At 42.0% G+C, this 72,089-nt stretch overlaps 2 protein-coding genes across 3 annotated transcripts; both read left to right on the forward strand.

Moving 5' to 3' along the window:
* Window positions 1-5,642: 5,642 nt before the first annotated feature.
* On the forward strand, window positions 5,643-44,698 carry LOC147611812 (uncharacterized). Of its 2 annotated transcripts, XM_086783657.1 has the most exons (8): window positions 5,643-7,663; window positions 31,849-31,989; window positions 39,935-41,609; window positions 41,746-41,918; window positions 42,062-43,038; window positions 43,125-44,045; window positions 44,160-44,238; window positions 44,410-44,698. In XM_086783657.1, the coding sequence occupies exons 1-6, from the start codon at window positions 5,981-5,983 to the stop codon at window positions 43,939-43,941; spliced, it is 5,466 nt and encodes a 1,821-aa protein (XP_086639783.1). In that variant the 5' UTR covers window positions 5,643-5,980; the 3' UTR covers window positions 43,942-44,045; window positions 44,160-44,238; window positions 44,410-44,698. The 2 variants fall into 2 exon arrangements, with proteins under 2 accessions (XP_086639783.1, XP_086639782.1); XM_086783656.1 differs by having other exon boundaries at window positions 44,160-44,698.
* LOC147611813 (uncharacterized) lies at window positions 12,377-13,367 on the forward strand. Its single transcript, XM_086784208.1, has 2 exons — window positions 12,377-12,697; window positions 12,730-13,367. The coding sequence occupies exons 1-2, from the start codon at window positions 12,478-12,480 to the stop codon at window positions 12,942-12,944; spliced, it is 435 nt and encodes a 144-aa protein (XP_086640334.1). The 5' UTR covers window positions 12,377-12,477; the 3' UTR covers window positions 12,945-13,367.
* Window positions 44,699-72,089: the final 27,391 nt, after the last annotated feature.

Genomic DNA, 72,089 nt, shown 5'->3' on the forward strand with positions numbered 1-72,089 from the left:
CTAATCATATGGTGGATAGCGCAGCTTTATGGTGGAGCGTCATCAAGCAAGGACGTGACAAACCGGATTCATGGAAAAGGTTTCAAAGGCTAGTGAAAAAGCATTTCTTACCTTCACAATTTAAAACTAAAGCTAGGCATCAATGGGACACATTGCATCAACTTGAAAAAGAAAGCATGTCTCAGTATGTGGAGAAGTTTTGGAATACATTACTACAGGTACAGGTTGTGGAGAAAGTCAATGAGAAGGACCAAAAGAGGAAATTCATTTCGGGCCTTAAGTCTACAATTAGAGCCGATGTGAATATGTTTAGACCTCATTCACTTTGTACAGCTATATCTTTGGCAACAAATTCTGAACGCAAAAATGGTTTTCCTAGAGAGGCCAAGTTATTTGAGAGTAACCACTCTAAACCTTTTTCTAAACCTTTTCATGCTTCAAGAAATTTTCATAAGCCAGGGTTTGACAAAGGCAAGGAGATGGTCAAAGGCGAATCAAATTCAAAGAAAGTTAATGGTGGCAAGCCCAAAGGTACTACAATCAAATGTTTTCGATGTCATAAAGAAGGACATATAGCACCAAATTGCCCAGAATGTGCAAAGAATCTGACACCTGCGGCACGAGTCAATATGCTTGAAGGGGACGACAATGAAGATGAATCACTCAAGCAAGAGGGTAACTCTGACCCTGACTATTCAGAAGCAGAAGGTAAGCCTCAAGCTCATTCGCTACTCAAAATAAAAGGAAAAATTAATGAGCATGAAGTCATTGTTTTACATGATGATGATAGCACTCATGACTTTATTTCTGAAAAGGCAATTAGAGCTTTAAACATTCAACCTTCACCTACACATTATAGAGTTAAAGTTGCATTTATTGGAACCAAGTATAATTGCATGCAAGAGGTGAAAGGTTTAACTTTAAGCATCAATTCCTTAATAGAAAAAAGGGATTTCTTAGTTACACCTTTACAAGGCATAGATGTAATATTGGGTATGCCTTGGAGACATATGTACAACCCTATTATAGACTATGATATGCGTAGCATTTGTGTAAGGAAGGACAATGAAAATATTTTCCTCCAATGTCTAGTCAAAGGAGAGACGAGCCCTTTATTGAGTCATACTCAGGCAAAGCGAGCTCTTAGAAAAAGGGAGAAGACTTATATGGTTTGGGTTAACCAGCTTAGCGCTGAGTTTGACACATCCAAAAGTCCAAAACTTGATCCTTATATCTCCAAATTCAGGGATTGTTTTATGGAAGATTTACCTCCAGGATTACCTAAGTCTAGGCCTGAAGACCATAGTATTGACTTATTGCCAGGCAACTCTCCACCTTGTAAAGCTCCTTATCGAGTCAACAATTTAGAGCAAAAAGAAATCCAAAAACAAATCGAGGATTTGTTAGAAAGAGGCCTTATTAGACCTAGTAGTTCACCCTTTGGAGCTCCAGTCCTTCTTGTTAAGAAGAAGAATGGAACTTTCCGAATGTGTGTTGACTACCGAGCAGCATTGAACAAAATCACTGTCAAGAACAGATACCCTATCCCTAGGGTAGATGACTTACTTGATAAGCTTAGAGGTTCAAAGGTCTATAGCAAGATTGACTTAAAGTCTGGTTATCATCAAGTACGCATGACTGAGTCAGACATATTCAAGACTGCATTTAGAACCCAGACTGGCCATTATGAGTTTTTGGTTATGCCATTTGGTTTGACCAATGCTCCAGCTACATTTAGTCGTATGATGAATCGCATTTTCCTAAAGTTTCAAAGCTTTGTTGTGGTGTTCTTTGATGATATTCTTGTTTTCAGCGAGAATCGTCAAAAGCATGAGCAACACTTTACACCTAATCACATCAATTTTTTGATCAATTGGAGAAATTTGACTCTCTTTGCTTAATTTTACCTTAAAAAGGAGACCATCCTATTGCCTATGAAAGTCGAAAGCTAAAACCTGCTGAAACAAATTCTAGTACATATGACAAGGAATTAGCAGCAGTTGTGCATGCCTTGAAGATTTGGAAGCATTACCTAATGGGTTCAGAATTTCTTATCAAGACTGATCAACAAAGCATTAGGCATTTGCTTTCGCAACCCCTTATTTCAGATAGGCACATCAAATGGGCATCTTTCATACAAAGTTTCCAACCCATGATTCAATACCAACCTGGAAAGGAAAATGTTGTTGTCGATGCTTTAAGTAGAAGACCTCATATCAACAACATTTTCGCTATTGAAAGTGAACCATTTGTACTTATGAAAGAAACTTATGAAGTAGATCCAGATTTTTCTGAGATATGGATCAAATTGTGTGAAAACAATTGAACACCTCAAGGAAATTATTCTCATAATGATGGCTATCTTTTATTTGAGAAAAGATTATGTGTTACTCAACCCTAAGACAACTTGTCTTGGAAGAGATGCACCAACCACTATTCATGGGACATAGAGGAGTTTCCGCAACACTTCAACTAGTTTCTCGAGAATTCTTTTGGCCTCATTTGAAAAATGATGTAGCAAAATTTGTAGCTAATTGTAACATTTGTCAAGCAATTAAAAGCTACAAAGGCAAAGCTTTGGGATTGCTTATGCCTTTACCCATTCCAGACCGACCATGGGAACAAGTGTCTATGGACTTCATTACAGGCTTTCCTACTACTTCCAGTTATCATGACATGATTTGGACAATAGTGGACAGGTTTAGTAAGCAAGCCTATTTCATTCCATGTAAAAACACACTGACTTCTCAGCAAGCTGCGACCATATTTGTCAAGCAAATCTTTGTTCATCATGGTCTACCCAAAGTGATAGTTTCTGATAGAGATTCCAAATTTTGTAGTCACTTTTGGATTGCTCTTTTCTCAAACTTAGGCACTAAGTTAGATTTTTCTACGGCCTTTCATCTTGAATCAAATGGACAGACCGAAGTCACGAATAGTACTATCTTGGATATGCTTAGAGCCTATGTTTCCTAGCAACCTAGTTCATGGGATAAGTACATATATCTGGAATACATAACAATCCACATGTCGATTGATGAAAGCTTGCTTATGCAGGGTTCTCTTCTATTTGATACCCATCTTCGAGCTCCTGGATTGTGCTCGACTAGCTTGTAAGAGGAAGAGTAATATTCTCATCACCTTAAATATGTGAGTGTCCCACACCGAGGAGCTCGAGAGAAAAGCTTCATGACAGAAAGAGAAGTCAATTTTCACAGCTCAAATTTGTTGATGAATGAGAAAATCATTGAAAACATTGTTAAACACCTTACTTGCCAAGCAAAATTACGTGGTAAATTATGAAGAAAATGATGCCATTTGACCTTGTGTATGAACAGCTTCTTACTAAATTAAAGGTAATTTTGACCTTTGAAATTAACCCTCTTTTTTTTCTTCATTTTTCATCTTCTTTCAAATGGTCAGGTTGGCCTCTATTTTCTTCTTCATTTTTCATCTTCTCTACAAGATGGTACAAACGGTTAGGTTGGCAATGATGGAAAGCTTCTTTGCATCTTTCTACTTCACCCATAATGATGGGTTACATGCATCTTTGCTTATCTTATGGGCTTTGTTTTTTGTGTTCCTTTACTCCTATTGTTTCACAATGAATGAATGAAAGATTACTTCAACACAAGCCTCCTAGATGGGTTGTCATCGTGTGTGTTACATCACATTGTTTGCCTTCCTACATGGGCTAGCTCTTCGTGGGGTTTTAGTACCCATAAATGTTTGTTGCTACATGAGTAGGGGGTCAGTTCTTTGATAGCTTTGTTAACTTGAGTAGGTGCTAGTACTTCAAGCCACCTTCCTAATGATGTTAGCACTTTTCATGGTTACACCAGAGAGCTATTGTGACAGGCTCCTCTCTTTATGCACTTCAATACCCACATGCCTTGCATTGCTTCATGTCAAAAGATCTTCAATGTAAGTAGCTTTATTGGGGGCTTCTTTCCATGATCTTTAGCATGGTGCTTCATGAGTTGCTTTAAACTTTATTTAATAAAGCTATTATGCTTGTTCATGGGCTTCTTCCCATGGGCTCTAGGATGGTGCTTCAAGAGTTGCTTCAAACTTGATGTAACAAAGATGCTCACATGTATGCAAAAGAGAGAAACAACCCAAAAGCGAGGAGAGATAAAGGCCATGCTTAAATGATATTCTTCTCCACAAGAACCATTAAGATTTGATACCAATTTGATGGAATGGGATCACCAAAAATACATCATCGCAACAAGCATAAATCACAATTGTGAAGCATCGAACTAGAATGATTATGTGTGTATACAATGTACCAAATCAATGGCTTGGGATTTGCTTAAATAGCCCTAAAATGGAGTGTCAAAAGTCTTGACCTTTGGACTAATAACAACTGTTCATATCCTCTATCCTATATTGTAATCACCATATATGAACCTTAGTCTATAACCATACACAATGTAATAAAATATAGCAAATGAGTCTGTGTCCTAGTAGGCGCTAAAGAAGTAAACATTATTCTTCACTAAAGTGGTGGTTGGCATTGTGGGAAACTTCTTGTCACAAGTTTGTTAATGTCATCCTGCAGTGGAGTTACGACCTTATAGCTTACCATCTACTCGAGGATGCCCACCAAGACATTCAAGTGCGTGCACCTGTCTTCGTGCATATTTTTATAACAAATGACCAATCTTCTGCTATTGGGTCTTTTGAACATTAAACATGTTGTTTGTAACCTTATGAAAAGATATGAATAAAAGAATCTTGTTTTCAAAACTAGGAATGGTTAATCTTTTTGCTATCTAGCCTTTTGAACATTAAACACATTGTTTGTAACCTTATGAAAAGATATGAATAAAAGAATCTAGTTTTCAACTATAACATTCAGTTTTGATATGTGGAACATGTATTGCATCGTCAAACATTTTTGGTTCTCGATCATGCATTTCTTCTCGAAATACCTGTCCATAACAACTTCGTGTGCTTTGTCATCGGTTCAATTTTACTTTACTAAAAGTCATTCAACTGTTTCAATATAGATTTGATTACATTATAATAGGCAAAGACATGAATTGATTTCTAGATTGGACTCTATTGTACCTCACTAGATGTTAGGTTGTATTTATCAGTTGCCCCAATGCCTTCAAGCACATTTCATGTGTTTTCTTTGAACAATGCACGACCACAAGCCATGCTTTCAATGTGATCAATCCAAGTTAGCGCATCTTCCAAATTAGGATGGACCTTGGAGTGTGTGTATGATAACTATTTGATTTGTGCCATCAATGTGGACATGGATTGGAATATCCCCTCCTTGTAGTGAGCCTCTGCTCATGGAGTAGCTTGCCTTCCTTTTTTTCGTGTGAAGGGTAAGAGCAATACTTGAGATAACCTAGACCATAAGTTTCGCTCATGATCCAAGCTTGTGATTGCCTAAGTGTTAATTGGAATGATGTATTTTTGTTGACATAAGGTCTTTCTCTTCTATGTTGCACAAGTCCATTGTCACAACAAATAATCTAAAAAATGATAATAACAGTAATATGTATATTCATAAAAAAGGATAAACAAAATAATTAAGTAAATAAAATGGTCGATTGGAAAACATTTTTGGCGCCTTAGAAATGTGTATGTACCGCAAATGCCAAGCTATAAGGACTATCAAGTGCATTGGCGCCCAAGTCCAAAAGGTCGATGGGTTTTCGTCGTCTTGGCCGTTGAGCTTCTGCTACTCGACATAGCCACAACACACAGAAGAAAAAAAACCAGAGAGACAAGGCGAAAAAAGCGTTTTCGAGCACAGAGTGGTCTCACGCCACATCTACGCTGCAATATCCAGGTGTCCCGAACTCCATTTTCCCGGTTTTCTTGGGAGTCTTACATTTCATCATGCATAGATAGCACCATCCAAGAGCACCTTCTGCACCATCTCTGGCGTCCTTCTGCCTAGATCTCAAGATCATCATTCCTCTGCGCGGAAATCTACGTGGAAGCCATCGCCACAATGCTAGCTCGCCGCAGAAGCTCTTGCCCGTGCCATTCCAACACTCGCCAGTCTTCGATTCCTCCCAGAGAGCGCAGAAGAAGATCGCCGCTTCCTCGTCAAGCTGCAAACCCTAGCTTTCTGCAGTTCACCTTACCGACACCTACGGCCTGCCAGAATGTTGCTGATTGCCGTCGATCGAGGTCGGAAACTAGGGACGGAAGGGAAGAAGTTTCCAGGCCAAGGCGTCCTCCCTCAGAGATCGCTCATCGGAGGCCGGCTTTCAGTGCCCTAGCCAACCACCTGCCGACCTGTACAAGCAGCAGCAGAGGCAAGAGGAGCTTCGATTTTGAAGAGCGTGGATTCGAGAGGGCCAAGAAGAAACACAAGCCGTTTAAACTAGACAGTGATCCTGCCTCAGGTAAGAGCAAACGAAGCAAGGAGATGGTAGGCCATAAGTACCGTAGAGTGTATAGTATCCAAGGTGTTTTGAATGCTAGCAGCCTGGAAAGACAAAAAGGGATTGAAATGCTTGAGATAAAAGGCAGAAGGAGCGGAAGGATCAATAAAGACGAGGCCCGTACTGCACCCGAAATCAATGCTGTGGGGCCTTCTTCTTCTACAGCTTATCGCAGAAAGGCTAGCTTACGTGCCTATGAAGGACCTCCTGATGATTGGACTCAAGAGCATCTGCGAGAGCCTCGCAAAACTGAAAAGAGGAAGAGTTTGGATGAGCTACAGGCAAGAGAAGAAGAACCCTTCCTGTCATGGACCAGAAAGGCTAAGAGAAGGTCAAGGATTGGGGCAAGAAACACCAACATGGCTGTGGAGATGGAAAACACGTCTGAACCTTTTGAGCACAATATTCTTCCACAGGAAGAAATGGAAAAGTCCTTGAGCAGTTCCGAGGTGTTGAAGCCGGACACTGTTTCTGATGAAGGAACAAGGTGCAGGCAGGGAAACGAGCAGATATGCTTGGAAGAAACGTCAGGTTCTCTGTTGAAAGTTGAATCAACTGATAAATTGTTGCATTCAACAGGTAAGTGTGGAGAGCAGCACATTAAGGATAATTTTGGAGCATCCAAGGAAGAGATTAATAAGACTCAGCTGCCAGAGGTCACTTCTGGTCAGTGTAGTTCTCTGGCTGCTGAGAATACCCAGGATGCCAGTTTGGATAGTGTCCTCCGTCCAAGCTTGGAGGTTTTTAGTGTTCTCAGTGCACTGAATATTGATCATGGTGTAACATGCTTCTCTCAGAGTCACTTAGATTCACTCAAGCTTATGAGTGCATCTGAATCAATAAAAGCTTCTGTTCTTGATAGTAAGGAAGGGGAGAACTGCCCAATCCTGAAGGAGAAGGTTGGTCCAGAGACATGTGGCACTTGTGATTTTTCCCACGAGAAAGAGGAAGTGCCTGCTTGCACTAATGAAGGTGAAGTAAAACTGAATCTAGCCGAGGGAAGAAGGTGTGGGTTGTGTGGCGGAGACAGCAGGGGAGAGCCTCCTGATTCTTTATTGCCAGTCTCTGCTAAACAAGAAGATGGTCAAAATAGTGGACGTGACATAAGTTATCCAGGATACAGTGAATGGGATGCCTTTGGGAATGAACCTGGCTGGCTTGGCCCACTTCTAGGTCCTTTGAACGATCGCTTTGGCATTGCCGGAGTTTGGGTGCATCAAGAGTGTGCAATTTGGAGTCCTGAGGTGAGACCATATGCATATCCATTACTGTGTTTGAATCTGCTTGTAATGCTTGTTGAAAATGAGGACTAAGATTAGTCATCTGTGAGATCCCTCTAGTGAAGCTATGGTTGTGTCCTCATCAAAGGTTGGGGTTTTGGCAACAAGGAAACTGTTGTTGACAACGAATTAGTAAAATCAGCAAACGGAAGAGACAAGGAATGGGCACGGACAGTATCGGGCCCCAGTCGTCTATTTGTCTTTCCGAAGTGGACCCGCAAGGCTGAGAAGACTAAGTAGGCTTGCTGGAAAATCCCCTTGCTGTGCACTCAAAGCAATTGCAGAGGTTGAGAATGGCTGCTTGTTGATTCCTAAGGCTCATGTGGGCAGCCCATAGCCAAGGCTTGCATGTGCAGCAGCATGGGCAGCCCACAGGGCACTTTTGGACCAGTTTTGGGCAGCCTAAGCATGTGCACACCAGCCTGGCCAAGGGGCCAAGTGTTGGGTATCTTTTTTAGCTCTTTGTGGAGGTTAGTGATTTTTATGACACTTTTGTAGGGCTTGCAAAAGGCTATCTGACTTGTGCTAGTTGGACATAAAATCCCTTACAAATAGGCCACTCCACTCTTCATTTGGTATCTCATCTCCCATTTTGGGGGTTGGATCATAGGCATCAGCAGAGCATCCAAGACCAAGATACAATACCCCACGTCACAGAAGACCAACACAACATGGATTTCAACAACATGGGAGCCATGTTTTTTCAACGAGAATTCAGAGGAAGCAACGAGACTGCTGATGATCAGGACTTCACATGCCAAAGTCAATAAGGAAGGAAGGAGACATCATAAGGTCAAGGTAAAAGATCTGTTATAGATATAATAATTCCATGGTATGAGCAAATACACCAAAAATTGGGGACCCTTCAGTGGGTTTTGGGACTCAATTGGGTGTTTGTGTGTTCTCTTTCTCTAGTCCTCGTCAATGCACCATGGTATATTAAATTAGTAAGGCTTCCGCATGTGACACTACATAAGCTGTTGTGTGGGGCTGGATTGGTTTGTGTTGAATAAGGGAGGAGCGTTAATCCCTGGCACGAGCATGGGTTAATGCTTCATGGTCCTAGGGAGTGTCACACATTTAAGCAGTTGGCTGTTCAGAGCTAGACAATTAACCCATATGTATGGCTAAAAATAGCACCCCAGTCCTTTATAAGCAAGGGATGGGCTCGTAACTCAGTGTGTGAAGCCAATCTTGTGTGAGTGGATTTGGACTCGCCCTTGAGGTGGGTTTTGGGTTGCAGAGCTTTGTAGGCTCGTACATTGTGTGGTACGGGACATGCATGGTGGTGAGGAGTGGTTTGGTGTAGTTAGCCTAAGGTTGTGACCTACTTTCCTTGTGTGCTTTATGCATGTGTGTATGTATACTGTGGATGCAAGATGATGGTAACATTGAGGGGATGCTACAGTGGTATTAGAGCGTGGCTTGCATCAAAAGCAGAGCTATGGAGATAGTTCTTGTGACAAAGAGGTATGTGTCATGTGCAAGATTTGCCATGGACATTCTCTGAGGTTAGTCCTGAAGGGCAACAGATAAAGGACTTAAGAATCAGTTAGAACCAGATTTTGGAGCAAAAGAGTGCAAAGCATGGAAAGTGTTGGACTAGGAACGGACCAGATGACCTGTCGGCTGCATGGAATGCTAGAAGAACCTGTCGGTGGCATGATGCGCTGTTGGCTGCATGAGAAGGCAGTTTGGGAAGTGATTTTCCAGTTTTGTGTCCAGCCGGCTGGCCGACCAGCAGTTGGCCAGCTCCCTATTTTGTCCAAAGGCCTATATAAGGCACTCAAGGCTCATTGTTGTATTCATTCACTCCCCCTTTGGCTGTGGGTCTAGACTAGGAGTATTTTGGTGTATTCCACCTTTTTATAAAGGCAGCCTATGGCTGTAGATTAGGGGTAACTTTTTGTACCATATTAATATACTGAATTTCCAGCTCTCTCTCTTTCTCTACTCTCCCTTCTGTCTGCGTTTTCGCATCAGCATGTTCTCAGTGGTGTTTAGGGCTGAAAGAAGACCCCCAGAGCTTCCGCGTGTTACATTGGTATCAGAGCATTAGGCTCAGCAAAGCTAAACACTGATTCAGTCCCATATGAAGGTGTACAGGTCCAAGGTACAGGAAAGTGCACGGATACGAAGCCAGGCAAGGAACACAAGATCGGGAAGAGCTCCCCGGAGGTTTGTTGGTGGTGTTCCACAAAGCCAGAGGGGATGGCAGTCCTGTGAGCCAGATAGGTTCTCGGGCAACGGTCCCAAGGGAGGATTATCCTCCAAGGGGTGGAGTGAGTGCCAGACTCAGTTCTCAAGAATGAAGACCAAGACGGTGTTCAGAGTCAGGGCAGGAACGGATTGGGGACTGGATGGAACAGATGCATAGATATTATTCAGAGTTAGAGTGGTTTTGGAGATCAGGCTGGGTTTTCAGTGAAAAGGGTTGCCAGAGAATCGAGATGGATGGGATGACAGAGGGACTCAGGGAACAGAATGGGATGAAGACAGTCATCCAAGAACAGGTTGGAATCCCGTCATCAAGTTTAGCAAAGGGGGATGTCATGTGCAAGATTTGCCATGGACATTCTCTGAGGCTAGTCCTGAAGGGCTGTCACGACCCTGTGTTTTTCTCTGGACAGCATGCAGGTGTGCACGGGGACATGGTGGATAGTGTGAATGGCATCAAATTGGAGTTAAAAAGGAAGCCCATGTGTGGACAACCCCAAGTGTGAAGGGGGCAAAGATACTTTAATTTAAAAAGGTTCTATAACCTCTGGTGGGCAAAAAAATTAAAGTTATAAAGGTTTTAAAACCTTGGGAGGCCCCTAGGCAATTTTTAGAGGCTACTCTACTTTTGGGAGGGGGCACGCCTCTTTCTTTCTCTCTTGCTTTTTGGAGAGGGTGCAACTTCTCATGCGTGGAAGAGAGGAGAAGTCGACTGCATATGTTGGCTGCGCACAGAAGAGCCCGTGCAGATCTGTACGGTTGCTGTAGGTACAGCATACGGATGCTGTAGGTGCAGCGTACGGCTGTTGCAGGTACAGTGTACGGATACTGCAGGTATAGTGTACGGAAGCTGCAGGTCAGGTGGCTGCAGTTACAGATTCAGGCAATGCAAGTTACAGATTCAGGCGATGCAGGGTAGGTGTACAATTGTAGGTACAGCTGTACGACTGCAGGTACAGGTGTACAACTGCATGCAGAGGTGTACGGACAGGTACAGCTGGTACAGGCGGTTGCTGTACGACAGCTAATACAGGAGGCAGCTGCACACTATTTGGTACGGGTGGCTGCTGGTGTTGACCTGTTCGGATAAGTGGCTGCAGGTGTGTGCTTTTTGGAGGACGCCGTGTTTTTTGCAGAAAGGAGGGGCTGGTTTTTCATGAACATAGACATCATGTCGATGGCGTTCAACTGATGGAACTTTCAGCTTCTCTTTGCTTTGGTTCGGGACTGTTTATGGGCTGTTTTTGGTTGGTTGCAAATTCAGCTATGTACTTAGGTTTCCGGCTGCAAGTACAGGTCAATTGAAAGTGTTTCTTGGCATGGGAGTGAAGCAAGCTCGCATGGCTGCGTGCTCATGGAGCAGATTGTTTTCTTCTTGCTAGAAAGGAACAGAGGGACCTACAGTTATGGGCATCTCTATGTTCCCAGATGTTTCATGAGGGAACAGGTAACTAGATGTATGCTGTTGTTGGCACTGTTGTTGAATGGTGCCATGAATGGTTCTGTGTGGAAACATGACAGAAGTTTCAAAAGGGAAACATGCCTAAGGGTTTCATGTGGAAACAGGTCGTAGGTTTCTCGAGGAAACATGTTTTTGGGTTTCTTCAGGAGATAGGTCACATGCAGGCAGAATGTACAGGAATGGACACATGTTTGGTACAGCCTTGCTACTGATTGGGCAGGGGACAGGGAATCCATGACAGAGATGGATAGTACCCTTGGAAGGTAGAGAGGGTTGGTACAGGTGTGTCGACTGTATGGTATGCTGTGCTGTGATGCGAGTTCTCTTTTGAGAGACAGTTTGGGAGTCTGTGTTGTGATGCAGAAGCACTGGATGTGTCAGGGTGTGATGCTGTTCATAGGGTGAGAGGCTATGGATGGTTGTGGTAGCCCTGATCATGGGAGAAAGCTTCTGTATGCAGACTCAATGTATGGGAGTGTTTTGATGTGAACAATGGCTGGACTTGTTTGTGGATGCCGAGTGGACAAGAAGCCATGATGCAGGTCCTTTGCAGGCTTCAGGGGTTCTACTGAGACGGCTGAGTTTCCAGCCTTATTGTAATCAAAGCTCTTAAAATCAATTAAAGAAATACCGCAAGGGGCGCCACTGCGTTTTGGGGCCAATCGGTGTCCGTGTACTGTTTGCAGGAGCACTCTAGCTCCCCCTGTTTGTTTTCCTTTTCTAGGTCCTCAATGGCGTTGAAGTGTTTTATGTGCGAGTGTTTGTTTCACCGCCCGTCAGGCCGGTTTCAAGGTTCCGTTGTCGGGACACATCGTCGACTTTCTCAAGGAGGCGAGCCCGTGGTTGTCACATCAAAAGCTTCAACATGAGGAAAGTGAAAAGGAAGTGCAAGAGACAGTGCAGGGTTGTGTGTCTTTGCCTATATGAGGTGAAGAGCAAGAGCTGAAGATGAAGCTCAGGAGAAAAGACACCAAGAACAAGAAGTAGTTGGCCAGGAGAACAAGAAGCAGTTGAAGTGTTATGGTGCAAAACTTTCGACAGTTTGTCATCGGTCGTATCTTCATAGAGGCTTCATGGGTTCGGAAGACAGTTTCTTTCTATGTTTAGCAGTGGTGATCTACTATGCTTCATCGAGGACTTGTGCTTACCACTTGGGTGGAGTGCAAGCAGGTTTTGGGTGCCTGAGGATGTATCAGATGAGGCTCAGACGGAAGTGGAGGAACTTGACGAGGTTCTTATTCCCGAGCAGATACTGGCACATAAGGAAAGAAAGGTACAGGGTAAAGTTTCTCGTCGCTATCCTGTGAAGTTCAAGAGCTGTTCACTGATGGATGCGAAGTGGATGGAGGAGGTTCACTGATGGATGCGAAGTGGATGGAGGAGGGTGACTTAGCAGATTCACCTCAGGATTTGCAGCTTTATCTTGATGCCTTTGAGTTAGAGTCGACTCTTGTTACGACTCATTCAGGTTCAGCAGAGCATAGGTCTGGAGCATTGCCTGATGCTCAAGAGGGGGGTAGCACCTCCGCTCCCTTGTTATTACAGACAGGCTCATTTGTTATCTAGGAGTCGCTTGGTGACATCTTTGTATTCACCCGAAGGTACTGGAGGCTGACAGTACATCTGCTTATGGGACTTCTATGATCTTGTGTTCTAGACACATGAGATGGTAAAGTTGAGTATGGTTCACAGTTTGCCGCACCTTGAACTATAACTGCAACTATGGATAACTCTATGGAGGGCATAAGTCTTGCGAGCAGTCCTAGAGTTGGTTTGGTTCATATATGGATTGAACTCTATTTGTGCATGTATGCATACACTTTTTGAGGTAGAGGTATTTTTGTATTCTGGTGCCATTGGATCCTGGTACCATTGAGAATACATTGGGAAATACTCTGGATTGTGTGGTGTACTGCATGTATGTTGGTATGATACATCAAGTGCTTTATTATGTTCATGGATACACCACTGGGTGTGACTCCTGCGGGATGGCCATGAAACATATGTGGGAAAGTACTTAGTGGATGTAGTGTTTGGATGCATTGAGTGCTTGCATATGCTCATGTTGTACCATCAGTTGTGGGTCCTGCGGGATGCCCATGGGCGTAAGGCTTGCGAGCAGCCCTTAGACTGTTACTTTAGAGTAGGTAAAGCATCTTGAGGAGCATATTGTTTGCGAATGCATATATGTGTCATGCATATGTTTGTCATATGTAGAATGATGCATGGTTTTGTTTTTGGCTAACACAGTAAACGTGTTTCCATTTGATTTTAGACTTCTGTTTGCTGTAGGTTCTGAAGGAACAAGCAAGAGGCGTTTGTCACTTTGACGTGACTGATTGTTTTATCACCTAGATGCATTGGAGGGCCATTGCTTTTGTCATATGGGGTGTCTTTGCTCATAAGATGCTTTACTGTGCCATTGAGTTCAATCGAGGACGCTTGCCAAATTTTCAAGAGGGGGGTATGTCACGACCCTGTGTTTTTCTCTGGACAGTATGCAGGTGTGCACGGATGGTGGACAGTGTGAATGGCATCAGATTGGAGTTAAAAAGGAAGCCCATGTGTGGACAACCCCGTGTGAAGAGGGCAAAGATACTTTAATTTAAAAAGGTTCTATAACCTTTGGTGGGCAAAAAAATTAAAGTTATAAAGGTTTTAAAACCTTGGGAGGCCCCTAGGCAATTTTTAGAGGCTACTCTACTTTTGGGAGGGGGCACGCCTCTTTCTTTCTCACTTGCTTTTTGGAGAGGGTGCAACTTCTCATGCGTGGAAGAGAGGAGAAGTCGACTGCATATGTTGGCTGCGCACAGAAGAGCCCGTGAAGATCTGTACGGCTGCTGCAGGTACAGCGTACGGATGCTGTAGGTGCAGTGTACGACTGCTGTAGGTACAGTGCACGAATACTGCAGGTACAGTGTACGGAAGCTGCAGGTCAGGTGGCTGCAGTTACAGATTCAGGCGGCGCAGGGCAGGTGTACGACTGCAGGTAGTAGGTACAGCTGTACGACTACAGGTACAGGTGTACAACTGCATGCAGAGGTGTACGGACAGGTACAGCTGGTGCAGGCGGCTGCTGTACGACAGCTAATACAGGAGGCAGCTGCACACTATTTGGTACGGGGTGGTTGCTGGTGTTGACCTGTTCGGATAGGTGACTGCAGGTGTGTGCTTTTTGGAGGACGCCGTGTTTTTGCAGAAAGGAGGGGCTGGTTTTTCATGAACATAGACATCATGTCGATGGCGTTCAACTGATGGAACTTTCAGCTTCTCTTTGCTTTGGTTCGGGACTGTTTATGGGCTGTTTTTGGTTGGTTGCAAATTCAGCTATGTACTTGGGTTTCCGGCTGCAAGTACAAGTCAATTGAAAGTGTTTCTTGGCATGGGAGTGAAGCAAGCTCGCATGGCTGCGTGCTCATGGAGCAGATTGTTTTCTTCCTGCTAGAAAGGAACAGAGGGACCTACAGTTATGGGCATCTCTATGTTGCCAGATGTTTCATGAGGGAACAGGTAACTAGATGTATGCTGTTGTTGGCACTGTTGTTGAATGGTGCCATGAATGGTTCTGTGTGGAAACATGACAGAAGTTTCAAAAGGGAACCAGGCCTAAGGGTTTCATGTGGAAACAGGTCGTAGGTTTCTCGAGGAAACATGTTTTTGGGTTTCTTCAGGAGATAGGTCACATGCAGGCAGAATGTACAGGAATGGACACATGTTTGGTACAGCCTTGCTACTGATTGGGCAGGGGACAGGGAATCCATGACAGAGATGGATAGTACCCTTGGAAGGTAGAGAGGGTTGGTATAGGTGTGTCGACTGTATGGTATGCTGTGCTGTGATGCGAGTTCTCTTTTGAGAGACAGTTTGGGAGTCTGTGTTGTGATGCAGAAGCACTGGATGTGTCAGGGTGTGATGCTGTTCATAGGGTGAGAAGCTATGGATGGTTGTGGTAGCCCTGATCATGGGAGAAAGCTTCTGTATGCAGACTCAATGTATGGGAGTGTTTTGATGTGAACAATGGCTGGACTTGTTTGTGGATGCCGAGTGGACAAGAAGCCATGATGCAGGTCCTTTGCAGGCTTCAGGGGTTCTACTGAGACGGCTGAGTTTCCAGCCTTATTGTAATCAAAGCTCTTAAAATCAATTAAAGAAATACCGCAAGGGGCGCCACTGCGTTTTGGGGCCAATTGGTGTCTGTGTACTGTTTGCAGGAGCACTCTAGCTCCCCCTGTTTGTTTTCCTTTTCTAGGTCCTCAATGGCGTTGAAGTGTTTTATGTGCGAGTGTTTGTTTCACCGCCCGTCAGGCCGGTTTCAAGGGCAACAGATAAAGAAGGACTTAAGAATCAGTTAGAACCAGATTTGGAGCAAAAGAGTGTAAAGCATGGAAAGTGTTGGACTAGGAATGGACCAAATGACCTGTCGGTTGCATGAAATGCTAGAAGAACCTGTCGGTGGCATGATGCGCTGTCGACTGCATGAGAAGGCAGTTTGGGAAGTGATTTTCTAGTTTTGTGTCCAGCCGGCTGGCCGACCAGTAGTCGGCCAGTCGGCCAGCTCCCTATTTTGTTCAAAGGCCTATATAAGGCACTCAAGGCTCATTGTTGTATTCATTCACTCCCCCTTTGGGTGTGGGTCTAGACTAGGAGTATTTTGGTGTATTCCACCTTTTTATGAAGGCAGCCTATGGTTGTAGATTAGGGGTAACTTTTTGTATCATATTAATATACTGAATTTCCAGCTATCTCTCTCTCTCTCTCTCTCTCTCTACTCTCCCTTCTGTCTGTGTTTTTGCATCAGCATGTTCTCAGTGGTGTTTAGGGCTGAAAGAAGACCCCCAGAGCTTCCGTGTGTTACAGTATGAATAGAATTGATTGGCGAAGTAACTCTACTTCTTGTTATAGAGAAGATGTTTTCAACTCCTCTAGGAGGAGAAGGGAAAGGATAGCAACTTTTGGTTAGTGTTTGTGGTGCTTGTAGGAGGACGAAAGAAAGCATAGGGTAAACAAGTGCTTGGCCTCATCTGAGGCCGGCGCTTTAGCAGTCAGCTCCAGTAGCCTCCGAGGAGCCGCTTTGTTAGCCTCTGATCTGGAATCCCATGGTCAGTCTGCCTAGTGGTCACATGCTTGGGGCTTGATTGCACGTATCGTGTGGGAAGCTTTGAGCATGGGCCCCGCTAGGTCACTTGCAGATTGGCTTACATTCAAACAGTTGCCCTCAGAGGCCCAGGAGAGGTCTTAGCTGCCCTCAGAGGCCCAGAAGAGAGGCCTTAGTGTGATCTGCGGTAGAGATAGACTTAGCCTCGACATCGACTTCTCCATCCCTCCGCAGTAGTTGGCCTCGATATCGGACCCACCTTCCTTGCAGTGATTGGGAGTGTTCACCACGCACGATATACCCTCGAGAGTTCATGGCGTGCTCCATGGTAACTTTAATTTTATAAGCCAATGTGTTCACACGTTTAAAAGAAGGGTTGGATATTTTCTAGTGTGGGTGCCCATAGTATTAAATAGGCATTAAGGTTTTATAACCTTTGGAAAAGGTCTTGCATGAAATATTTTAGTATTATTTCCCACGTGGGTGGCTGGCTGCATTTTTCTCTCCATCGCCTACTATCTTCTTTCCTCTCTCCATCGCTTTGCTCTACCTGAATTGTATCTGACTGCCCTGTACCTGAATTGTACGTGGCAGGTTGTATCTGCACATATGTGAAGTACCTGATGTACATGTTGCAAGTACAGTACTTGAATTGTACCTGGCTGATTGTGCCTGCATATGTGTGAAGTACTTGATGTACCAGATTATACTTGCTACAAATTGTACCTACTGTACTTGAATTGTACTTGCTGTACCAGGTGCCTCATGTTTCTTATTTGTGTAGATGTAAAATTTGTTAAATTAAGCTCAGAGATTTCTTTAAGTTGTGCAGAGCAGGAACAAAGTATGCTTAGGAAGCTTTCCTAGTGTGGTTAGGTTTTTCTTGTGTGGTGGTGCTAACCGCGTCCTTAGAGCTTCTGAGAGCCAGTGAAGGTTAGACACACTAAGGAATTTGGGAGCAAAGCTTATTTGGGAAAACCAAGCCATGTTCCCTCCGCAGTGTATCCCTTGGCCTGTGTTAGTATGGGTGTGCTTGTTGGTGCACGGTTCCGGAAGACCAGTGAAAGGCAGGTGTGCACCCAGTGAAGGTGGGAATGTGCTTGTTATTTGAGACTTCTCCGACCAACACAACTTTATCGACTTGAACTAATTTGTTTGAGTTGTATTCACTCTTTGTGTGGAGAAATCTAGCCTATTTGGCCCGTGACACTTGTACATATAAATACTCCAAGAAATACAAATGTATGGAGGGAGGGACCGGCCCTTTCCGGCCCCAGTGCTGGTGTCATGTGTATTTTGGTATTTCCAGTATTTATGTTGCTAATGTTGTTTCCATTGTTAAGTTTAGTTAAGTGTTCTAAATGAGTGTATATTGTCTTCTGATTTGTAGGCCTTCTGTAGGGAGCGGTTACATTGGTATCAGAGTCCAATTGTCTCTCTTTCTCAAGAGAAGACACGGAGTTTTGAGATCGGAAGCAAGTCCGGACACTTGACTCAATGGACAGCTAGTATTCAAGAATCCACCTCATTTGAAGTAGAGGGACCCAACATCTCAACGGTTGAGATCTTTTATACACAAGGAAGAGGTATCAGTCACTTCTCGCTATGCATCTACTCCTCATGGGACATGAGGCAACAAGTATGTGCATGTTGGAGCTAGTGGGCGACATGATGGCCTTGTGGATTCAAATAAGGTATATCATGGAGTGGTCGGCATGGAAGCCGAAAGACTTTGCCCATTGAGTTGTCTCGTGGTGAGACATTGCATCATTTGGGGAGGTCACATGCATCGGGGCCACAGGTTCTTAATGCAAATGCCACCGTGCCTCTTGAAACATCTTTGATTGCCCATGAAGCCCATGTAGAGAGGGCTGCCTTGTTGGATAAGGGGAAGAGAAAAAGAGAAGAACATGTACCACATCCCAAGAAGCTCAAGGAGTTCAAGGCAGGGGACAAGTCCGTGAAATTTGATGCCTTTCATGGAGAGTATGATGTCTCTAAGGTGCTAGCTTTTGTGGCACAGTTTGACATTGCTTTTAGTGATGAGGACTTCTCTGAGAAGTCCAAAATTCGTCATGCAGGCATGTTCTTGAAGGGGACAGCTGCCCATTGGTGGATCACTGAAAAGACCACCAAAAATTCCATTTGCACTTGGAAAGAGTTTAAGGACAGATTTTATGTCTAATTTTTTACTACTAATGTGGAGCAAACTCTCACCCCAAAGTGAGATAGACTTGAGCAAAAAGACTATGAAAGTGTGCTGTCACAAAATTTCTTACAGCTTCTATTTTTCTACTGTTCATGTATGGCATGTGGAGCCTCACATGACATACATGTATGGCTGGTGTAGCCTAACATGGTGTGTCTGTGTGGCATATGGAGCCTAACATGACAGTACATGTATGGTTGGTGTAGCCTGACATGATAGTACATGTGTGGCTTGTGGGGCCTGACATGGTGTACATGTATGGCCGTGGAGCCTTACATGATGGAAAGTCTCTGGGACTAGTTATCTTGGAGATCTTTTGTATTTATGTTCTGAGAAGGTTCCGGAAGGATCATGAGTCCAACTGAGCTTGGCTCATGCCCAAAACCTCTGTCTTTTCCTACCTATTAGAGATTAGCTCCTGGACTGAGCATGCACATGTCTTGCACATGACATACCCCTCTGCTAAACTTGATGACGGGATTCTAACCTCTGACCATGGATGATTGTCATCATTCCCTTGTCTCCTCATGGATTTCCAAACATGTCATCCTTGCCTTCTTGGTAACCTTTTCACTAAAAACCTTGCTCGGTCTCCAAATTCACTCCAAGATCTGTGCATTTCTTCCATCTTGTCTCCTAGCCCTTCATGCCTTGTCCTTGAACACTTTCTTTGGTCTTCTTTTCTTGAGTATTAAGTCTGGCACTCTCACTCCACCCCTTGGAGGATCATCCTCCCTTGGAACCGTTGCCTGAAAGCCTTTCCTAGTATGGCCCAAGTGGCATCCGACTCACAAGACTGCCATTCCCCTTGGGTCTTGGGAAACACCACCAACCAACCTCCTGGGAACTTCTTCCATGTCTTGTGTTACTCTCCTTGGACTGTGCACCTTCATCTGGGACACCATCAGTGTGTAGTCTTGTTAAGCTTGATGCTGATACAATGTTGCTTGGTCACTATACCACCAAAAGATCAAGACACGGGCGATGGTTTCATTCATGCGCAATGCAGTAAGGGTGGATGGGGCATTGACAACAACACAATCTCAGAACCAGCTTGAAGCTCTAATACCAATGTCACATGCGGAAGCTATGGTCTCTTCTTTCAGCCCTAAACACCATCCTGGAACAACTTGATGCAAAACGCAAGCAAGAGAGCATAGTTGTTTCTCGTATCGGTACGAACCCATTCGTACCCTACGGTTTGTACGGTACGATACCGTACAATATCGCATGGTACGATATCGTACAATATCGTACGGTACGAGTTTTTTTCCCCCCTCCCCTAATTTTTTTTTTGAAAAAAAAATCCAAATGCTTTAAAAAAATATAGAAACCCTGCTCAACGAAGATCCCAAACGCTCGCAATACTTCGCAACTTTCGTGTCCACTCAATATTCCATATGGATTTTTTGAGAGACCTAAAAAATCTGGCAGGGTAGACTGATAGTGTACACTTGATTGGTAGGATGAGAGAATCTTGCTACATCACTTGGAGATCCCTGGTATAGGTAGGCTAGACAGTTAGATTCTCAAGTTATGTACGAGGGAGAAGATTTGGACATGGCCATTTTGATCTAGAAAGGAGTCCCTAAACCTATCACCCTAGATGCACTGCTTGTATTTGTGCAAGGACGGTCCCTTAGTCATAAACGCTACACTTAGAGACCTTTGGTATTGCATTACCCATCCAGGTTGTTTTTTGGAGACAATCGGGAGATCCAACTGGGAGAGACACATATCCATGTTCTGGTTCCTCAAGCACTATAGACTCCTCCCCTCCCAACCTTCCCTCACATTCAAGCTTGAAGCTCCATAGGTTGTAAGCGTAAAAAAAAAAAACCGTATTTTATCGTACGGTTTTCAAAAATTTCATAACGTACCAAAAGTTCTTGTACGGTATCGTATTTTCGTACCGTGACAACTATGCAAGAGAGATGGAGAGGAGAGAGAGATAGGTGAGTTTCAGTATATTCATATAGTACAAAAAGGAAGTACAATCTTGGAAAGCCTTTGGTTGCTCCTCAAAAGGTTTTCTGACTCCATGAAGTCCCATCCTCCTGATGCAGCTCTTGAAGGACTGAATGACTCAACAATTAACTTAGCATAGCCTTTTATAGGCTCGTTTGTTGCAAGAGACGTGGCCAACCTGCTGTCGGCCACAGCAGAATACTCTACACGACTTGAACATTGTGTCGGCCAGCACTGTGGCTGTAATCGGCAGGCTCTTGTTCCCTTCCGGGACTCTCTTGCACCCAACTGAGCCTGGCCTTGCCCAAAACCTTTGTCTTTTCCTACTGTCTATCAAAGATTAGCTTGCAGATGGAGCATGCACATGTCTTGCACATCATAGAAGGTGATCTTGTTGGTCTTGTAAGCCTTGCGCAGATCAATGCGCGTGTGCCAAGGCTTTCCAAGCAATACATCACAACCATTCAAAGGCGCTACAAGAAAGTTTTCATGATCCACATAGCCTTGAATGTGTATGTGCAACTTGCCAATAATTGCCATAACCTACACTTCTCTACCAACAAAGGCAGCCCTTGCTGCTTCAATTTGAGGACCCATGTCTCCTACTTCAATACCCAAAGTAGCTGCCATTTGTGTAGATATAAAGTTCTAAGTTGCACAATCATCAGACATGAACAAAGTGGGCTAATCCTTAAGCTGTCCCCAAGCTTTACGTATGACCTTGTCTTTGCTATCATGTGAAGTGTTGCATTGCGCATCCGGAACCATATGCACATTGGGCTTTGGTGCATTCATATTATCACGCTTCTTTTTGTTCGGGCATGCTTTTGCAATATGCTTAGTATTGCCACAAGTAAAGCATTTCCCCTCGCTCATATACTGCTCTTTCTGTTGAGCAGTGAGACCATAGTCTTTCACTTTGAAGGGACGCTTCTTGATAGACTTATTTTCAGCCTTTGGACCATTTTTATCTTGGTTTTGGTATTTTTTAAGTGGCTGTCTACTATTTTGCAGGTTTTGGGCAGTCCTTTCTTTGCCTTGGAATGAGGGTTTAGTCTTATTGGATTGACTTAACTCGAGTTCCAATGAATTGGGGGAAGTCGCGGCTGCTATTAGTTGCGCCTTTGGAACATGCATAAATGGAGACACCTCCAAAACTTTGCATATATGCATTCATCGTTTCCCCTTCATTCTGCTTTACCCAATCCCACTTCATTGGGAGGCAAGAACTAGACATAAAACCTCTGCTTGAACTCTTTCCATGATCTAATAGGATTCAGGGAGAGCTTCTCAGTAAGCCACCAATGAGAAGCAGTATCTTTTGTGAACATGCTTACATGTTGGATCATGGATTTCTGAGTGAAATTCTCGTCACTAAAAGCAATATCAAACTTAGCAATAAAAGCAAGTGCCTCTGATGCATCATATTTTCCATGATATGTATCAAACTTAACAGATTTGTCTCGAGCTTTGAAGTCATGAGACTTTGATGCATTAGTCTACATCTCAACATCTTTTCCTATATGCATCATTTTGGAAACAAAAGGGGATGCATTAGGCATAGAAACATGTGCCCTGTAAGCATGAGGCAAGGCTGGCCCTTCAACACACATTGGTGCATTTTCATCCATAACTTCTCCCTCACAAGCGCTCTCGAGAGCATGAGTAGCATGAGAGATACGCGGAATACTTGCACCAACAGAAAATTGCAGCCCATGTTGCATGTGTTGTGCATAGTGCATGCACATTTTCAGCAAGCAATGGCATTTTACATACATTTTGACCACTGTCATAAACATTGCATCTGTCACGGGCTAGTTCATATACTAACCAAGAAATTGGCTTGCATCATCATGTTGGTTGGCATTGGTTCAAATGAACCTCATTTTCTAATATGCTCCAATGTGACTCGACGACATTCTTGCACCTTGCACATGAACAACGGGTTCTTCTTTGTTAACTCTGGACCTCATGAAGTTGCCGATGGTTCCTCTCTAATCACACGAGGATTCATCCTTTTAGACATATGTTCTTGTTCAATCACCTATGGGAATACCAAGACATGTGGGATGGTTGCCTTTTCTGCATAGGTATCCTCGGTACGAGCCAAGTATGCAATTGTTGCATCCCTCGGCTGCATGTGCAACTCTTGGGCTATCATTGCTATTGCATGATCCATAAAAGATTCAACATTCTTGGCCTTCAAACGATCATGTACCAATGGATGCTGGCGGTAGAGCATCAATTCTTCTTGTTGTGCATAAAGAAGAGCCTACATACGAGTAAGTTTAGCCCTTAAGGCTAAACTTATGGATGCTGGCGGTAGAGCATCAATTCTTCTTGTTGTGCATACAGAAGAGCGTGCATACGAGTAAGTTTAGCCCTTAAGGCTATGGACTCTTCTTCTTGCGTTTTCTCTTCACCACGGGACGACTGGCCTACATGTTCATGTTCCCTGGTATGCACCACATGAGTTTGCTCTTCTTGTAAAGCATTGGAGGCATGCATATCATTGTCTCCGCCTCTTGTGTTGGCATCTTCAACATTCACTGTATGGCTGTCCATAATGTTCTAAGTGTAGAGATAGCTAGTGTTCGCGGTGATCGTCTTTCACAATGGAAGTGAAAGAGAACCGTATGCTTTGATACCAATGTAATTTCACCGGTTGGTATGGAATGCTTGGTTGAACACAATTCTAATCAATATGCTTAAATGCACCAAGATTTAATGGACAACAAGCACAATGCAAAGTGTAATTTGTTGAAGACAAGAGACATACAATGAGACAGAACGGCCGCCCCCTCCCTCAAATAATGTCCACCCACTTGAGTGGGCCCCGGGTGTGTACGAAAAAAAAAAGTACATAGTGTCATGGGCATTTTTGACCAGATTTCCATACCAATGCATATGAATACAATATTGCAAACAATATGGCTGTTGGTGAAGATATGCAAATTAGCACGTAGGACAAGAGAACATTACATAGGGTATGTGAACATGGAGTCCTACTCCTCCTCTTGTTACTTGCTTCCATAATTGAGCATTAAAGGTTACCAATTGCAAGTAGAGTTGATATCAATGGAAGTCTTTGCGATGAAAGCGTCTAGAATGTTGAAATCTTCAATTTGTCGAGATCCTTTGTGTGACAAAAGTCTTCAAGTGGATGCAAGGAACCCTAGGAAAGCTTCCCCTATGGTTCAACTTGAGAAAGGAAGGCTGAAATTGGGGTTTTCAGCCAGAAGACCAACAAATAAAAGGGTTGTTTTGCTGAATTCCACTCATTGGGAGTGTGTCGGAGGGTGAATACGACCTGGAACACTCTTGGAAGCTTGGAAAACACACTAGCAAGCTTGGATATAGTGTTGGGAAGGAGAAAGTGCAGAAAATACAGCCAAAAAGCCTCAGGAAGGGAGGCGTCCTCTGCTAGAGAGAGGAAGAAGAGAGATGATGAGATGTCCACCTTGGGTGTCAGGTAGAGAGGAAAAGTGAGTTGGGGTGCAAGTTGGGATGGACACATGGCTGGTTGCTCTCTTTGAACAAAGGGGATAAGGTCTGGGCATGGACATTGAGCTTTGTCCACCTCAGGACACTAGTGTGTGCAAACACAATGCTGGTCATAATTTAGATGTGAGTTTTGGTCGCCCAAAGCTTAATAAAGTGTGTACACACTCATGTATAAATTAATGCTGGTTCCTAAGGCTGGGTTTTTACAAATACTTACGACTTGTGACATGCCACATAACAATGTCAACAGACAGTTTGACATGCACGGTTCACGGGTGGGCATCCCCTCACCCAGAACTACACATTGGCCAAGCAAGTGTGAAAACAACATGCAAATTCAATTTGTAGGCAAGTACATAAAGATGCTATGCAATGCAACATTGGTATGGACAATCCCCATTCATGAGACTATTCCAAAGTGGACGTGTTCCAGGCAAGTACACGAGGTACCAGACCGAATGGAACACCAATCCTCTAGGCATTTTTGGGCATGCACACAAAGACACAAGTCCCAACGGAAAGCCAAGTCCACAGTATCACAAGATTGGCATCAATCCCCGGCATATGCAATGGCCATGGACGACAGTCCAGTGTATGTACATAATGAGAAAGCACGGCTGGACCAGTTGGGTGACCAAATGGTGACATCACTAAGCCAGTTCTGTGCTCGGGAAGACTTGCTATTTACAGGTTCCAAGAATGGGAGATATATCCATTGCATAATGCATATGCACGCATCTTTGCCTGATTGAAACTGTTTTCGCGTGACTTGTTTTCGTGTGACTGCATGTTATGACGTACGTGCACCTGTACCTGATTGCTGTAGCCACCATTGTACCCAATTGTGTAGATGCAGGACTTGTTGTAGCTGTCAACTGCACCTTGCTGTATCTGATTGTGTACTTGCAAGTACTTACTGAAACCTTAATTGTACCTGCAAGTACTTGCTGAAACCTTACTGTACTAGCAAGTACATGCTGAAAAACCTAATGTACCGACAAGTATGTGTAGAAAACCCTACTGTACCTACAAGTACCTGCTGAATATCAACCTATATCTATAGTACCAGATGTATGTATTGCGAATTGACACTCTTACGTGTTCCCCTTGTTGCCGTACAGGTCCCGACTGTGTAGCTCTGTACCTGCTGTGCCCGATTGTGTACTTGTTGCCATATAGTACTGGACTGTGCACCTTTGTACCAGCTGTACCTGACTATACCTGCTGCAGCCGCCTGTACCAGCTGTACCCAACTACATCTGCTGTACTTGCTGTGAATTTGCAGCACCCAACTGCACCTGTACCTGATTGCTGTAGCTGCCGTTGTACCCGAGTAGATGTACTTGTTGTAGCCGCCAACTGCACCTTGCTGTTTCCGACTGTGTACTTGCAAGTACTTACTGAAACCTTATTGTACCTACAAGTACTTGCTGAAACCTTACTGTACTAGCAAATATGTGCTGAAAAACCTAATGTACCGGCAAGTACGTGTAGAAAACCCTATTGTACTTACAAGTACCTGGGAGGGCAAAGGACCAGATGTATGACAGATCAAAGCAAAACAACATAGCATGAAATGGGTGAGTGAGTGCATATATGATGGTGTGAAAATATGTACAAGAGGTCCTCTGATGTGAGGAGACTCTGAGAAGAAGACTAGTGTAGAAGCAAAGACGATGTCGGAGTTGAAGCACGGTCGGTGACGAAGGCTCGCGTAGATGTGAGGCAAAGGCACTCTGTGAGGTGGTTGGTGTCAAAGGCTCGCGTCGGTGGATGGAGAGGCACTCCGAGGTGGTAGTAGGCAGCGGAAGATGAAGTGATGCAGACTTTGGTGACAAGGGTGCTCTGGTACTTGAAGGGTGATGAAGAGCAGAGAGGTCTGCCGTCCTGAGTGGTGCAGGCTCTGGTAACGAGGGTGCTGCAATACCTGAGTGGTGGTGAGGAGCGGAGAGGGTTGCCGTCCCGAGTGGTGTGATGGTGAGCAAAGAGTTGGCTGCTGTCCCAAGGTAAACTGTAGAAGAAAAACGATAAAATACTGTAGCAGAGAGTGGGCTGCTGTCCCAAGATATGTACTGATGATAAAACGCTGAGGTGCCGTATTGTGTCGCAGAGAGGGCTGCTGTCCCATGAACTGAAGATAAAAATGAGGAGGTGTAAGTAGCAGAGAGGGTTGCTGTCCCATGAGCTGAAGATAAAAACGCTGAGGTGCTGTATTAATGTAGCAGAGAGGGCTGCTGTCCCATGAGCTGGGATAAAACGTTGGTATGTTGGGGCAGAGAGCCGATGATGATGAAGCAGATGTTGTGCAGGCGATGGTAGCAGCAACACCAGCAGATGTGGTATCTGATGTGTCTATGAAGTGGTACAGAATGATGTGGTGATGAGGCTATACTATATATAGTAAGGGGGGCTGCTGGTCGGTCCAGTGAAAGGGCAGTTGGGCAGCAGCAGGACACATAAAAGATGAATAAAATCTAATAAATCCAGTAAAATCCCCTTTTGAGGGCTAAAAGGTGGGGCTGTACGCATTGTTCGAACCTCTGCTGGCACCCTTCTATTGTGTTGTGCGTCTCTATCTTCACCTGGAAATTGTTGTGCCACCAGCTTTTGCCGCCTGCACCACCAGCTTATGCCACCTGTGATCAACGTTGTTGTTGCCGTCTTTGATGAGCTGCGCTGCAGCCGCCTGTGCCATCGTATCAGTGCTTGCTCACTGCCTGAGTGCTATTGCCACCAGTCGCCTGTGCAGCCAGCGCCAAACACTAGCACCAGCGCCGCCTGTGCCATCATCCGCTTGTTGTGCTTTAGCCAGCCGCTTGCCGACGCTTGAGGTTGCCAGTTGTCTGAAGAGCTGCCGAGATCCGTCATCTGCCACCTGGCAGAGCTGCCAACACCATCCTTCATTCGTCAAGTACCCGTCGGTTATTGCACAACCTTGTTGGGGGCCATAATTATTCCAGGATTGGGCAACTACCTTACAAGTGAACATCTTATACCTCGTTGACTTCTCATATTCTCCGTGTGACCAATTTATGAGCTTGGAGATCATTGGATACTAGATTTGGACTTGGGTATTGGTACTAGCCTAGTGAGAGATACTTCTGGACCATCCCCGTGGTGTGCTTAGCATAAAAAATCTTCTGTCTTGACATCGACTCTGACCTGGATTTCTACATCATCGACATATTTGTTTGATTTTAATCCCGTGGATTGTTCTTGAATAAATTCTTGAAAGGGGACGGGGCCTGCTCCCTCTCTCTATCTCTATCTCTTGGAAAAGTGGTTGAATTTGTCACGGCACGCACTGCTAGGCTTACAGCTGCCACCACACATGCTACATGTCCAACACAGTTACAAGTTTTCCTGAAGTCACTTACACACATCACTGCTTACATAAGACATTAAGAAACTGCTCCCATGTACAAAGAACCCTTACACACTGAGCGGTTGTTCACACACTAGAACCGCTTTATTTAAGGCCTAATTCACACACTTATACAAATACCCCTTTTGCATTGAATTTTCCCAACAAGTCCCTTGCCAACAAGGTGTTAGTCCACATGACCCTTGTTGAAATCCCTAGAAAAATCCTCTTTCAGTCACAAAATTCCTCATTGCTTCTGTTTCATACTGTACATGTGTGGCATGTGGAGCCTGACATGGTGTGACAGTACATGTATGGCTTGTGGAGCCTGACATGGTGTGTTTTTCTCGAGACTAGCTATCCTGATGATTACATGTACTTATGTTTTGGAAAGAGTCCGGAAGGATTTTGGATCCTTGAACACTTTACCTGGTTGATACAACTGAGTAGATGGGTGTTTCTTCTAATCTAGTTGCACTCATGTGTGTGCGTGACCTTAATTTTATATTTGAATGACTTGTCTTGTTTGCCTGGACAATTCTTGAGATTACTGCCTATGTTGTCCATGGGGCCGGGGATGCCCGGGCACCTTGTGGATGTGTATATGCACACCTCTGTTTTGGACTAACAGGTGGTCTACATGTGTTTAATAGGTGGTAAGTGTCCCTGAAAACTCAATTTATAGCTTCATGTTTTGACATGCTAATATTTATTGATGTAGGTCCACATTCACATATAAGTGACCGGGCAAACTTATAAGTTGTACACACTGGACACGACTATTTTAATACACGTGGTGGCCAAAGGACGAGCACTGGACATATTTTGGATTGTTTGCTTGTAGGTGCCTCCCTCTGGACCTCTAGATATTTTTGGTGGAGAAGCTCTAAAATTGGAGGTGGAAGCTGGTTGCATGCTTTCTAGGTGGCTGGTGTGTGCTGATTGACTTGTCTTGGAGAGCAAGAACTGCTGGCTGTCGCGATAAAAACTCTTCGGAGTGCTGGTCGATTGGGATCAGAGCCTTCTTTGTGCTGGCTGGCTGCTATGAGACATCAAAAGCTGTTGTACGACTTTTCTTGGTGGTGCCAGAGGGCTGGTCAACTTGGGGCTGTTTCCTGTGTGCTGGCCGACTCCTTCTGGCATGAAGAGATTGCTGGCCGACTCCTGCTGGGAGCTTTGAGGGCTGGTCGACTGCTGGTTCAGCCTCCTTGAGGTTGGTCGATTTGCTTTGTGGGCTTGGCAGGGTTGGAGATAACCTTATGGGGCTGTCCTGGGCTGATGTGGGAATGCTGTGGGCTGTCCATGGCTGTCCTACATGTGCTCTAAGCTGGGAAAGCTCTCCCGTTTTTGCGAAGGAACACCGAATTCAGCATATGTTTTGTTACTGTTTTCATCTTGTACTGGAAGAATAAGGTGCTAGCCAGTGGAGAATCGCTGGGCACCCACAAGGCTGTATCTGAAGCAGACTCCTTCTTGGTAATCTAACCATAAAGAGGGGGGGGGGGGTGTCAGCCCATCTTCTAGCCCTTAGTGTGGTGTATTGTGCAGAGTTGTCTTCTTCTCTCTCTTCACTGCTCCAATTCATAGATTTGGGGCTTTCATGAGCTAGAATTGCAAGTAAAAGCTATAATTACAAGTGTAGAGCTAAGATAACGAGAGTGAGGCCACTTGTCTCACTTTGATCCGTTGTCTTGCCACATGTCCCAATTTAAGAGATGGTTCCTTCCATAAACTTCATCTCTAAAAATATCTCAACTTTTCTATCAAAGGTGCTTCAACAAGTCCCCCCATTTGCCTAGCTTATGGACATAATGATGCGAATGGAGTTTCCATTGGGGGTTGTCCAAAAATTAGTGACCCTCCTAGATTTTTAGAGTGTGATCCTTTGTATTCCACCTTATTAGAAATGTATGTGAGCACACCATGTAGAACCTTTTTTTAATAGAAGCTCTCTCTCGAGTCCTTAGGAGCTCACTGTACATGCTTTCAACTTGATACTTGAGCTCCAATGTCCATTTTTGTATTGGTTAATCCCCCACTCCCAAAGCTTGTACTTTCCAAATATTTAGATGTCTTGGAGTCCACCAGACCCCTTTCATGCCCAGGGTGGTGACATCCTTCCGAGCTTCTTAAAAGTTGTTGGCAACTTTAAGCTTCAAGCCATATATCCAAAATATAATCATGCCCTATCAAGTGGGCGAGATGAGATAGTCTCAAAAATCCAATATAATTGAAAGAATCCATGCGTCACGTACATAGCCGTGGACATGGCTAATCCTCATCATCGATCACTAATCCCAAAGTTGGCGTCTCCCTCAAGGACCAGGTCATCAGGCAGTCATTCATAGGACATCATGTAGAAGGTCTAAAGTCTCTATTTTGGGCAGGCCATGGAATATGTAAAGACATATAGACATCTTTTTGTACCATAGTAATAGACTGAATACCAACAGCTCATCTCTCTCTATCTTATCATTGCGTTAAGCATCAACATGTTCCTGATTAAGTAGGCTTATGGCTGTGGATTAGTACAGCAAGGCTTCCACGTATGCAACATTGGTATGAGGGCATGAGGCTCAGCCCAACTAAGCACTAGTAGTCCCAAGGAGGTGCACAGATCCATATGAAGAATGCAGCCAGGTTAGAGCGGGTCAGGCATCAGGCAACGCCAAAGGAAGGCAGCTTTGGGAGTATATGCTCAAAGGGTTGAGCAACAGGCAGGGTCATCTCCGTAGAAGAAGACCATGGATGCGTTAAGGGAAAGGGCATTGAAGGCATGGGGACAACAATGGAACAGATGCACAGTTCGTAGGTACATAACATATCTCCCTTGCAGCTGCCTTCTAAGCACGATTGGAGGGTGAGTGTAGATCGATTGGGGCAGTTTTGACAGCCCAACAGGGCACGTGGAGATGCGTGCACCAATGGATGGGACACAAGTTGGGGTCATTATGAACGTGTTTAATGATTTTTTGGATGACATTTTTGGGTTGGAAAAAAAGTGCTGGCCGACCAACATACGAACAAGACATCAGATGGCTATTTATAGGCAGATTCAGGACATTCAGAGGGAGATGAGCAAAGGAGGAGCAAGTGTCTGTAGTGCTTGATTTCCTTGGCAGCACCTTTTGTATGCATGCAGCTAGGTTGCACATCATGCACGTACCAGATCCAAGTGTAGATTTGTGAGAGTTATTGTATACATTCATGTTTTGACAATATACAGTAGTTTAGGTCTCGTTGGTCATTTTCTATTGTGTGTTTGCGGATTTGATTAGTCCCTCTCTTTCCAAGTGCCTGCTCCTGTTTTCGATCTTCTGCCGCCCTGTACTCTTCTACCTTGCTCTCTTCCGGGTTCCCAGCTGTTCACGTTTGTTCTTCATTTGTCTATGCAAGCAACCATTCATTCCCAGCTGCGGTCTTCCACCCTACCCTCTTCCGGGTTCCCAGCTGTTCACATTTGTTCTTCATTCGGCTTTGCAAGCAGTCATTCGTCCTCTCCTGCCAAACGACTCCATCGCAGCCGCTTCAACTACTATGATCAAGGCCGCCCACTTTTACCCATTTTCGGAAAGCTCTCGTCGTCTGAAATTGCCTCTCTTAAGGCTACCAGTAAAAGGGGGATCTGAGAAAGATACATACACACGTGTGAGTTTTGAAAAATGTTGGGTTTCCGATTCCTGAGGTTTTTCCCTCCACAAGACAACCTTTTGAATCAGAATGTCAAAAACCTTGAAATGAGAACAACGTTGTTTTTTGTGATTATGATTGCCATGTAAAAGTACAATTAAGGTGCAAGGATGTACTAACTACATGTTGGGGTTAGAAGGCTACTTTTCCATATGCTTTATGCTCATGAATTTATGTAATCTAGAAACAAGTCTTATAACTTTTATCTTCTGGTTAGGACTCTTTCATTGTTCTTATACATTTCTGTAAGGCTTCAAAATTTGACTTACTCATGTTGCCACCTCTTTTTCAAGCAACTCTTTGTCACATGAAGGTTTTTTGGTGCTCAATATCAAAAGCCTTTGCAGTATTGCTGACACATATTTCCTCCTCTCCTTTGGTGTTCAGGAAATTCATCATTGTTCAATTGCTCACAATGACCATTTCAAACTTTTGACAATGTCCTTTGCATGCATAATTGCTTTTGTGAATGCATGTGGCTTTTATTATTGAAGCACTATTTTTAATGTGATGATGGCCTGCCATTAGCAACATTTTAGATTGGAATAATGAGGCATATTCAGACAATACTACCATACTTTCTGCTCAAACGATGCTACCATAATTTTTTTTACTAATTTACAAATGCTGGTATAAACAGGTATATTTTGCTGGTGTGGGCCATATAAAAAATATACGAGCAGCTCTTCGTAGGGGTAAGCTGTTGAAATGCACTAGATGCACAAGGCCTGGTGCAACAATTGGTTGTCGAATTGAACGATGTCCTCGTACATATCACCTGGTTGGTACCATCTTGTGGGTTTTGCTGTGTATTTTATAATCATTGTGACAAATTAATTTTCTCACTTTGTGCTGTTAGGGGTGTAATCAGAAGCTCTTTGTATCACTTGTCAATATTATTAGTTTGACAGGGCATGGGGAGCCGAGGTCATTGAAAGAAAATGCAAACACCTCTGGCAAGGGGTTGCCTACTTCCTGTCTATGTTGTATGTATATTTATTTGGCAGCTTTCTTAGCTTTTTGGTTTAGTAGGTATCATCCACGAGATATCATGTTTGAAGAATGCAAAATGCTGCATACTAATATAAACTGCCTACTACGTAATGGATGATGAATACTCCATGAGCAGCTAACACAGATAAGCCTTGTCTATGCCAAGCAACCCGAGGATCTATGCTTAAATAGACTGCAGAATAATCCCGAGCATCCTGGATGAGCTAATGTCCATAGGTTGTACGGGTGTGGTGGAACATGATTGTGATGATAGCGTCATGCCAACATTAAAACCAGAATCACTTAATGCAGCAGTAAACAAAAAGCATACGGGTAAGGTTGAGAAACTACAAACAGCACATACCTCCCAATGTATGTGAGAAAGGTTAAGGTTGAGAATATGCTTTAAGGCTGAGAAACAAGAAGCATATGGTGTAAGGCTGAGAAACAAGAAGCATACGGTGTAAGGTTGAGAAACTACAAACAGCACATGCCTGTTTGTGAACACATAGAGAGCGGGTGGCTAAAAGTCTAAACGTAAGCTGAACTATGCTATTATGGATCAGGGGTGGTATGGCTGAATTTGAAATGAGGCTGGTTGAAGTTTATGCCGGGTTTGGAGTAGGATGGCTGCCAAATGAAGGCTGAGAATGCTTGAAAAATTCAGGCAACCGTGGAACTCCTTGTTTGGGCATGCATCCTACCTACTGTTCTTATTTTGCAAATAGTGGATCTAAATGAACCATTTGTATTGGAAATGGATGCTAGTAATTTTGCTGTAGGAGCAATATTATTGCAAAAGGGAAGGTCAGCTGCATTTGAAAGTAAAAAGTTGGACAAAGCTCAAAGTAACTATTCAACTTGTGAAAAAGAACTATTTACAATTGTGAATACTCTTAAAAAGTGGCGTCATTATTTGAATGGTGTCAATTTTGAAGTATTGTTTGACCATGAAAGTCTTAAATGGTTAAGTACTCAAAGGAGTTAAAAGGTAGGAATGCTAGATGGACTGAAATCCTACAAGAGTTTGATTTTCAAATCAGATATAGAAAAGGAAAATTTAATGTCGTGGTAGATGCTCTTATGATAAATGAGTTGAGTTTTACTCAACTAGAAAGTGAGTTGCTGGCTCACTTAAAAGGAAAATGTGCTAATGATCCTAGCTATTAAGTAGTTTGGAATTACTTGATTAAAAAAGATAACTCTCAAATAGACAGTAAAGAAAATGTGGTTGCAAGTGATAAAAGGGTGTCACTTAAAAAAGATAGTGATTCAAAGGAATCACTTAAAGAAGGGTCAATAAGTGAAAAAGATCGTTGGAAAATTTTTTTCATCGATAATGTGTACTTATTATATAAAGGTCACATTTTTGTACCCAAAGAAGAAAATATTCGTGAAAATATTTTATTAGAATGTCATGACAATCCAAGTGTGTGGCACTCGGGAATTTCTAAGACCTATGCACTTGTTAAAAGACAGTTTTATTGGGTAGGTTTAAAGAAGGACGTCCAGAATTATGTTATAAAATGTCCTAAGTGTCAAGTCAATAAAGGTGAGTGCCTAAAAGTAGGTGGATTATTACAACCACTACAAATACTTGAGGGTAAGTGGAAAAGTATTTCTATGGATTTCATAGTAGGACTTACCCCGAACAAGTAGAGGGCATGATTCAGCGTGGGTAGTAGTGAATAGGTTAACCAAGTTGGTACAATTTATACCAACTAAAAAAAAGTAAAAATACCAGAATTGGCTAGAATGTTTATCCATCATCCATATAGATTGTATGGATTGCCAGTAGATATAGTAAGTGACCGAGATACAAAGTTTACAAGCCATTTGCAGTGCATAAAAATTGGGGCTTTTGTGAAAATTGGAGCATGTAATTGGAGATTACAGCTGTGATTTGTCACATATGTATACACATTGTGTGTAATTGGACAATTTGGTGCTGGTTTATACTTGCTTCAGGTTGCAGGCAAAAATTTGCTCAGGACATTTGGTTGCCTAGTAGTGCACATTGGTGCTTGGTTTACTTGTAGGTGTATTTTGTCAACATGGCCCAAAATGCTACAGATGTATTTGGTGTGCTCACCCAGGAGGACAAGTTGGATGGATCAAACTACTCCCTCTGGAGTTTCATGATCCGTAATTTGCTAGTAGCTGAAGGGCTTTGGGGCATCGTGTGTGGTGATGACACACGCCCACTTTCCATATAGCCAGCAACGCCTCAAAGGGGAGGTGCTCAAAGAGATCCTGAGGTAGAACCTACTTCCACACAAGAGTAGAAGAGATGGGACTCTAGGGATGTACAGGCCGTGTCCTTGATAGCTCTTTTAGTGAAAAGGACTATTATTTCACACATTCAATCTTGCAAGACATCGAAGCTTGCATGGGACACATTGGAAGCAATGTATCATATACGCAATGAGGCAAGAGTTGCCTACTTGAAGAGGCAATTGGATCTTCTTTCTATGGATAAGGGTGATTCCATGTCAGATCATCCCACCAAAGTGAAAGATTTGCAGGGAACAATTGCTCAACATTGATGAGGCTATCCCAGACAAACAGCTGGTCACCAACACTCCTCATTCTTTACCACCTTCCTACTTGGGCTTTCACACCTCTCTCAACCTCTCTATGAGAGGAGGTGGTGATCCCGTCACTTTTGAAGAGCTGGTGGGTTTTCTCTTGCAAGAAGAGCAAACAAGAGCAAACCTATCTAGCAACCGTGGTAGAGACAAGGCATTTACAGCCAAGGATAAGGGTAAAGCAAAGAGCTTTAAGCATGGGGGACAACACTCTAGTAAGGTTGGTCATGGACAATCCTCTTCTGGTGGTGAAAAGTCTGACAAAGGGGATGCAAACAAGTCTAAAAAGAAGGGCAAATGTTACTACTGCCATAAGCCTGGCCTCTACATCAATGAATGTAGAAAGCTGATTGCAAAAGAGAAAAAGAAAGATGCAGGGAATGCAGTAGCAGACTCTTCGAATGACAAAGCACAGCAATCAGCTAATGTAATTCAGGAAGAGTACACTTTTTTTGGTCACATGCACTAGTGACACACAAGTGCTTCAGACAATGATATGTCTTGCATTGCATGTGACAGACAAGATGTATCATGGTATTTTGATAGTGATGCTTTGAGCCACATTACTTCATGCAAAGATGTATTTCAGCACTTGGTTTATGCTTCGAGCCACATTACTTCATGCAAAGATGTATTTCAGCACTTGGTTTATGCTTCAAGTGGCTGCACTGTATCATGTGCAGATCATACCACATATCTAGTAAAGGGAATTGGCAATGTCATACTTGTTGCAGCCAATGGTGCCAATATATGTATGAAAAATGTGTTGTATGTTCCAGGGATAAAGAAAAATCTGCTCTCCGTCTCAGCCATAAACGACCAAGGTTTAAAGGTTGAATTTGAAGATGGGAAGTGTTTGGTAAAAGACCCATCAAAGGGTTATGAAATAGTCACTTTTGGAACACGATACAAAGGCTTGTATAAGCTGGACAGCTATGACATGCGTACTTATGATGTAAATATAGTGGCTGCTCACACTCTTGCTATGCATGATGCAGAGCTATGGCATGCTCGTTTTGGGCATGTAAATTTTCGAAGTTTGATGCTTTTGCAGAAGCATCATATGGGGGTTTCTTTCTTAGACAGATTTTGTTTCCAAGAGTGGAAACATTGAGAAGGGGAAGTATGTTATTTACCTAGAGCTAATCCTCGGATTAGCAGGCCTAATCCAACAAGGGGGCCTTGGGATTAGGAGATAGTAGGCAAATACAGTGGCCTAAGGTTCATAATTAGTAACACCTAGTTTTGAAAAGGAGTCAACAAGTTATGCACATGATGGTTGGGCTTTCATTGTGCATTGTAATTATGATCTTCTATTCATGATGTATGATTATTAGTAATGCATATGTTTGGTACCTCGATAGTGGTAGTAGCAAGCACATTACTTCTTAGTTTTTTTTTTCCTTCTCTTCAATGTTGGGTTTGCTTCTCAAGGAGGTAGAGTCGCATGTGCAAACAACTCATTGAGTGAAACGAGTTGGAAAGGTTGTGCTCACTAGAGCAAATGGTGGGGCAGCCACATTCTCAGATATCTTGTATGTATCTGGTATCAAGAAAAACTATTAGTCTCGGCCATTGCTAGAGAAGATTTAGAGGTCAAATTTGTGGATGATAGATGTAAAGTTTTTGTTCGGAGTGATGGTGGTATCATTGTTGTCGTACACTACTGCCATGGGCTTTACAAGTTGGACAATTATGAAAATTGGCACATGATGCATGTTAAGATACTGCCACACACAATTGTCAAGATTTCGGTAAGAATAGGAGAGAGAGAGAGGAGGAAAGAAACAAGTTGGAAGGGAAGGAGGTGAGAAGAAAATAGAGAAAGTTGGAAGGCAAGAAAAGGAGAGAAAGAGGAGGAGGCAAGAGGAGGGGTGGACGTGGAGGAGAAGAGAGAAAGAGAAGAAGGGAAAAGGAAGAGGAGGCGTGGAGGAGAAGAAGCGAAGAGCTACGGGCTGTAACTGGGATTTGTGAACAACCTCACGGGCAGCAAGCAGGGGCAAACTTGATGGGCAGCAAACAGACGATGCAAAAAAAAAAAACACCTTCGTCCGTTTTTTTTTAGCTGATTTTACATTTAGGGAAAACGCCATTTCGATGCCCATGTTTCGTCTGGTTTCAAAACGTTTCGTGACAAAAACGTTTTGTGGCGTTTCGACAGGGCGAAACATGTTTTTATGTTGTTATGGTGGAGACAGGTGCCAGGCTCAGTCTCCAGGATCGTGGTGGTCCTTTTGATGACATGCTATATTAGCAGGTTGTTGGATGTTTGATTTACTTATGCAATAAGAGACCATCCATTCAGTTTGGGGCCTCACAATTGAGCTGATTTATGCACAGCCTAGGTACCATGCATTGGCACGCTGTCAAGCGGGTTTCCCGCTATTTGCAGGGCGCACTCAGTTCGTTGGATTGTTCTATCCCATGGGGATTGGCGTCTGCATGTCTTTAGTGATTCCGATTGGGCTAGATGTTACCACACCAGGGTGTGGTAGGTTTTTGCTTCTGTCTTGATGATTAATGTGTAAATATAAGTTTTAGAGCCTAGTTGACTCTCATGGGCCAATAATCCAAAAACCAATAGATTTGTGCTAGTGGATAAGAGCTCTTGCGGCTATAGAAAAATCCTTCAAGGCAATCCAAAAAGAACGAAGGAAAATGTGGGAGGCCCCGAAATACATAGTAGTGTCATCTGCAAGTTCAGAATCCAGAAGTTCCTTCTCTTTGCGTAAGGGTAGACTAAAGCCAGATACCTTGGCAAAGGATTGAAGATGTATACTCATAGTCTCAGTCACAGAAGGATATACCAAGGGGACCAAGGGGCATTCTTGACGAACAGATTGGGAGATTTGGAAGTGCTCTCCTCGGTCACCACATGCCAGTATACAGCTACTAGCATCACTATACAAGTATGACACACCTTTGATCCAATTGTGATATAACCCCATGCATCTAAGGGTTCTTTCCAGAAAACCCTAATCAATAGAAAGAATAGTTGTACTAAAAAAGAAAGCTTCATCATCTAGAGAGCTCAAGCCAACAGTTGAAAAGCTTGATGAATATGACGAAGAAATAAATAATCTAAAGAAAAATCATGCAGAGCATGTTGGAATTATGGAAGCTAAAGAAAAGAATCTTGAAGAGTAGGTTAGATATATGTTTGTGTGCTAGAGAGGGAAATTGGCAAATGTGCTACATTTATTCAGCATGCTGTGGAAAACTTACGAGCCGGTGAATTGTCTGTTCTACTAAACTGGAATGTTATGGAAATGATTGTTATAAATTTCAGTAAGGAAGTCCAACCTCTAGCTCAGCGACCCCTTCCAGTTCACGGCATGTGCTTGCTGTTGCTAGTGCTTCCTCTCACACTCGTCTGCAAAGGTGAGGTGCTGTTACCTGACTATATGGTCAGTGAAACAATCCGGAAAACACAATGCAAAATGTGGGTTATATTGAATCCAGCAATCCGGAGCACATAATTTTGTTTCCACATATTTATCTTCTCAAATAGATTCTTATAGGCAAGTATACCCTTCCGTACAAATTTTAGATATAAATTTTAAGCATTCATCTGATAAATTTGGGCTTGGATATGCTCAAGATTCTAGTTTTCATCAAGAAATTATAGAATCTGGATTTATCATTGCTTGTCCAAATAATCCTTGTCATCAAGTGGGTTTGACTTTGTCCATGGGGCAAACTACCCAGTGGGTGTGTCAGGTGTTAGCTTAGGAAATAACCCTTAGTGGTAGTGGGTTCGACTTTTGTCCGCGGTGGGGACTATCCACTGGGCGTGTGAGTTAGCTTGGGAAATAGTCCTTCGTGTTATTAGTCACTTATACTTTAGCTTAGGAATGAGACCTGAATAGTCATGATGAATCCTAGGTGATGCTTTGTTCCTCGATTCATGCCATTATATATTGTGCTAAAAGCGCTGAAGATTGTAAGGAGAATCATTATCGCTACAATTATCATCAGAGATCTAGAGAGAAGAGCAACATACAATTATGTGTAATGCTTATTCTGTATAATCTTGTGATTGCTGTAATGTCTAGTAAACTGTGCATAGATTGATCTTGAATGTCTCAATGATAGCTTGTATGCAATTATGTTTAATGTTTAACTGGTTGTAATGTCTAGTAAACTCTGCATAGATTGATCTTGAATGTCTCAATGATAGCTTCTATGCAATTATGTTTAATGTTGCCAATAGCACACTTGTTAGCCTCACAATTTTGGAGCTTAAAGGCCGTGTAATTGGCCCAAAAAAGCATACATGTGCTAAACTGGCATAGTTCGCCCAAAAAACCAACTTGCCCTGCAAATCTGGGCGCCCATGGCTGCCCCCATCCTCCCCTTTTATGTGTGCCAAAAATAGCGTCCTGCCCATGTCTCTGCCCTCCACGACCTGTCAGCCCTCTATATGGCGTTCCGTACAGATGTATGTACCATACGGCCTGTTCCCAATTGCCAGGTGGACTGTATGACCTGTGCTGTGCTGACCTTACGGCCTTCAGCCTGTACGGCGAGCACCGCAAGGCACTAAAAGTACATAATCAACTTGCTTTCTGATAAAACCCAATCGACCAGCTCTGCCTCCTCATCATGAGCTCCCTTCTTCCACACTTTGCTTGATCCAGTTCCTGTGGACATTCTTGGAGGCGATCCTACATTGGGATAGAAGACAAGTGATGGAAAACGCACTCCCCATGGTACCAACCATGGCTCATAAGATCTCTACTAACAGGTGTAGCTCTGATACCATGGTCATAAGATCTCTACTAACAGGTGTAGCTCTGATACCAATGTAAGGACCACTCCTTGCAAGACCACCTGTGGTTAGCTTTCATCAGAGGAACACAAGGAATCTGGCATATAACTCTCCGCCCAACAGAAGGGTCAACCTCGAGTTGGAGGTCTGTGTTTAGAGACATAGCTCAGCCTCACACGTGCAATAAGCCTTGGCATTCCCATGTGTATGGTTTCTTTTTATGTGGGTATTTTGTGTTCTTTTAAATGTGAAATCCCCATGTGTATGGTTTCTTTTCTTATGAAGTTTCATGAACTTTGTTAAGTGCTATCATATAATATGCTAACGGTTGTAATTTTCCTTCAAACGGCACAAATTCTTGGTGTGTAATGCAGCCCTGTGCACGCTTTGAAGGGTGTTTCTTTGATCATAAAAAGTTTCTGATGGCTTGTGATGAGCATCTACACCTCTTTCTGCCTCGACTGCCTGGCCATCGGCACCGCAGAAACAGTTTAAATTTGGGACGGATACGCTTCAAGAGGAAGGTTGGTGAATGGAAGAAAACGGCTCAGAAAGCTTCTCAGCTGGATTTAGAAGCAGAAGAAAAGTGGCAAGAGAAGGCAGGTGTCGATGAAGAGTTTCTAAGGCGTGAGCGTAAACGCCTCCAAAGGGATCTTGCAAGGATTGCACCTGTTATAGTCGGTGGAGCTGATGGGAAACACATATCAGAAGGTTGGGAATTGATTGCAGGCTCAGAAAATGTTGTGCTGTGCATGAAGGAGATGGTTATCTTGCCTCTGCTTTATCCTGAAGCTTTTACGAGACTTGGTGTCTCACCACCTCGGGGAGTACTTCTACATGGTCATCCTGGCACTGGAAAGACACTTGCTGTCAAAGCTCTTGTTGGAGCCTGTGCTAAGGGACACAAACGGATTGCTTATTTTGCAAGAAAAGGTGCAGATTGTCTAGGCAAATATGCAGGTGATGCAGAACGGCAACTTCGCTTACTATTTTATCTGGCAGAGAAGCACCAGCCTTCCATTATATTTTTTGATGAAATTGATGGCCTTGCACCAACCCGTTCTCAGCATCAGGATCAGACTCAAAAATCTGTTGTCTCAACTTTGTTGGCCCTGATGGATGGCATCAAGTCTAGGGGATCCGTGGTTGTTATTGGTGCTACCAATCGGCCTGATTCATTGGACCCTGCACTGCGGCGTCCTGGTCGATTTGATAGAGAAATCTACTTTCCTCTACCATCTATTGTGGACAGAGCTGCAATTCTTACACTTTTAACTAAAAACTGGCAGGTGCCTCCAAAAGATGATGTCATATCCTTGTTAGCCAGCCAAACTACAGGTTTTGCAGGAGCAGACTTGCAGGCCCTCTGTGCAGAGGCTGCAATGAATTCACTTAAAAGAACTATTTCCATTGAGGACCTGATGGGTCTTGTAGAGAAGCAAGGCATTAATGAGATGCCAACTTTTCCTGACTTGAGTGTGAATCTGGTTGATTGGGCTAGTGCTTTGGAACAAGTCTCTCCGCCTTGCTCTTGGAGATCAGCAAAAGCAGCAGTGAACATAGTCTCCGGTGCTCCACTTCCACGTCATATGGTGCCTGTATTGTTGTGGCCCATGGTTGAGGTAATTATATCACTTCATCTGGATGATCGAGTCATGCTGCCTCCAATGCTGGAAAAGGTAGCTGCATTGCTGGAAACAAGATTAAAGTCTGATCTAGGAGGCTCTTGGATTACACATATTAACTCATTCTTACATGGCACAACGGCTGGTTCTTTTAAAGAAAGATTGGAGCAAGATCTAGAAAATGTGTTTTCTATGGCTGGTATGGTTTCTCGTCAAGAAACAGTGCTGGATATGCCAAAGGTGGCATACAAAGGGAGCAAGTTCCGTGTCATGGTTTCAGGGAAGCAAAGGACTGGGCTTGACCATCTTGCAGCTTGGTTACTCTTTGGATTTGAGGGTTTTTTTGAAATGTGCAACCTCAATTTAACAACCATGTTGCAGGAGGGAGGTGGGGATGCAGTCCAGGGTCTCATACAAATTCTGGGTAAGAAAAAGTCCGCCACCATTTTGTGGATCTGTAGGCTTATTGTGGATTTTTTTTTTTTTTTTTTTGGCTTGAAAGTAAAGATCTTTTTTTGTTGTTTCTTTCTGGTTGACTTCTGGTGATTATGGTTTCACAGGGAATGTTCAAAGTAAATGCCCTTGTGTGATTTATATGCCACAAATTGAGACGTGGGCTATTGAGCCTTTAGCGGGGAACCATGTAGAGGAGCAGAGACAAACTTCTCTGTGCTGGAATGTTTTCTTGCAGCAAGTGAATTTAATGTCTGCAAGCCTACAGATTGTTTTTATGGTTGGTATATTGGTTCATTTTGTCCCTTTAGTCTCAAGCTTTGATGGTATTTTTTTTTTGAAATCAAGCCTATCTGATTTACAGTGCTGTTTTATTAAAGTCAGCTGATTAGTTTGTTTAATGTTTGGTGGATGCTTTAAAAGGCCTGTAGCGAACTGCAGAAGGATGACATTCCACCTGAAATTGTTGAATTTTTTGCGGGGACTTCAATAAGCCCATCGTTATGTACCCATCGGTGTTACAATTTTAATGGTAACTCTTGTACTGGTCAAGAGATGTGGCAATCTTCCTATAGATCTGTTCCAAGTTCGTGGGTTGAGGCACCTCTTGCTCCTGATATGAAGGTCATATTTAGCAGAGCAGCTGATGACTATGCAGAATTGTTGTCTGCAAGATTATTATATCGTGGCAACTCTGTTGATAGAGCTTGCACATCAGAGTTTCCAACGTCTTGTAAACTAGTATCATCCACAGATAAGCAGCTAATATTATGTAAAGGAAGTATTTCAAGTGGCTGCAGAGAGAATGGTCATAACCATGAAGTGTGCAAGGATGCCGATGCAAAGAGGCCTGTTGCTTGCAATGCAAATTTAAATGAAATTAGTTCTGATGCTGTTCTTCAGGAGCATTCTAATTTCTTTAGTAGTGGGGAAATTAGAAGGTCAGATGCACCCAAAACTAAGCCTGCCGAATTAGGTTTTTCAGAGCAGAATCGTATGTCTATTGCCATCTCTATGGTTGGCTATCAGTTACTGTATCACCCTGAACTGAGAGAGCTGCGTCATGCAACATCTAAGCTAAAAGACGGTCCCTCTTTTATTAGAAAAACATACGGAAGAAGAGCATTTTCTGAATTTACTGACGACAGCAATAGCCAGAGTGATCAAATGGATTCACAGGAGTTGAAAGGATTGGTTGCAGTAGGTTTGCTAGCATACAGTGGCACGTATCTCAAAGCCAGAGACGTAGCCTGGGCAGTACGAGAGGTTTTGGAACTACTAATGAGCCGAATTGATATGAAAGTGAACCTTGGGAAGGATCCAGAACAGTTTTCTCATCTTCTCCATCAAGCAGCCTCGTTGGAGGATAAAATCTTTATGTGGGCTCATTATTTGTGCAGGTGACTCTCTTTCTGGAAGAAGTTTTTTTGTTATATCGATACCTGTCCGTCTATTGATGATCCTAATCTAACATTTTGTGCTGCAGGTCTGAGATGTCTGCATGCTTACCTGAACGTTCTCTTAAACAAGTTTTGCCATCAAAGTGCAAAACTGGAGGGCAATGCTTGGTGCCTGCAGTTGAAACTGTAGCAGGAAATGAAAAGGAACCCAAAGCAGCATCTCCCATGCAGGATCCTTTATCATCTAATGCAACCAATTTTCTTGACACTACTAGTTGTGGTGAATTGAATACACTTCCCTCATATGCTTATGCTCGCAAAAAGAGTGAGTGTTCTGTATTACATGAAATTTCTTGTGGATCAGGGGAGTTGCAGTGCAGTGCAACTAACAATGAAGGATCAGAGGAACAAAAGTTCCAGCCGAGGGACCCTACTGACAACAACTTAAATGGACTCGAGCTTGAATTGTGCACTGTGGCAAGTACTGCATCATGGAAGTGTTGCCCGGACTGCATGCACTTGGCTAAACAGGCATTGAGGAATTTATTCATCAGGTCGTGGAGGCGCAGGGGTTCAGATATTTCACTAAATATAGCAGATGAGGTGATCGGCACATGTTCATCTGCAGTCTCAGTGGTACTGAATCGTATTCTGAACAGGGGTATAGAGAGTGGCACTGCTCAGTGCGCAACTTCGTCACATGAGAGTGGCTGTATATGTAGAGCTAAGCATAAACAAAGTGTGATTGCTCCAAACTCTGAGATCTACTCTTTGAATGGCAGCAGCAACAAAGGAAAGCCCATGACCGGTGGTCAGCTTGCCAATTTAGAGAAGGAAAAATTATCTACTTCGGGATTTGTGTGCCTTTGTTCTCTTGTCAAAGTGATTTCTGATTTGAAGTGATGGGCTGACTGAAGCAAATAGCTCCTTGGTAGACTTGATGTTAGCCTCTCCAATTTAAGAAATTGCCACGAAAAAGAGTTGCTAGAATTGACAGCTTTTTGAAGGTAAGATTCAATTCAGGTCGTTTTTTGGTCTGTTCCTTGAAAACCGAAAGCAGCATGAGATTTTGATCATATTTGTTTGCAGTGACTGGTTTGACTCTTGATGATTTTCTGCAGAAAAGGCGTCCTTTACAGTGTTACTACAATTTTGGTACATGACCTTGTGCTGGGGTTAAAATGCGCTTTACACTATTTGGTACATGACCTTGTGCTGAGCGCGAATGTCCTTCAATTTGCAGTCGCTTGGGTGTCCAATTTATGATGATGAACATAAAAATGGTCCTGTGGACTTCACAGTTGCTTATAGAGTGGAATTTGGTCCTTAGAAATAGACGGTTTCTTATGGAATGAAACTTTTTTGGTGCAGTATCTTTCACTTCAACATATTGCGATGAGATGTCATCCTTCATATACCTTGGCATACAATACGGTCTCCTTAATCAATACAAAGAAATACAGGAGCAATGTAACACGGGTGCTCGGAAAATCCAATAAGATTTGGGCCTTTTATGCAAGCGGAAGAGCAGCAGAAACTGCTCATGCGCTGGTAAAAGGAATTTTATAAGAGCTGGTAGATGCTACCAAGACAAGCATCAGTGTGTATTTCTTCCCAAGGACTTTCAATTCCAATTATAAAATAATTCCCATTGTCAGAACCAGCCAACTTTTTCATGTTAAATATCTTCTTTTCATCCTTTTTTTTTTTGGTTTTAAATATGGTGCAAAGCAAGACTCGTGTACAACATTACCTTGTCTGATGATGTCTAGAAACGTAAAGGAATGATGGCAACAAGCTACTTCTGATGTGCGTTTTATTTGCATCCCTTCCCATTTGACCTCTTATGGAGCATGATCTTGTTATGTTCTACCCCAATGCGAAGAATTCAAGGAAAGGATCCTCAACTCCTGAAAAACAGGCCAAGCTGTACTTTAGAACAACATGATTAACTGCAACATGGTATCAATAAAGGTTGAAGGTTAGCAGTTGAAGTCAATTGTTCGTTTCATCCGTTACGTTGTGTCTATGTACTAGGGTTCTCAAGACTTCCACGTGGATTTATGGTGCAGGTGTTCATGATTTGGACCAGCTATTGTAACAAGTTCAAGAAAGAAATACGGGAGGCGTAGACAAAGCAAGTTTGCGAGATTGACAAACATCATTGGGATAGTGCCTTCAAAAAAGGAAATTGTGTTTATTTTAAGATCATGAAAATGATTCGGGGAAGTTGCTTTCAAACTCGCTTGGATTCAAGATTATCAAGAAGCTTAGTGATGTAGCTAGAGTTGTTGAGCCATTGGAGGATGTATCCCGTGTTTCATCAAGCAACCTTGTAGAGTATCATGGGCTAGAGTTGAGTGCTTGCCGGATGAGGATGAATTATAGTTGGTGGATGATAGAGGATTACAGGTCTTAGTATTGGAGCAAGTTGTTTTGCACTAGCACACACGGGGTTCACGTGGACAGAAACTCAATGGCTACCCAATCCAGCAAGCAATCTGGCTTGACGAGGATGACTTCACGGACGAGTCTCGCACGTTGCTAAGAGCTTTTCAAGAGGCCATACAATGAAGACATTTGTGATGCAAGTAGGGGAGAAGGTGTCCCACCTACAAGTATGTAGGACACAACCAAACATCAGATAGTACCCGACAGGGATAGTCAGACAATGTAGGTGAGTCGTGGTAGTGCCATGTGGCATTGATAACATGGTTGTAGGTAACATGGCATTAATGACGTGGTTATTGGGTACAGGTGGTCCATAGCAATACTAATAGCAATTGGTACATATATATACGTAAGTAGCCAAATTATCATATTCACATGCTTGCCTCAGTGTTGGACTTCATAGAGCGTTTTTCTTTAGGCGAATTGCTAGCTGAGAGTGTACAAGAGGTCCAAGGGTTGTGATTCGGCATCTTCATTCTCAATTTCATCTTGTACTTGAATTTTAGTTGTATTACTTCTTTCTTGTATATAATATAGAGCAATTGTTTAGGACTCGTGGTCGTCATGGGTTAATAATGCACGATCATATACCACCTCGAAGGGAGTCTTCTTGGTCGATGCTTGCACTATATAATTGATGGCATGCTCCAACAATGGTAAGAACTTTTCGCAAGGAGTTTGAAAACACCCCAAAAGCCAATGGGGAATCCTCCAAGGTGTATGCAACTTGAAATTGGTTCGATTTCTTATGCTTGCCTCTCATGGTGGTGGCTAGGACTACACCTCTGGTGTCCACGTTCGCAGGCAACTTCAACCACTCAACCACACGATCTTTAATGATGTTCTCTCAGGCTCCTTCATCAAAGAGTATGGACACCAGATGTCCATGAAGCATCCCTGAGCACATCATTGTATCATGCCGACGGAGGACCGTTGAGATCCTCCCGAATGGAACTAAGTGCAGATGGTACTGGTGGGAGTGATAGAGGGAGTAGATGGTGCCGGTGTCGTAGATACTGCTGTGAGGTAGACAAACTGGCATTCTCTTGGGACTTCTCCTTGCTCTTACCATTTTACTTCCTTGTGTTCTTTGGACAGTCTCTTCCAATATGCTCGGTGGAATCACAACGCAACCATCTTGACGTGATGCTCTTCAAGGGTAAGGCAAGTCACTGAGGCTCCCTCAATTGCCTTGTCCTTATCATGCTTGGCCTTGGACTTGTCTTTGTCTTTTTCTTGCCCTTGTTGTTGAGTCCAAGCTCTTCTGTGTATCGAGGGTTGTAGCAAGCTAAACCACCTCTGCAAAGTCATGGGGTTGATGTACACGAACGTCTATATGCAAAGACGGTTTCAAACCATCCACAAATCCTCAACTTGCTCTCATGAACGGTCCTTGGGAGCATAAGCAAAAGCTTCCAGAAATGAGCGAGATAGTTGATTATTGATTTGCCACGTGTGCGCATAAAATGCTGCCACTGTTTCTTCAATTCACATTGGGAATCTACATGAATAAACTGCTCCAAGACGGTCTTGTAGCAATCATATCCGAGAAAGTCATGGAGTGGTGCCTACGGTGGTCTTCCCACCATAAGAGAGCATCACCTGTCAAAGCCATATGCACCAAATGGTGCCCAAAAATATCTAAACCACCTGTTGTTGCTATCTAGCGAGTCCAATTGGTGATGACTTCTACATCCATCTTCTCGTTGAACTTGGGAGGCTTTAGAAGCTTGAACTTCCCCTTAGGAGGCATGGAGGAAGAACTCGGCAAATCGGTAGTCCCTCGATGTTGGGTTGATGAAGGTGAGTAGGAACTGTCCGGTGGAGAGGGACTCCACAAAGAAGACCGTCGATGTGCAACCAAAGGAGTGAAAAATCGTGATCTAGAAAGTTTTGCCACTTCGTTCTCGGAATCGTCCACAACTTTCTTGGAAGCATGGGTCCTTGTAGTTTCCAGATCCAGAATACTAGGTGCTTGAGGTGCCGACTCCATCCCGTCAAGAGATGGGCAAATATAGTCTCCATTTTAGTCGCTTGCATGTCCATTGATGCCTTCGTGCCGAGAAGCAAATCATTAAGTTATGAATCCATGATAAATATCAAGTGATCAAGGACCACATGAGGGATTTTAGCCCTACATGATGAGGAAGGGTTTGTTGGGGCAAGAAAGCACAATATACGCCAATTAACCTAGGTGGTGCAATGAAGAGAACCCAAATATTCACTTTTTTCAAACCTGTTCCAAACCTGAACTTGTGTAGTCTTGGAATCTAATTGCTCTACACTTTCCAAGCAATCAACACGGGTGTGTGTGCTAGAAAAGAAAAAAATGCACGTTACTAGGCTTTGATACCAATTGTAGAATACTTGTGCCTATGTGCTAGGGTTTTCTAGAGATTTAAAAAAAAAACGTTAGCTAGGCTCAACTATGGAATACTTGTGTCTATGTGCTAGAGTGAGGGGGAATCACATAAATCAAAACACAAAAGGGCTCTAAACTATTTCTTTGTATTATGTACAAGAAATAATTACTACAAGTGAAATTCAAGTACAAGATGTGACTTACTGAACACTCATGACTAGCACTTCTCCCACAGATACACACTTTGTGAAGTCCAACATTGGGGAAAGCAAGTGAATATGACTATTCGACTACCCAGATATATATATACACCAATTCTCCTAGTCGGCTAGTAGTGTTGATGTCGGTTACACGTCACCCCATCATCAACGCCACATCATCGTTACCATATCATCACTGCTAGTGCCATGTGTCACCTACGCTGCTGCCTGACTCTGCTTGTCGGTTGCTATCCAATTGTAGTGTGCATACTCGTAAGTGTATCATGTAAATCATCCTCAGTATTGTGGTTTAGACACTCACCCTCCAATTACCTTAACAATACATTCCACCAACCGTAAACAGTTTAGTTAAAGTAAATTAGTGGATATAGGAAAAATTACTTAAAGAAAGCTTGTCTTTATGCATGGCACCGTACTTAACAAGTCATGGTATAGAGTATATAGGAGCTTAGTGCACTTGGAGGTCAGGGTTGCAACAATAACAAGTGGATTTGAATTCAGCGAGATTGCAGAAGGTTCGCTTGAAAGGCACAATGCTTGCAAAGTTTGGGGCTTGTCATAATTTCTTGCAAGATCTATTGGTCATGAATGGCACTAAAGGTGAATGCCCTTCAAATATTGGTCCTTATTAGATGTAGAAGTTCGGTAACTTCACCCCAAAGTATAGCAAAGGTTAGTTCTTTCTCGATGTGTTGGCTCACAAGGCCTACATGTTGACAATCTTAGTGATAGCCTAACATAGCCATAGTGGTGTGCAAAGTCAAACTTAATGTTGTTTTTTTTTTGCATTATTTAATTAGGGGTTGAGTTTTGATTGAAGCTAATGGGTTCCTCATTGGCAATGTTCATTACCTAGGAATAAGTATGTATGTGGAGGAATGATCATACTAGTACCAATGGTTTGTTTCAACTAGCACTATATGTATGTTGAGATGTGGTCTAAGGTTGATCCATGTATTGTTATGGCTTTATGAATGATTAATTTGCAAGAGATTGTTTGAAAGATGTGTTCAAGGTATAAGTAGAATATTTAAGTTTGCTTTGGGGATTTGTATATTCCAATGATGTGCAATGTTTTGTATGATGCATTGTTAAATATAGCATATATGAGCTCGATTTCTTATGCGACCTTTTTCATCCTTTCCAATAATGTTTGGGTTTCATTCTAGTAATTGATAACCCATTGCTATTGGAGCAAGGAGTGTTTTTGAATTATGGAATGATGTGGGTTGTTGTTTAGCAGTGGCTCTTATTTCTTAGAGGCATAGGATATCTCTTGTGACAAGGTTTTGTTGAGCCAAGGTGTCGGGGATAGAAGGGCACTCATTGAAATAGTGTTTAATGGTTGGACAACTATATATGAATCCTTATATTCTTTTATTTTTCGGCTTATGCATGTCCATTATATTCTTTTATTTTTCGGCTTATGCATGTCCATTTGGCTGTTGATCGGAGGCGAGAAATTTCTTACATGGGACATCTTTGTTAACTCTAATGTGTGGTTTTTTTGTATTGTCGAGCAAGAATAAGTTCTTAGGAGGCTTGAATAGAGAGTCTTTTATGTAAACTAAACTATGGGATTTGATTTTGTTGGGTTGAACACCAAGCTTGCCATATTCAATTTTTGTGCTCTATGAATAGTCTTGATTTTGTTCAAAGTTTGTATGTCTTTTTGGCACATTGTTTTTGTTAGTTCATAGCATCGAATGTGGGAGTTCTAGCATGATTGTGTGGTTAGGCTTGTTGAGTATGTTGGTTCTTTTATTGCTTGAAGCTTGATGTCGACAAAGTGAGCATGCACTGATGCTTCATCAAAGACAACAAGCTTCAAGTTTTTATATACACTTGATAAAATACTACAAGCTTTTTTGCAATATGGCTGGTGGTCAGTGTGTTTGATATTAATGGTAAGTGGTTTGTTTTTCCACCTATGTTGAATTTCTCTTTGTGTATGCCATCATGAGTGCTTTCAGGAGTTTGATGTCAGAGTTTATTTCTTATGCATATTGGCGAATACTATAGTACTTTTATAATAAATAGTAATGTGAATGTCTTTCCTCTCTCTCTGCTCCATTGGTGAGGAAGAGATGGATTTTCTCGTATGGATGCAATTGCTTATTATGCAACAATATGTCAATCGTGGTGGAGCAAACATTGTTCAGAATTTAGTTTTTGAAATACTTCACGATATTCTGTATTTGGCATGTTTTGTATGCCTTTGGCGATTTTGTTTTGAGAGTTCAACATTTATAGCAACGTCGTAGACATGTGTAACATCTTTAGCAATTTTGTTTCAAAAGTCCATCATCTAAAACATCATTGACATATGAAACATCTTTAGAAGAGGTCGATGTAAGTTTGTTTGCTGGCATCCTCTTTGTCTTGTTGATTTTTAAAAATGTTTTTTTTAAATTTCATTTTTTGGTGTGTGATAATTTTAGTGTTGGTGTTATATTGTTGTCTTCATCCAATAATCTAGTTTTAGACTTTATGAAAGGTAGCTAAGCAAATAGTTTTCAAAGTAGAAAGACTAGATTTTTGTGCTCATTAAAATGCACAAAACATATGGTTCACGGCTTTTTTTAAATAGAATATATTTAGGTCATCATCATCTAAAAGCATTTGTTTTCAACAAAGTGTTTACTCGTTTGGAGCATTTGTCTTGATAAACGCGAATTGTCTTGAACATCTTGATAGTGGAAGAGATAGGCAGATGATAGATAGCTTGTTGTGAGCTTAATTCTTGAGTATTAGCCATTGCATTGCAACCTTTTCTCAAGCATTTGAGAGTTGTTGCATTGTTGTTGATATAATGATTGAATGCCTTCTTCATTGATCTTGTACTTTTGTCATATAAGATGTGTTATTATAAGTTGTTGCTCCATGTGCATTTAGAATGAATTAGATGTCTATGTTTGCATCCATAGAATGGACTTTTTAATGTGGAAATTGTTTGTCTAGACATTAGTTGCTTCCTTTCTATTCACCTAAATGAGCATTGCAACCTTTTCTCAAGCGTTTGAGAGTTGTTGCATTGTTGTTGATATAATAATTGAATGCCTTCTTCATTGATCTTGTACTTTTGTCATATAAGATGTGTTATTATAAGTTGTTGCTCCATGTGCATTTAGAATGAATTAGATGTCTATGTTTGCATCTATAGAATGGACTTTTTAATGTGGAAACTGTTTGTCTAGACATTAGTTGCTTCCTTTCTATTCACCTAAATGAGCATTTTCCTTGCATGAGAGAAGAAGAAGAAAAGAGACAAAATGCAAGGGTCGGTTTGGGAACATGCCGGTTTGAGAACATGCACTTAGCCAACCCTAAATGGGTTAACTTCTCAATGTGAAGCTGCTAGAGGCTCACTCCACCACCATTTGTGTCACTCAAGTGGAGCTTTCCTTGAGCTGGGGAGGGATCAATGAGAGAAGGAGCTATGGAGAGCTCAACTCCTATCTCAATGCTTGGATGTGTGTAAGCATGAGAGAGAGAGAGAGAGAGAGAGAGAGAGAGAGAGAGAGAGATCAAGAAGGAAAGGGAAGAAAGGAAGCATCACCTACATGTTAGTATACACTCAATGCCCACCTCTTAGCATGTATCTCACTTTGATGTACAATGCACATTTGTTAGGTCCCCATCATGAGTGAGGAGTAGCTATGGTGTATATGTATTTAGTGGGAATCCCAGCTTAGACGCCGATGGGATCATTATTATGACCATTGATGATGGTTAGGAGATGGTCAAGGGTATGAGCGTTAGCGTGGGCCCAATGGGGGTTCAGGGGGCGAGAGTCCCCGAGGCGACGGTATGAGAAATATTCCCTAGAGTATTCCCTCAGATACCACAGGACGGCGATTGGTGGTCATTGGCCGTGTTCTTGATACGCGGGTGGTGACTGTGTCTATGCAATGTGACCGCCCTCGTTGTATACATGTCTACCACATCGCCTACTACAGAACTATATATGGACATGGTTGCCATGAGCTAAGGCATCCAATGCTCGTGAGTATTCACCCCCTTTTACACTTAGTACATCCTCCATCTAGAGGCTGTCTAGATCGCCATCTAAGCTCTACTTGAGAGCGCACAGATGGACAACACCATCACTTGTACCTCTTTGGTATAATCATAATTTTTAATTCTCTCAATTATGTATCTATTGCATTGTCTATTGTGCTTTGTCTTGCTATCTCTCTTTCTGCTGTGCCATATTCTTATACTACAGGCACACACACACAATCAAGCAAGCATGCATGCATCAACACACAAGCTTACCGCCATCGCCACAAGAGAGCAAGGAAGAAGAAGAAGACTCAATTGTGATAATGGGATTATATCCTTTTCATATTTCATAAGTCACTTATATACATGCGCTTTCTTTTTACAATGGCTGGCCGCCCATTAAGAATCGGGGGCCCAAAACTAAAGCGCTTAGCGTGATTTTGCATAAAAATGAATTACATGAAGTGCACCTAGTACATATCCATTGTATACTTTCATAGTACCCGAAGAGCTATATTCACTATATCCATTCATAATAGCCTAAGAGCTACTTGAGTGGGGCATTTATTGATGTCGGTGGCAAGGCCTTGGGTTCCTTCATGATAGTGGTGCCAAGTGGGGAATTCCGCAAAGAGGGTGATGATGATGTTGAAAAAGCGAATGGTGGCGGGATCGGGTACCTGATCATGCTTGGCCATGAAGGCATGCATTTGGGCAAGCATGCTCTCTTCATTGCATGGGCTTCGGGATGTAGGGGGGATGAACCATGGAAAGTTGAATTGGAGCTTTGGGTTATGCTGTTGTTCGGTGCAGAAGAGGTCCCAGGCCCATTGACGGCGGATGAGGAGATAAGCGGGGTTGATGCTGCGGAGATGGTGTGGGGCTTTGTAGTATTCCGCCCAAATGTGAGGTTTGAGGAGGAAGGGACACCACCAAACCGGTTGCTCACCCATGAGATAAGACGTAAGGGGCCGATCGTCAGAATTGGGCCGAATGTAGCTGCATGGTCGGTGCAGGTGTTGTCATTTCCAAGTGTCCTGCTAGGCATCGATTAGAGCTGGAGGACATGAATGTCCATGTAGTTGGTGATCTTTGTTGATTGTTCTTGTTGGAGCTGACAGCCCGGTCGGATGTGGATGGCTTGCTTGAACTCCGTGCGATCCAGAGGATTGTGCCAGTCGAGGGGATTAAGGGGAGGATCCACCTCATCCTGCTTCTATGGGGGATGGGGAGAGATTTCACCTTCGTCGAGGGGGGTGGGGAAAGGGAATTTGAAGGGTGGGGGTTCATGATGTGGAGGGGTTTTCGCGATGCAGAGGGGGTGGTGCCGAGCGAGGCATCTAGGAGTGGAGGTGGGCGCACCGATGAAGAAGGGTGGTTCTTGGAGAGCACTGGTGGTGGGCCCAACCCTAGATGGAGGAAGGAAGGTGGTGAGGGTGGTGTTGGTGAAGGGGGTGGCAAGGAAACATGAGAGGGAGTGGTATGTGGTGACGAGAAGAGGAGAAGGGTGGCAGGGGAAAAGGGTGTAGGGTGGAAGCTGGTGCCTCAGAGAATTTAGGTGTGGAGGCTGGGGGGTTCGAGAGGACATTCAAGGGCACCAGTGGGGGCGGGTTAAAGAAGTGGAACCTATGTGGGGGTGGGAGCAAGGGTCATGAGCAGGTTCTTGGGGGCAAGGTTGGGGGGTAGGGGGTCTCCTTGTGTGGGGGGATCATTGTTGTCATCATTGTCATCGCTGTTGTCGATACAATCTCCCACAAGGGCAGCGAATGGGCGTTTGGAGAAGAAGACGGCTTTATCTTGGTGCACCTGGGAAAAGCCAACATGGGAGCACAAGGAGGCCGTATGTGGAGTACGGTTCGAGGTCGCGGTGATGAAGGGCCTTGTAGGTTGTGTAAATAGTTGTCCAGCTGTGGTGGTCCTGGTAGGCGAGGGCAGTAATGGATTTGGAAGAGGCGTAGGTGTACATATAGAGGCCAGTGGGTACGCTCAGTTTAATGGAGGCATCAACGTCGGTGGTTTGTCCATACTGCAGGAGGTTGGTAGTGAGAGGATGAATGGGAAGGGTGAAAAGGATGGTGGGGTTGTCAAAGAAAATTTGGTTTTGGAAGAAGCGGGTGATGAGGAGGTTAATGGAGGGGGGAGGGATTTTGGTGATGAGGTAGGAGAGGGTAGAAGTGGTGAGAGGGTCCTTGAGGAAGATGAAGTGCTAGAGGAGATCGAGCTAGAGGGTCCGGATGTTGAGCTCTAGCATCTGGCTAGGGTTTTGGGGTGGGAAGGAGAGGTTAGGTAGCTCGGTGGAAGCATCCATCAAGGCATCAACGTTACATCCTGTGGTGATGGATGTTTGTCTCTTGGAGCTATGCTACGTGCCTAACTCGCGTGTTTCTCAGCCGCCGCCAGGCTACATATCCTTTTGCTTCAGTGTATGCTCTGTGAATTTTTGTATGCCTCGAAGGATAGGCGGATTTGGTTGTGGCTATCCTGGGCGGTTTGGGCTATTGGATGCATGTCATGGGATTTTCGTTGGGCAAGGGAACATGTGGTGTGGGCCATCTTGCCATCCTCTTGAGCCATGTGGAGCTGCGCCCATAAATGGGTGACGACATGCACAACTTTGGGGAGGTTGCACTCCCAGTCCTCTAGGTTGGCTTACAGTTGGGTGTTGTTGGCCAAGAGGGTAGCTTGGAGGTTCTGTTGGTTTTGGATCAAGTCGCCTTTGGCCCAGGAGCATGGTCAACTATGAGGCGGTGAATTATTCATTTGGTCGCTACATGTAGTCGGTCATTGAGGTTAGAAGCTCCCGGCCATGTTCATTTTTTGTACGTCTCTCCCTCACGGGTGATGTTGTGCCATTCCACACCGTCTTTGGTTGTAGGACTATCACACACATGTCGCATTATGTGGCTATAACGCACATAGGGCTGCTTGAGTCAAGGGAGCTAGAGTGTGTCCCGTAGCAAGTCAAGATTGAGGTGCACTATAAGGGGAGCACCATCTGAAAATTAAGGATTCTAGTTCTATGTTCAACTCTAAAGAGAGCTAAAATTTACTAAAAATTACATTCTATTGCATTAGTTGATGCAATGGATGTAAACTAAGCCTAATAAACTCTATATGCAAGCCCTAGGAACATTAAAAACCACATTAACAACATTAAAAACAACAAATAAAGCTAAAAATTAAGCAAAAAAATAGTCTTTATAAAACAAAAGAGAGAGCTAATTCTTTCAAAATCACACTTCGTCAAATCCACATCTTTTTCATGGAAAACCATTAATAAAGACACTGAGTAATGCGTAGATTAGAGAAAAACGATGGAAAAAGCTAAGGGATGGCTCCCCAGCAAACGGCGCCAAAAATATTATGACTCACCCTAACCCCCCTTGAAACACATCCAACAAGAGATTACGTGGTGAACTGCAAATGTCATGAGGATCTTTCCAATGGCCGAGCTCGTAACCCTTGAGGACTCTAAGCTCTATAACTTCTTGAGAAGTAATTCCACCACGCCTCCTGCGAGCGTTGTCACACTGTCGTGTTGCACTATGGGTACTCGTCCCTCCTCTCATCTCACATCACTCACACACACTCACTAGCATGCATTAGAGAGAGAGGTTAGCAAGAGTGAGACTCAATTGCACAATGGGAGAGTATCTTGTATTATGAGAGATATTCACTTATATACATGGCCATAAGTGTTCACACTCACTTAAATTGTGGCCGACCGGGCACTTTAGGCTCATAAGAGGCCTAATGCTATTACACTCACTTAAATTGTGGCCAACCGGGCACTTTAGGCTCATAAGAGGCCTAATGTTATTACAATGACTACTCTCATAATATATCCATGAAGTACATCACTTGGGACTTCATCCTAACTTGCTACCACACTCTCTTGAAGCGGGAATTGCCTTAAGTATTCTATCGGACCATTACGGGCGCCCATCCAAGCTATAGCTTTGGACACCATTGCTTCATATCTTGAATGTATGACCTTTTGGTGTATCTACCTTGACTCCTTGATGTAAGATAATGGTGGTAGGTCTTGTTAACCCTAGGAATGGGTTAACAGCTCATTCATCTGACATAAGTTTAAGCTCTCCAAGCGTGCTATCATCTTAGACCCTAAGTTATTGATATGTTTGCTAGTCACATCTCTATAAAAAAGGTTCACATCTTTCACAGCTATGCTCATTCTCACTTAACAAGAGTTTAAGTTCTCCAAGCGTGTTGTTGTATTTGACCCTAAGTTGATAGGTGTCCTAATCGCATCTCTGATGGAGTGGTTCTTTAGGTTCACCTTGTTGGTACTATCCTCTTGATGGAGGTAGATATCATCTCTTCCCTATTTGTGGATTAACATTATTTGATACATAAAAGGGTGTCCAAGAATCACATCATAATTGGTGGGCCTTTTGAAGTCAATAATGGCATTTGTATGCTCATAGAATAGGTCGCATGACATTATTTTGACTTCTTTCAGGATTCCTATAGGCGTTCCTAAATTGCTAATTTGAGGATAATTTTTGAAGGTTTTAGGGGCTTATTTTCCCATCTTTGCCACATGTTTTTGGTAGCTATGCTCACTGTTTCTTCCTCATCTAGGATCACAGTTTTGGTTACACCCTCTAGTTTAATTGGAATGATGGCATTCATATTAACACTTACCCATTGCACTTATAGGCATGTCTTTGTATATTTTTTGTAGGTTGATCTCCTGCTCAATCTCACTTGTCTCTCCCAATGGCTTAAGTTTGTTTTTCATCCATTAGTGTGGACATCATTCCACACTTCTTGTTTCCCATTGAAGTATTTAACCATAGAGATAGTCACAAAGGGCAGAGAGGATTACTCTTAGGCTTTGATTTCTTCCTTAAGTTATGGCCTAATATTGAAGGCATGTTGGCTATGATTATTGACTCTTCTTACAGGTTGATGTACAAAGGCATAGTACTTAATGAGTTTGCTTTTAATTGTCATGACACCCATGTACAATCCAACTCATTTTCCTCCATGTTTTCTCATATCATAGATTCTTCGAGTGTAAGCCGCCTCTTGTGAATCTCCTGCTTCCTCAGGACATAGTCATGTAGCACTCTTAGGTTTCATGTGTCTTCTGGATCTAAAGGCTTGTTTATAAGTTTCATCTTTGATTTTAACCTCATTTTGTGCTTCCTTTTTTCCCCATTATTATCCTAGTGATCTCGTGGTGATGAGTAAGTTATCGATCTTTTTGTGATTATGGGCTCAAGGATGGGCTCTAGAGGTCTTGGTGAAGGAATATTTTTTGAAAATAATAGGTCCTGCTCATCCCTCAATTTCTAGTTGGGCCCGCACTACCGAGCCGTGTGCTTCACTTAACCTTGAGATCTCCTCTCTTGGGTTAGGGTATTCTAGTAGCTTTTTGGAAAGGGATTCCTCATACTTTGGTCTCCATTTGTATCATCCTTCTAAATCTTTCTTGGCCATTTTTCACGAGCTCATCTATCTTTTTGTCCATGATGATCGATCCATCATTATTTTTCGTCCCTTGTTTCTTGTAAAGTGATTTGAATAGGAGCTTCTAGAGTATCTTTGATCTCAATATACCCTGGATCATCCCTTGGATTCCTGGTGCCTCTTGTCCCTATAGGCTTGCAATGCTCTTTGGGCTTTCTCTGTAAGTTTGTATATTTTGTCCATGAGAATTAGCTTGTTGGGGTTTCCCATTGCGGGCTCTTTCTCTAAAGTTTTATTAACTCTAAAACAACACAACAATTTTAAGTCATAGATATTCCACCAATGTTCGGTTGTGATGGACTCTTTTTCTTGTAAACTATGAAATCTCATGTGTGAGATAAATGTAGAAGAAAAAGTTATGCATAAATAAATGCAGAAGAAAATGTTATACATTTATCTCATGTGTGAGATAAATGTAGAAGAAAAAGTTATACATATCTTTCACATGTGGGGTATAAAGGAAGCCATTAGGATTGTAGGATGTCACATGCCATAGGGCATAGGTGAAAGAGTTAATGAGAATTCCCAATAATTAGTAAGCTAGCACTCACATAATGAAAAATGACACACTGAAGTGTCCCTTATATTTGAAAATTAAAACAATTTTGGGTTAACAATGTAAAGGATCCAAGGTGTAAGTAATAGAATAGCATCACTCTGTAAATATTAGGGGTGTGCATGTGTGTGTGTGTGTGTGTGTGTGTGTGTGTGTGTGTGCGCGCATGCATGCGCGTGCATGTGCATGTGCATGCGTGTGTGTGTGTAAGTAGGTCCACATACATGATGAAGTAGGCTCACCTATGTAGATATCCTCTTACCCACCATGAACAAGTTGCAAATACGCTTACAAAAAGGGTGTCTTGCCATATGCACACTATTTTCACTATAAAAATAATCATACTATTATAAATCATAAATAAAAATAAAAATATCTATAATAAATGTAAAAAAAATTTAAAACAAAATTACCAAACAAACCTTAATAACTATACTTAACATAAACAATAAATGCTACTGAAAATATATCTACACCAAATCTTAAAAAATAGAAAATAAAATTATAAAATAAACTCCACTTGTGGATCACTTTTAATGATAGAATTCTTATTATAAACAATAACTATACTTTCACAAATAATAAATGCTAATTAAAACACCAGATTAAAAAAATAAAATAAAAAAGTTACAAAATAAAGCTTCACCCTTGGATCGCTTTTTATTGTTGACCCTAATACCTTTGATTGAATAATTTCCCCCCATTCCTTACAACGTCTTGCATAAGGAAAGACCAAAAGAGAGAGAGACCTTCTTATTAGTATCAATGTAAGTATAACATTGTGAATTAGCTATTTTACTAGCTAATATAGAGACTGATTGTGTCTGTTACTATTCCTAACCCATAATATTAGTCCTACACTTATATAAATGAAACAAAGAACTATAGCCAATAATAATATGAGAATTAATAATATGAAAATAATAATCACTAATATAACAAACAGATTAGTCAAACAAATACTAGACCGAGTCTTTGACAATTTACAACCACTAATACAATAATAATTGTTTAAAATGGAATGTTGAACATCACCTAAAGTGAAAAGTGAGTTTAGTCATTGCAATTAGACTAACATGTCATATATAAAGCAATAAAAATAATACCTACAACCATCCAATAAAACACAAGAGTCAGAACTTTTGTGTTGTTATTGGGTAGGCAAGTGTCAATGCCATGCTCCACTTATTATCAATGACACATATTTGCACATGAACACTGACAACATATCTATTAAAATTTATGTACACATAATTTGATCTGTACTCAAGCATATTTGCACATGTGGCTTGATAACGCTAACAACATGTCTATCTAGCTTTATGTACACATAATGTGATGTATACTCAAGCAGTAAGCTATACAGGCCACCAAATGAGAGCTCCAAGTTTCATATGATTACTTAAAAAGTAACCTTGTTTTTAGACCACAATCCACAAAGATATAAAAAGCAATACAAGCCACCAAACGTGAGCTTTGAGTTTCATATAATTACTTAAAAAGTAACCCTTTTTGTAGAGCTCGGTCCATAAAGATATTAAAAATTTAACAATAAAGTATATTTATAATATTAAGTTAGCCATTATGCAAACCACACTTTTTGAATTCAATACTATGCCATTTTACAAAAAATAATTACTAGATTAAGAGTCAGATTGCTTGTAAGAAATGTAAGCTAAATGTAAAAATTGACTTTCTAGGAGCACCATGCCCATATGTAACCATTAATACGGTAGTGATGTGTGGATGTAGGTTAATAATGGGGCGGGCCACTTTTTCCCTCCCATGAGCACACGTTGATAAATGTAAGTGACCTTATCACGTTGCTTTACTTGTACTTCACATTGTCATCAGTCTACTTTAGGTGTTGTGCTTCTCCCCATCTTTGCTTTTGCTTATTACATCTATGTGTGTGTCGCTACCTTTGTCTCTAATAATTGGTATCAAAGCAGGTTCTATTGGCCCTCACCCCCTCGTCAACTTCTCCTCAAGCTGCTCTTTCATGACTATCTTAGATTGAGCTATTCTCTTAGGTGGAGAATATATACCTATAGTGTGGATGTTAACTACTTTAGTAGCTCTTAGCCCTCACCCCATTGCCATCTCCTCCTCGAGAGCTACTCTTTTGATTGTCTCAGATTGAGCTATCCACCTAGGTGGAGTGTGTTAGCATGTTATAAGGTTTTCGTAGACATCTCAGGGGAGTGTCAATTTGAACTCTTTTTGTTCAATTTTAGGCTTTTTACATTGCAACAAGATTTGGTGTGTGGACACGGCCATCATCAACTTCGCATCTTCAAGCTCATTATCAATAGCTTATCAACATCATCATCATCATTGTCATCAACTTTTGTATCCCTGCCACCACTATCATTTTTTATACGCTTTATAGGTTTCTTCATTCCATCATTTAGTGATTCACTTAATGCAACCTATAGGTAGTTGGGATATTTACATTTTGTGTCAGAGATTCATTATTTATAGGTTGAATGGTAGGTATGATGTATTCAAGATGCTTTCCATTTAGGATAAGCGTGATGGGACCAACTACCTATTGTGGTCATATATGATGCGTCATGTATGGATTGCTAAAAAGTTTGCGATATTAGCACCAAGTGTTGAAAAGAAGGAGTCAACAAACTACATACATGATGATTCATTATATGTAATGTAGTTATGACCCATTAGTCTATGATTTATACTTGTCAGTGGGGTAAATCAATATGTCTCGTATTGATAGTGGTGCTAGTAAGCATATTACTTCTTAGTGTGATTTATTTTCCTCCCTTAAGTTTTCTCCTCAAGGCGACATAGCCACATGTGCAAACAACTCCTTATATCCAGTGAAAGGAGTTGGTAAGGTTGTGCTTACTGTTACAAATAGTGGGATAATCACTATCTCAAAAGTCATGTTTGTTCTAGGCATTTAAAAGAACTTGTTGTCAGGCCTACCACCATTGTTAGGGTAGGCCTAGTGGTCATATTTGATAGATTTGGGCTCATTGCGTTATTATTTAAGTATGTAGTTTATGAAGCGTAATGATGGTATTATAATGTTACAGTCAAAGTACATACAAAGACTACTTACACAGTTTTGTCTTGAAGACTGTAACCCTATTGCTACACTAGTAGAGACATGTGATATGCTCAATCTCTAGGATGTAGGTGAACAATTTGATGCATCACTTAATATGTTTTCATGTGTCTCATCTATCTATGTAATATGAGGCTATACAATGAGTTTGGGGTCTCCCATTTGAGAAGGTTTATGCATAGTCCCGAAAGTAAGCATTGGTAGTAGCAGTTGGCTGCCAAGTGAGTATTTTGATACTTATAGGGAACTGAGTCCCTTGGGCTATTTTATGCTAAGGGGGTGATATTCATTTACATGCTTTTAGTGACTCTAACTGTGTTGAATATTATGACATGCAAGGGTCCACTAGTGGCTTTTACTTTCATCTTGGTGATTCATGTAGGCTCAATAAGAAGTAACCAATGGTGGTCACTTTAAGCTATAAAGCTGAGTACATGGTAGCTTATAGTGATTGTGGAGTGTGTAAGGCTTAGATGCCTTTTGGTAGATCTTGGTGTTAATTAATCCCCACCTTCATCTTCACCTATAGCCATAGTGCATTAGTTGTTTGCAAGAAACCCATTGTTTCATGCTTGCATAAAGCACATTGAGGTGCATTATCATTATATCAGGGAGAGTCATTCCAAGAGAGATTAGCTTGGCTTATGTCTAAGGCTTATATTGATTGTGAATTGTATACGTCTTAGATGCCTTTTGGTAGATCTTAGTGTTCGACATCAATCCCCACCTCCATCTTCACTGATAGAGCTAGAGTGCATTAGCCCTTTGTGAGAAACCCATTATGTGATGCTGCTCGCACAAAGCAAATTGAGGTGCATTATCATTATGTCAGGGAGAGGCTCATTCCAATAGATATTAGCCTGGCTTATGTCTCTACACACGACAATGTGGCAGATACGTTCACGAAGGCTCATGAGAGAAATTTGAAGCTTTTTGCAAAGCTTTGGGATTATTGCCATTTGGGTATCAATCAGTCACAGGATCTTTGTACATGTTCACATTATCATAACAAGGGAGATCTACAGCCATTTATATGGTAGTGATGCGTGTACATCGGCTAAAGGATGTTTTTCCTTTAAGAGTGTGTGTAAGTGATCTTAACTCATTCTCATTGATCTACTTTTACAGTTATGTTTCTCTCCATATCTACTTGCTTGTTGCATCTATGTGTGTGTTGCTACCTTTGTCTCCACTCCAATACCATACGTAGCACAAATCCCCAAAAAGAATAGGAGCCATTTATATGGTAGTGACGTGTGGATATAGGCTAATAATGGGTTGAGGCACTTTGTTATATCCGCCATAGCCACCACCATAGCTCAAGAGGGTAAGGAGCTCTAGTCACCACCCAACCATAGAGGAGAACGTGGATAACCCCACACTCCTGAGCACTTATAGGGGCCTACCCACCCATAAGCCTGCCCGGCCACCCAAGTGCTCCGACTTGGGTGCCCTGACCCCTAGACCTCGGATGCACTCACCATCCACACTCCGACGTTCGAGCTCCACATCTGGTCAAGCTTCCACGTGCCGTTATAGGCTACGTGACATTATCCCCCCCTTCTAAAGATTTTTCGTCCGTGGAAAACAAATTGGGGAAAGCTTTTGGTAAGCGTATTTAGATGTTCTCACTTGAGACCTATTCTGACCTATCCTTCCACTTAACAATTGTCTATCAGTACTACACAGTACACCTCGTGTTCTGATCCTTGAACCTAAGAATTTTCCTTGGTTCATGTGGAAGTGTGGTAATTCCAAGGACTTAATTACAACTTTAAGACAAACTACAATGCCTTGGCGATACATTGTTTTTAGATGCCACGGACATGAAAAACTAGATGTACTTGAGGGCTCTCCAGCAACTCAAGTTTGTAGACTACGCTACTAGGTTATGCTACCAAAGAGTTGAATATTCTCCTTTTATAGCACTACGACCATTAGAGATGTAGACTAGAATCCATAAGAAATATAGGCTAGAATCCATGCAACAACCTGAATGGAATAAATCTAGTTGATAAATGTTTGAATTGCAAAAATGAAATTCAACAGGTGACAAGTACTCCTTTGATGATTACTTTTACTGCCATATGCACATGTATATTCTCTAGAACTTGGTTGACTTTTTTAATCTAACCATTAAACTTTGGATGATTGGCCATATACTCAAAGTAATATCCAAATTTTGAAGATTTCTCTTCAAAAGTGACTATCAAACCTCCTATCTCTATCCAACACTATATTTGCAAGCAGGCCATATAGTTTGTAGAGATGTTTAATAAAGAGCCTAACGAGCTCAAATATTTTCACATATTTATAGTTTGAAGAAGCTTTTTATTTACTCTTCCCTTTAAGAAGAGTTTTCAACTACGAAAACAGTTCAAAAAGTTATAAACAAGTGTGTGTGTAGGCCATATGAAACACCAAACCATAGCTGCCACTTGTAACTATGAAAGATGTCATAAAACACAAATTGCTAAGGCATCGAATAACATCATGCCTTTTGTATATGCCAGAAGTTCTCAAATCTGCAAGAAATTCATAATGAATGTGCTCCAACATTCAAGGAATTCCTTTGCATGTTCCACGACATCAAAGATGTTTTTCTCTTACAAGTCTTTAGCAAGTTGTTCTATAATGTGGTAAAGTTCAATTGACCTTACACATAGTCTAAGGAAAGCTACACTTTCCTCTCTTCAAAAGTTCTTGTGTTCTTCCAAGAACAGTTCACACATCTTGCAAAGGAATATATAGACAATATCTATGTGATGTATAGTGTCTACGCACTACTAGAAGATCAAGAGTAATGTGTACCAATGAGAGTACCACTCCCAGCCCATGAGTAGACGTTTATCCACATGTCTACTCCTGCAACCACTTTGGTTGCTTGGAAATACATATCTATATCTCTACGGACATGTTTATGGGCTATCTATGGTCACATCCAAAAGCTAATAGCACCATCTAAACCCACCTCTACAAGTGTAGTCTAATTAGACACCTCTATTAGGTGAAACAATATTATAAACCATTTTAATTATGAAAAATGATTTACTATAAAGCAATAAATGAAAAAATCTTTATCACTTGCCTAGTCTGTTATACATATGCTACAATATATGGATTAGGTATGCCTCCAACACACCTTACGCTGATAGGACAAACAAAATCAACCTCTATACTTTGAGACTACTTTGACATGAATAACTTAACATCCAATTTGTGTTCAATACCAATATAAAGTCTGGTGTGTAACAAATCTTTGTTACCTCCATGATAGTGGCAATGCACTATCTACCCATAGGTGGCAATACACTACCCAACTGTAACCAATGACAACAAAAAATAATGAGTTCTTATATGCACTTCATAAACATATTACAAAACACAAATGGGTATAATTTTTCTTATTCCTAGTGAAGTAAAGAGGAACAATGTCCACTTGATTCTGCCTATCAAAACACCAAATCTCTCTCTTGATTTGGTCGAGTAGCTTCGTACATTTCTTATAGTAACTCTGTACTTATGGATCCCTCCATAGTATACTTGTAGATAAACTAATAAATCTTGGGCTACTTATAATCCCAACCACTTGGATTGTAAATTTTATGGAGTTACAAGACGAAAGCGAGGAAAAACATAACTGATTCCCAAAATGACCTGCATGTTATATACTCTCCCAATTTATCGATAGATGGAACCTTATTGTCCACAGAAAATCGAGTTAAGAGTGGTCCTGAAGTGCTTCTTTGATGGCCAAAACGTTCTGCTTAAATAGCATTCATATTGTTCAAGCTCTCATGTGAGGGCCTCGGCCTCATCTACATTCCAAGCTCCCCACCTTGTCACACGTAGCGGCTGCATCCAGGTCAGCATTCAAACCAGATTTTCCACGTCGACAGTCCCACTAGCTTTTCCACGTCGACCGCACCGCTTCCAGTTAGCGCTTTCTACTTCTAGCATTTCGTAATGAGAGGCTGAGAGGAGTCCGTTGGGTACTGGGTGTTGCGCACAAGGCAGACTGGTGGCTGTCGCGATGGTGAAGCAGAGTGCCGCGCTGAGCACTGAATGATGTGGGATAGGGCGCTGCAAATAGGATGATGTAGTCGGCGGGGCAAGAACAAACTGCTGAACTGCTAGATCTGCTATGGGAGCAGATCGCTCGCTTGATCTAGGCTGCTATAGTAGTGTGCTACACAGGAGGTAGATGCTCGATTTTGCAATCTGATATTCTTATGGTCGCCCCTTAGAACAATTGTATACAAAACTTTTACACTTTAAAATATATATACCTACTTATTTTTAAGTAGACCTGTCCCATACTTTATCATAGTTTCTCAAACCATCAAGATAAAATTATTCATGATTTTATAATAGATTCTCTAACCACCATAATAATGTCTAGGGATAGTGGGTCATGTTGATCCATTGAGGTGGCCATTGATCCAATAATGTAAAGGGGTAGTGCATCATGTTGATCCATTGAGGTGTGAATTGATCCCATAATTTCTAAGGGTAGTGGGTCATGTTGATCCATTGATGTGTACTTTCACTAGTGGGTTCCATCTTTGTGTGATCACTGTATCTAGTTTCAAAGTTACGTATGTCATTTGTAAATTTTGATTTTAATGCATGTAAGATTCACAAGCCATATCCTTGAAAAGTTTTTATGGATGAAAATATAAACAATCCACTCACAATTAATATAGATCCATAGACTCTCCATAGATAGTACTTCCTAAGATAACATGTGTGTGGACTCTACTCAATTAGCAAGAACAAAAAGGAGCCATTCCCACCCATAAAGAAGTGGGCCTTAGTACTTATAAAGTGCACATTATAAACTCTCTTCCAAAAAAATCATGTTGGACGAGTTATGCAAATTTGTGTGCATTACATGGCCCTATCCAAGCTTACCACTTTTGCACGGTTGATTGACCATGTGTATTCGAGTTTCCTTTAGCATGTGCAACAACCCCAATCACAATCAACATTAAATACAATATAATGAACATTTGCTCCTAATTGATTGACACTTAACCTTCGCCATAGCACTTGTGGAATTTAAGACAAAAAATATGTTGAATATACATGATGTTATGAAGATGTGTTGAAGTTATGTTAACATAAAGATTATAAGTATTAAGCATATTTGTGAAAGATATCGTTTTTCCTTTGCACACACATTAATTTCTCGTAACTCAAAATGTGTGTTTCCAAGAAGAATTTTAATCTTCAAAAAATAATGCAAAGCATGGTCAAGCTTCGCTTGCATCGGAGTTCTCATTCGCACAAGCATGGTCAAGCTTCGCTTGCATCGTCACCCTCTTTTTCTTTGCCCCCTTTGGGAATTTGGGCAAGGCTCTAACCTCTTCTTTCCTTCTACGAACCTTCTTGCGAGACGGCAAGCCTCAAAGAATGGCTTTGCACGGGCAAGCGAATTCCCAAACCTGTCTCTCGAGCCCGTAACTCATGGGGTGGGTATGTCACCAACAAGGCCCTTGATGCTTTGGCTTGTTGCACAGACGCTTGCATTTGGAGAGCCAAGCGCTTAGTTAATGCTAGAAGATCATTATCACCATCTCAAACAACACACATGGGTTTAGTTCATTCATATGCTATGTATGAAGATGGTCGATCAAATAAAGCATCCACACATACCGCCGCAAATCAAGAGGGTTTCACTGACAATTTGTTGTATTTTTTGAGACAAATCCTCATGATATGATTGTGTGCCTATAGAAGAAGATAACATTAGGCACAATAGTTTAATCCAATGGTTCCACATACAAAAGTTGGATAACGTACCATTGGTTTCGTCATTGCCAAGGCTAGGAGGTGAATTGGAATTACCCATGTCAGTAGCACTATCAATCCCCATTGACAAAACATGGCCTAGTGGAAAAATATAATAGTTTAATGATTGCACACCAATGTAAGACATCGGAAAAATAAATTTTAAAAAACACTCACGTGAAGTATTCCCACAACTGCTGCGATACAATCCCATAGATCTAGCAATCACGTGTGTCGATTGTAGTCCATTTTCCATCAACACCTTTGCTTGGTGCTTGCAAAGGTTTCCTCTCATCGCCCACTCACAAGAGCAGCATGTCTAATCACAATCAGCATTGTCTACCTTGTGCCATATTTCTCGCCTGCTTTGGCTCCTAATGAGGGCATGCTTGCGCTCTTCATCTATGAACTTAACATCTTTAACAGGAATGGCTTTTGCACGTTGCACCGAATTAGATATAACATTAATAATGTTGAAATTCTTCTTGAAGCATGTCTCTTTTAGCATGTCATGATACTAATAGTATGAGTGGCAAGGGCTAAGCAACTTCTGTAAAAGCCAGTCAACTTGTCGACCATGTATTGTTTTGCGGCCAGTTAAGAATTGAGTTTTAAGAACTCCATAATATGACTCAATGCTCCCATTCGTCTCTTGGTTAGAATGAGGTAAATTCCTACTTGCTCGGATCCACATCCCTACAAAAAGAACACAAACACAGTGGTACATGAATATTTAATGTGGAACATTAAATATGAACAACTTGAAGCATGATATATTACCTATGGAATTCATCCACTGCATCATGAAGTATTTGATGAATAATGCTTGGTCCTTGTTTGTTTCCAAAAATGTCTCCAGAAGTCCCATGGCCTCCTTCTCACTACTTGCTTGTGTGTGCCACATGTTTTGCTTTGCATGTTCATGATTACTCCCAACGATCTAAACATTTTAGCTCGAGTGGAAACATCTGACACTTTCTTGATCAGGTTTTTCAACCACGATCGTCGAACATGCCAAAGACATAGGTAGACTGGTGTCGTAAACACCTCCCTGCACCAAATATGACATACGAAGAGCAAGTTGCATTACTCAAAACGTGTGTAATCGCATGTTAAAGACACATGTTGCAGCAGTGGAAAAACTGGTGTCCAAACTCACTTGATAGCTTGGATTTCCACTTGTGCATCATCCACTATGAAAGTATTGGGTTGCCAAGACTTATTGGCATCAAAAATCCAATTTCTCAAAGCAGTTAACTAAAGTTTGATATCAACCATGGAACAAGACGACGTGATGGCCCACGCAACTGGAACACCATTTCGATAAGCATCAAATACCAATAAGGTATATATATGGAACTACAACAAATACCAATTTGTTATTAGTAATACCAAAATTTGAAGTATTATGAAATGCATTATTGGATTCCTAATGATGAGTACACACCTTGTACTTATTCGTTTCGAAAGTAGCGTCCATGGCCAATAAACCGTCATGACCATGGGTGTTCATCATGTGAAGTTGCCAACTAGTTTGGACTCCCAAAACAAATGGTTGTCCCTTGGATTCATCAAACAATTGATAGAAAAAAGTTTGACTCTTATTTGCCAATACCTAGTTGTGTACACTGCGTGCATCATCTTGATTAGTTTGGAGTGTGATACATTCCAACTTGCTTGCAACATTAACGATATCTCGCAGTGTAAGGAAAGTATCCCGAGTTGCCCGAAGGTTCCCTTCCTTTGCACTGCTTTGCACCAAATGTATATGATATTGCAACACTTGTTGGGGGGTGAATCCTTTATGTAGCATGTCACAAATCCATGATCGCATTGTTGCAGATAGCCATGGAGCAAAACACAACCTTGTTGAGACAGGTCCCATGTATTGCAAGCCATGGCATACATTACCCTTTGAATCGACATGTTGGTATTGTATGTAATTCAAGCGACATACCCATGGCCATAAGTACAATTGTGAAACAACAAAATGACATTGGTAGTCAACTGCATAGGATTGTGATTCCACTCTTCGCTTTCGGGCTCTCGACGGTTCGTCATCACGAGCATTCATGGGACCGAAGACACACCAATATCAAATAGAAACACACATGATGTAGTTGCTATAAAAAAACAAAGTTGGATTTTGTACTTTTAAAACCAAGAAAGTCACAATTGCGTAGTTATGCATTAATTTGAAACTTACCCAATCAATGACAAGAAACTATCTTTGGTCGAAAATTTCAATGAGCCTGCCTCATTACTTTTCTTCCAATGTATTCGAAAATTTGTAGGGGCATCTGATCTGATAGACTCGTCGTGCTTGAAGTCGGCCATGCGATCCCAAGGAATGTATCCTATTTGTTGGATGTCAAACTTTGATTGAGGATTCAAAGAGGTTTCCCATACAAGATTTGTTGCATCAACAAACGCACCAGGTGGAGGTGTTTGAACACTAAGCTTGTGAGCACGTGAGATCGGAGGTTGACTCTTCAAAAGTGAAACTAGACTCATAGCAGGTAAGGTGGTTCGGATTCACCGCACCGCACACAAGGAAAGGTACTACACCACCCTGTAGTAGTAGCAACCACAAAAGATCAAGATTATATAATATGAGTAAAAATAATAATATGTGTCTGAAGCTTGGGGATCTTTATTACTCTTACCCTCACTCTCACAAATTCATTACAACACCTCATGATTATTTTTACAAAGATTCACAAAGGATTTCAATGGACAAATGTGTCAATCAACCCAATTTTAGTGTGTCCATAAAAGTTACATATCATCCTTTTTTGATTCACATTATAGAAATTGTGAAGTTCTTGAAGAAGCTAATAAAAGTAGGTTTTCTTTCTTCTAGTTTGATTAGAAATTACTCTTACCCAGCAGCAGCCAGTCGGCCTTCTCTCTCACTTCAGCAGTAATTCGCTGGCTCCTGAGCAATCCCCCCACAGCAGCCTCACGAATAGCCCTGAATAGACAGGTCTACTTAAAAATAAGTAGGTATATATATTTTAAAGTGTAAAAGTGTTGTATATAATTGTTCTAAGGGGCAACCATAAGAATATCAGATTGCAAAATTGGGGCATCTACCTCTTGTGTAGCACACTACTATAGCAGCCATCTACCCAATACCAGCTGAAATATATTCACACCCGGGCTGTTTCGGAGCACAATCATCATCGCTGGAAGTTTCATCACAGGAGCAGCGTTCCAAAAAAGTGAAATGAAGGAGAATGACAACAAAGGCTATCGCTGCCAAGCGGTGGGAGAAGGCCATTCTACGAGCCGATCCTTGCTCACTGATTCACTGACAGCACAGTAGAGCGTCTTTGGAACCTGTAGTTATTGTCCTGTTGTCGCTGCGCAAACCTTAGCCCTGTGTTGTGAAGAATCCAAGCCGTGTACGACTACTGTAATCTGCACTTAGGCTTTCTTCCTGCATTATTTTTTCCTGCTGCTTCTCTCCTTTGGCTATGGCTAGCTATGCTCTGAAAAAAAAGAGATAAAAAGAACCATTGAAAAACAAAGATAAGATATTATTAAGGCTTATTCCTTTCTGAGCAGGCTTATTCCTTTCTGAGCTCAATCACGCACAAGAAGAAGCAAGGCTCAATTAGGAACAAGAAGAAGCGAGAGAAAGGATTGCGCCAGCTCAAATACCAATGTTACATCTGCCTTAGCCACCACCATAGCTCAAGAGGGAAGGAGCTGTAGTTACTAGCCACCATAGAGGAGAATGTGAATAACTCCACACTCCTGCCCACTTTGGTTGCAACACATATCACATTCTCAAGTTAATTGGCATGTAAGATATTCATTATCAATGATAGGTTATGAGCTAAATGTAAAAAATGACTTTCTAGAAGCACCATGCCCATAAGTACCACAAAGACAAAAAATAATAGGAGCAAGATACCTAGTCAAAGTTGTGAGCCTAGCTGGATCACCTCAAAGGTCAAACATTTAATAACGAACAAAAGAAGCTTTCTTAGTTCTCATTTATCTTTGCATTATTGAATATGGTGCTAGCATTTTGGAGATAAATTCAGTAAGAAAATACTCTCTCCATCGAAAAGGTCCTAACATGTTCATCATTTTCTAATATGTTAAAAAGTAGTTGATATAATAATTTTAGTGTGATAGTGTGGCCGTCCTACTACACATGTCCTACTAGGTTTACACAATATTTTCTACCCACTTCTTGGTACATCTATCCCTCAAATCTACCATACCAAAATAGACCCCCTCTTGTTAAAAGACATCACATGAACTAAATTCTCAAGAGGTCTAAGGAGACATCACATGATTGTACAGAGGTCCAAGGAGACATCACATGAACTAAATTGCCAAGAGGTCCAAAGACAATTAATGGAGGTTGAATCCCTTCCTACATGTACCTAAATAGCAATCGAGAATTTCTATGAGTGTGTAGCATAGTGGTGAAGATGCTTAGTGAGGACCTAAGTTCAAATGCTCATAGCTACATCCTCTATATGTGTTGTTGTTTGTTTGTCTCGAGGATAAAAATAATCATGAACAATTGTAGAGTGAGGGTAATGTTCAAGTAATATCTTGTTGTCATGGAGCTCTTAATCAAACCAAGGCTAAGGGGGGATTTACACTCATTTTGCAAACACCTCTCCTTTAATATGATCATGGCCAATATGCTTTAATTAAAGGACGTCTACTTTGGTATGTACTTCACACTAGCTATAGACATAAGGTGTGTGTTTCACAAAGATTGCTAAAATATGGATAAATTTTATGAAAATTATTAGCCACATAAAAAGTCGTTACTGTGTGCGCACCCTACACTAGGGTACACAGGGACACATTGGCACCATCCTCAGTGCAACACTTGTATAGAAGTAGTACTTGTTAGGAACAATTGTCGTATGCCATGACCCCATTATGAGCCCTCAGTCTAAGGATAGTCAGGCACAAGCTATGTATGTCACTCTCCAAGCCACAGAGGTCAGTCCAGATGCCATGACCCCATTATGAGCCCCAAGTCTTGTTACAGGACCATGGTACATGGAGATTAGATTATTCCATAAATTAAGT

The sequence above is a fragment of the Cibotium barometz genome, chromosome 46, assembly GCF_041138505.1.
Source record: "Cibotium barometz isolate CiBa-2024 chromosome 46, ASM4113850v1, whole genome shotgun sequence".
NCBI lineage: Eukaryota > Viridiplantae > Streptophyta > Polypodiopsida > Cyatheales > Cibotiaceae > Cibotium > Cibotium barometz.

What these genes read in the sequence shown, in the direction of transcription:
- LOC147611812 (XM_086783656.1), top strand. Translation starts at nt 5,981, where the DNA reads ATGCTAGCTCGCCGCAGAAGCTCTTGCCCGTGCCATTCCAACACTCGC. An exon ending in GTCCTCGTACATATCACCTG is followed by an intron (nt 31,990 to 39,934) that starts GTTGGTACCATC and finishes TGTGTAATGCAG; the next exon opens with CCCTGTGCACGCTTTGAAGG. An exon ending in TGGGCTCATTATTTGTGCAG is followed by an intron (nt 43,039 to 43,124) that starts GTGACTCTCTTT and finishes TTTGTGCTGCAG; the next exon opens with GTCTGAGATGTCTGCATGCT.
- LOC147611813 (XM_086784208.1), top strand. Translation starts at nt 12,478, where the DNA reads ATGTTTAGCAGTGGTGATCTACTATGCTTCATCGAGGACTTGTGCTTA. An exon ending in TCCTGTGAAGTTCAAGAGCT is followed by an intron (nt 12,698 to 12,729) that starts GTTCACTGATGG and finishes TGGATGGAGGAG; the next exon opens with GTTCACTGATGGATGCGAAG.